The sequence below is a fragment of the Protopterus annectens genome, chromosome 1.part0 (genome assembly GCF_019279795.1).
Source record: "Protopterus annectens isolate FY-2018-M chromosome 1.part0, PAN1.0, whole genome shotgun sequence".
Classification (NCBI taxonomy): domain Eukaryota; kingdom Metazoa; phylum Chordata; order Ceratodontiformes; family Protopteridae; genus Protopterus; species Protopterus annectens.
In genome coordinates this window covers 366,278,539-366,350,627 of record NC_056725.1, presented here as the reverse complement: position 1 = coordinate 366,350,627, position 72,089 = coordinate 366,278,539, and positions in this window count along the sequence as shown.

Below are 72,089 nucleotides of genomic sequence, written 5' to 3'. Positions count from 1 at the left end.
TGAGAGTGAGAGATTTCCACTAGGCATTTTCTGGTGGTAACACATATTCCAGGGAAGTCCAACATCCTGGTGGACAGGCCGTGCCGGTCTCTTCTGATGTCTTACTAGTGGTCTTTGAATCCATCAATAGCGGACAAGATCTTTCTAAAGTGGAGTTGGCCTTGCTGCAATCTCTTCACTTCTCCTTCCAATGTGAAGTGTAGCAAGTATTTCGCTGTGATTCCCTCTCTGGGGGCATCCCCAGAGATGCTCCAGGCCATGCTTGGCCCTCCAGTCTACTGTATCTGTATGCTGCTCTTCCTCTTATTCCAAAGTTCATTCAGAAAGCTAGCCAGCTGGGGAACTCCGTTATCCTCATTGCCCCTTTCTGGCCTCGTCAAGTTTGGATCCCCACTCTGTGGTCTCATATAGTGTGTCCTCCCTGGACTCTGGATCTGGTCCTGGATCTGATTATGCACCCGTCAGGGGTTCTTCACCCAGATCTAGTCAGCCGAAAGCTCACGGTTTGGCTGCTCCAATTACCATGATAGCCAGGACTCCCAGACTTTTTTCTCCTTTTAAGAAGATCCTGATTGTGGCTCATAAAACTTCTACCAGGAAGATCTACTCTAGCAAATGGAAGCGTTTTTCAATTTGGGCTTCTATGCATGAACTGGATCCTTTTACAGTGCTAGTCTCTGCCATTTTGTATTTTTTGCAGATATTTTTAATCATGGAGCTAGTTTCTGTACTGTTAAGTTCCAATTGGCGGCGATTTCCAATTTCCATGTGGATGAAAATTTGGCCTCCTTAGCTTTGTCAAAATTTTGTAAGACCTTTCTGAAAGGTCCCCTTGTGACCTTACCTTAGTTCTGTAGGCTTTGGTTTCTTCCCCGTTCGAACCAGCTGCCTCCATCAATTTGCAGTTTTTGTAGTGAAAGACTGCCTTTTTGGTGGCGATTACCTCGGCCAAGAGGGTTTCTGAGCTTGAAGCATTATCTGTTAAGCCTCCTTACCTAGTTTTCCATAAAGACAGTGTCTCTGCAAACCAATCCATATTTCTTCCTGAAGGTGGCTTCAGAATCCAATATTAACCAGGTCATTAATTTGCCAGTCTTCATTCCAAATTTTCAAATTAAAGGGGAGTACAAACTGCACTTACTAGATGTGCACAGGCAGCTGTGTTTCTACCCACATAAAACCAAAAGCTTGTGTAAAACTGATCAGCTTTTGATCTCTTTTTCTAAACTCTGTTTGGAAAAGCCCGCTTCTATGGTTACCATTGCTCATTGGATTTCAGTGTGTATTTCTTTGGCCTATTGAGCCAAAGGTTTGTCTCCACCAGTACATGTCAGGGCACATTCAACCAGATCAGTCTCAGCCTTTTGGTCTAGGGTTTCTCTTGATATTTGTTCTGCTTTGACCTGGGGCTTGTCACATACTTTCATTTCTCATTATAAATTGGATCTTCTTTCCAGGAGCAGGGCATCTTTTGGCTCAGCCGTGCTGTGGAATATCCTTCCATGAGGACCTCCCAGGTTTTTGTTGGTAACTAGGGACTCTGTTCCTCAGGTTAAAGACCAAATGAAAACAACAACTTCAGATAAGTTATGCAACCATAACGTTCCATCTGAGTTATCGCTTTTCATTTGTCTTCAACCTTCCCTCCCTCAATTCCCCCTGCCTTGTTTTGGGCTGTGTATTGGACTGGACTGAAGAAACATAGACCTTCCTGTCCTGGCTAGCATTCAGCATATGGGCCTTTAGATGGTTGTTTTATAAGCATGTTGGCCATTTAGGTTGGTGCTGTTCTGCAACAACAAACTCGATCTGATAGGAGTAGGGAGAGAAGGGCATTATGTGTAGGGGAGGAGCTTGGACTTATGATCCAATGCTGGAGTATACAGCCGAGTTGGATCCATGCTGGATCCACGTCTCAGGTTGAAGACAAATGAAAACCAACAACTCAGATGGAACTTTATGGTAAGTACATAACTTATTTTTTTATTATATTTAAGTAGCCTTGAGACCAAGGGAAAGAATCTATCCTGGAGAAGAAGAGTTGTAGTAAAGGTGTTAGTGGTCTACCTTGTTAACAGAGAGTTAAGAATGGGAGTCAGTCATGTGAAGCTTGATGGGCTTCAAGGCTGATGATATTTTCTAAGGATTAGTTTAGGATGGGTAAGATAATTAGTTTAGAAGGGATTTTCATTTTACTTCTCCAAATCATTTGGGTTTCTAATACTATGACTGGAATGGACCCCATTCCTAAGTCAAAGTACAACTAAAGTTCATGAAATTAGTATTGTTTCAATCTTTGATGTCAGCCAAAAGTACGCTTCACAGCACCCGCAGTGAGCCCAGTAATAACTCCTTCTGCAATTCGTACGGGATTACATGGATTGGTAGCATACCTAAATAAAATTGTAGATTCTTTTTTGTAAGAACCATTGCTCCTACTACTGAGGGATTTTCAGAGTAATGTTTATATTAATGTTGAAGGAGATAGGTTCATAGGTGTGTACTAGGCTAATGGCCCTGGGGCCTTTATAAGCCTAGCCCATAGAAGTGCCCTGGTATTGTGCCACCTGACATTAGTACCCAGTGCTTCTATCAAGTAGAGCCACTATACATACACACACACACACACACACACACACACATATATATATATTTATACACATACACAGATATATACATAAACACACACACACACATATATATATATATATATATATATATATATATATATATATATACACATACGCAAACATAGACATACATATGTGTGTATGTATAGGTTCATAGATTAGTACTAAGCTAACTGCCCTTGCGAGCCATTTTAAGCCTAGCCAATTATCCCTTGTGAGATTCAAACCCTGCACCTTGTGTTTGTAAGGCAAACACCTTAACCATTAGGCCACCCTACCAACCCCAGTTCACTCACACACACACACACACACACACACACACACACACACACACACACACACACACACACACACACACACACACACACACACACACACACACACACACACACACACACACACACACACACATATCTATACACACACACACACACATATCTATACACACACACACACACATATCTATACACACACACACATATCTATACACACACACACATCTATACACACACACACACATATATATATATATATATATATATATATATATATATATACATATACATATGTACACACACACACACATATATATATATATATATATATATATATATATATATATATATATACACACACACACACACACACACACACACACATATATCTATGTACGTACACACACACACACAAATATATATAGATATATGCACATACATGCACACACACACATACACACACACACACACACACACACACACACACACACACACACACACACACACACACACACACACACACACACCATAACTTTGTTCACTAATAGAAGGTGGGTATTTGGAGGTGCATGAAACAGTGTTAATTATATTAGTGATTAACAGGTCAAGTAGTGTTTTTTTTACCTAATTTTAAATTTAGGTGTGTACATACATCTAAAAATTGAATGAGGCCAAGACCCAAAGTTGTTCTGAAATATTAGAGAGTGGTTCTAAGGAAGTTGAAGTTTCTTGCCCTAAGGGGCAGAAGTGATAGGTATTATTTTGGATAAGTATATTAAACTTGGAGAGTGAAGCTAGGAAGGGTGTTACTCTACAGCTGTATGTGTATGATCATTTTTTAGGTGAGGGGATTTGGATTAGTAGCCATTTGGGAGTACTGTAAAATGTACAGATAAGAGATTGTTATTGGATTAAAGTGGCATTTAAATAGAAGTAGGCTCCATCCCCACATCTGATTACCTGGTGTGGAGTCTAAAATGTATTTATAACCTGGGGAAAAAATGACTGAGATTTTAGTCATTCTTTTTCAGCCATGATATGTTTTTGGATTGAATGCAGCTAGTTTACTGTTTGGCCTTTTCACCTGTACAGTTCTGGGATTGATGCCATTTGTGGTTGTGTCTTTATTTACTTTCCACTCAGTTTGGGGATTTCTGCAAATGTTAACCTTGTGCTTATTTTTACTAATCTAATCCTTCTTGGATTTTTTTAATCCTAGTTTAGAGTTGAGTGGAACTTGTCTGTTTTGATTATTTTAACAGTCCTGTCTGGCTTTGGTGTCAAATGTGACCATTTGTTTGTTGGAATTGACTCAAGTTAAGGTTTCCCTTCTACTCTACATTGACTTCAGGACCAGGGTCAGAGGCAGCCATCTTCTTGGGCCATCCTATCCATATTACAACCAACACTGAGGTCCTTGGTGTTTATCCCCCCCATAGACTTTGTTCAATGTCTGCTTAACCAAGTATTTAGTGCCTAAACTGTCAATCCCTATAGTCTGTTCTGATTTGGCATCTAGTAGCTTCACATTGAGGACATCTTTCCATCTCAACCCTACTTTGAGTTGAGCTTGACATACCAGATGTACAGTGGTTGGTGACAAGGTGACCTTTTATAGTTCAGCCCTTTGGCATCAGCGGGGTTTTCAGTCAGACTTGACATTTCTTGACCCAATCTAAGGAAGTATCCTTTGTCGTATTAATAACTCTTTTGCTCCTTTCCTTGACCCTGGTAGTATGCTATAATACTGTAAACAAATCTCATTAGTCACTGAAGGGATAGTATTGCTGCTATCCTTTGAGGAGTCTGAGAACTTGTTTCTTATTCCAGTGGTCTCACAGGTACTATTGTAGGATGTGGATTTGGATTCTATTTTGTCCTGCCCTATTATTTTAGTGTAGCTTTCCACGGCCACCAACTGGACTTTCAGTCATTGCCTTTTAGGATAGTTAGTTTTGGACTTATTTATTTCTGTGCAACACTGCAGATTTTTTTTCATCTCTCATTTATCCTGACAGTTACTGTAAGTGACTGGTAGCTTTGTTATGTATTTGTTATGAGCCTTATACCAGCTATCGTTATATGAAGCACTCCATTTCTCGCCTTTATAGGGTGGGGTTTGCACTCTGGCTAAAAAAAAAAAAAAAAAAGACATGCCACTGCACTTATGTCTTACAGGGTGCTACTGTACATGGAATTTGTGGTCCCCCTTTCTATCTTGCAGTCCCTTCTTAGGTTTTGCTGTGGCCTATAGCCTGGCATACTCTAAAATCCAAAAATCTGCCATCCCCTCTTCCTCACCTGTACAGACGATGGATCTGTTCTCTAGGTAGGTGAATAAAGGTAATTTCCTTCTACCCATCTTCTACAGAAAGTACAGTTTTAGCTGCAACATGTCCCTCCCTTGCCAGGCTTTGCACAGAGCTACAGCCAGACATATTCTACAATCTTCAAAACCTTCATCCTCTATCTTTCTTATTCTGTAGGATGGATGAATCTGTTTTTTAGGTGGGTGAATCCTAGTTATATCCGTTATCTTATAACATGTTATTCAGTTTATCCAGGAACTGTTGCCCTTCTATGGAATGGGGCAGGACCCATATGTAGAGTTTTGCTCCGATTCTTATTTTTTTACAAGCATGTGGGTTGCATTGTATAGTCATATATCTGTATACATAAATTCCTTTATTTATGCATGCTGGTGTATACACTATACCTTGAATTTTTTCATATTCAAGGCATAGAAGTCATTTTTTGAGTTCAGCAAGAGACAGCTAACACCACTGTTAATTCCTGTCAGCAGTGATGAACCTTTCTGCTTTTAATTTATTTTACTGTTTATGCCTCATCGTTTTGAAACAAGACCTTTCTTCTGAAGTTACGTTGTTGGAGATCATGTCAGTTATTCTTCACTGCTGAACTAACACTATTTTACCCCAGTTAGATGGGAAAGTACTTAGTCATTTATTTCTCCTTTCATAGATATCTACAGATTCAATTGCCATAGTCCCTGCAGCAAGGTGATCTCAGATTACGTCCTAATCCTATTCCTACTTCAACTTGTCAGGCAGTTACAAATCAGTCTCCACAGGCTTGATGCTAAGGTGGTCTGTTCATGCAGTCCCATTCTTTTCAGTTTCCTGGAATGTGGTTCTGATCCTTACATGAGATATCCTCCAAGATCATTTTCCATCCTGTTGCAACAGGACCTCAGAGTTTGCCATTTATTCCTTTCTTAAGAGGTCTCAGCCAGCAGGCTCCTGACGTCTGATAGTACTCTTATAAAACACTCCTTCCTGTTCTTTTTCATGAATTCTAACGTCAGCTCCTCTGAAGTGTCACCTGTCAGATGCAAAGTTCTAGACAGGGGTCTCACACAGTACTTATGCTTATGATCTGAGATATACTTTTCTGTGTTCCAGCGTTCTGCCAAGGATGTAGATGGGAGGAACCTAACTTTCAGATTCTACTTCAGTCCATTTGTCTGCTTACCCAGTAGCTGGTCTCTTGCAGGACTGCTTACACTGCTTTCACCTTTTGCAGCGCAGTTGTTTTGTTGCTTATAGCATCGGGTGTATATCATAAGTCCGAACGCACAAATATCTGAACGCCGAAACTTTGAACTGGGACGTTCGAAGTCTGAAAATAATGAAGCCGCGGAACATCGAATTCTTTCCCAGGGAAAGAATTTGGTCTGCTGTCTCCGTGGCTTTGCTATTTCCTCCACTGTGGTGCGATCTCGGAGTTGTTATATTTAAGTAGGGGGGGGTGTGGGGGTGCACATTAGAAACAGTATGCAGTGTTCCTGTGTTTCTGCGTTTTGTACCGGAACAGCGATTTTTTTCCCTGGGGAAAATAATCGCTGTTCTGAATGTTCAGAGTTTTCAGTTTTTGAACTTTTGGGTTGGATATTTACATAGTTGAAGTTTTGACACTTCGACTATGTGATATAGATCCATAGCATCTGATTATCAGATACCATCCATAGTGTCTTGTTTTTTTTTAATCCGTGCTTGGCTGGTTCCATCCTTTCCCATCCAAGACTTCTTCCTTCTGCTTACTCAGAATGTATTATTGTGGTCCTTGTTTTTGAACAGTCTCCATAGCAGAATTTTTCTTTCATCTCAGTCATATTTTATTCTTGAGTTTCTGTGTCCTGGAGTCTTTCTTGTGTATTCAAGATTAATCATGTGCCTTTAACCATTTAATTTCCTTGGTTAGTAGGGTTTTGTTTGACTGATATTTGCCTTGCTGTCATGCTAGCCAGTCTGTGGCATAGTTCATTTGCTAATACTTTTTCTTTGAAGATTTAGTTTTTTTTTTTTTTTTTTTTTTTCCATTTGGGGAAGTGGCCGTGATCTACTGTATGGATTTCAGAAACTTCAGATTAAATCACTGTGTGCTGCCATCTGATCCTTTGTTGATCAAGTTCCTATTCTTGCATTTCTCTACTTCTCTGCCATTGTAGATAGCTCTGTTCATATTATTTCTTCCTTCTTTCAGGACAACGTAGTCATCTTACTTTGGAGTTTCTGCATTGCTTCATTTGAAAACGTTATACTTCATTCATTAGACAAGGAGTGTTATCCTACAGCAGTTGGAACTATGGATTTTTTGTGGTTATATCTCAAAGGGAAAGGCATCCTTTAGTTATTACGGAAAATGTTCTCAGCCCTTTCAGAAACTAAGGATACTTTTTCCATGGGTCCTGACAACATACCAGGTTACTTGATTATCACTGGCAAATATGACCTTTTGAACTCCTACTTAAACCTCTAAGCCTCTCTGTTGTTTACATTCCTGAAGCCTGGAAAACAGCTATTGTAATGCCATTATGCAAGGGTGGCCCAACCACAGACCCTGATAACTATAGACCCATTAGTCTCACTAGCCTCATGTAAACCTATGGAGCACATTGTCAGACTTCATGAATTTGGACATCGATGAGGGTCCAGGGTCGAGAGATTTTCAGTTTACTTTGTCAAACAAAGGTCCTGTCTCCTTAACTTCATTAATTTCTTGGCAAAAGTAGCTGAAATAGTGGATAGTGGTTATGCAGTGCACACAGCATATCTAGACCTGGCCATGGCCTTTGACTTCATTCTCCATGCAAGCATTATTGGTAGACTTGTAAATCTGAATATGTTGTTTGTCTTTTCGGCTTTTCCCAGTTAGGGGTCGCTACAGCGGAACTCCGGTCCGCTAATGATTGGCAGTCGATTTTTTATGGTGCCGAGTTGCCAGCCTGACGCCCAACCTTCAGCAAAGGCACGGCCATTCACGCATGTCTTTCAGAGGCCACTCGACTGCGGGGAGGACATGCAGATTCCACACAGAAGGTACTCCAGCCGTGAATGAAATGGGAGAACCTCTTGCTTTGAGGTAACAATGCTACCGCTGTACTACTGCGGACAGCTTCTGAATATAAATCCTTATGTTGTGGGATGGATAGATAACTGGTTGTCTGACAGAACTCATGTGGTTAGAGTAGCAGGTGACAATTTTGAAAGCAAAACAGTTACCAGTGGTGTACCACAGAACTCAGTTTTGGGCCGTCTCCTATTTGGCATATATTTCTCAGACCAGCACTTCTGGCCTATAGTTAACTAAGTTTGCAGATGACTGCAAATTGGGTATTATTTGATCTTCAGCTGACTCTCAATTGCTTCATCATGATTTAGACCATCTTAATAATTGATTCAAGGACAATGGTCTCAAATTAAATGTAAAAAAATGTACCATAGTTCATTTTGATAAACAAAACAGTTTTACTTACCATATAGGAGATGCACCCTCCAGTCAGGCACTGTTTTATGGATCTGGATACCTTTGTTGATAATTCCTTATAATTAGATTATTGTGTCTTCACAGTAGTTCAGAAAGCCTTTTATCTGGCCCATCTAATTTCCAAAGGCATCTCTACTAGATACAACAAAAAGTCTTCCCCTTTACTTGTATCTTATCAGGCCCATTGTTGAATACAATGCACCTTTTGGCATATATTTATCTAAACATATCGCACAACTTGAGAGACCTCAGAGGTTCATAACTAAAAGGATCAAGCCCTCAAAAATCTTAGTCATCAGGAGGGTTTTGCAGCCCTTTCTCTGTACTCTGTGAATATATATGTCTAGCCTTTCATGACATGAAAGATCCATCCCTATTTGATCTAGTCCTTGGCAGATCTAATGGTACATCAAATACTTGGTTAAAGGAACTAAACCTACATTGGTGTGATAGAGTCATATCAAGACGTATTCCTCACCTTTGGAACAACAGCTTCCACAACATAGCAAGTGAAGTAGCACCCTTGCTAACTTCAAGGTAAACCTAGATAATTGGATGAGCAACCTGAAATTCCCTCTTCCGGTTGATCTTGTCTTGCCCTCCTTGAGTGGGAAATTTTGAGTAGGGGTTTTTGGCTAGGCTTGAAGTGGTCTGCAGACTGATGGCCTAGTACTTAACCTTTGAACATGTCCTCTATATTCCTCTTCCTTCTTTTCATTCCAGCCCCACCCTTTTTTGTTTTTGTCTAGGATTAGGATTATTATCCCCAGAACGAGTCTGCTTCTTTTAGGCTATTCAGTCACATATTCCCCAATGCTCATTAATTAACTTAATGCTGACTTGTCTGATTCTTTATTACTATTTTTTTTCTGTCATTGGTTTTGCACCCTGTGTTGCTTTTGGGCCCAGACTGACTCTCTTGTTTCATTAAGGTAATGTCTTTAGTCTAATGTCTCTCTGTTATTCTTTGTTTAATTTTTGGAATCCAGGTGTAATAGTTGACTGTACTTTTGGCTCCAGGTTGTTTCTGTCCAGCTTTTGGAAGCTTTACTAACATTGCCTTTTGGTCATTTTTCTACATGCTTTCTGGATTCCTCTTCTTTATTGAGGACCTGTGTTACAAGCCTTGTACCTTACTGTCAGGCTTAATCTTGTTGGAGACTGCCAGCATATTGCCAGTAGCTATAAAATCTATTCTCAGGACACACGTTTTTGTCTTTAGTTCCCAGTGTTCATCCAATAATGTTACATATTCCCTTGATAACCACATTACTGTCCCTCTGGTTGTTGTATAATACAAACTGAATCTTGATCCTTGGATTCAGGGTCTACTAGTCCTTCCTGTCACATTTTTGAAAGAATGTTAGTCTAAGTCTCTGTTTTCCATGAGACATTTGGTAGTCATCCAGCTCTGGTTCATCTTATTCTGGAGGTGTTGTCTTTCAGGAAACCTTTTCAGTGATCCACCCAGCAAGTTATGCTCAGGGCTCTGTCATATATATGTGGAGGAAGGTAGACTGGCCCCATTTCATTTGAGTTATATATTTAACAGAATGATAGATGTGCAGGACTGGGTCCATCCTACTCTGTGACCCCACTCTCCATCTTCTGCCTTTTTGGTAGGGTTTGTAAATTGCACCAGCAAGCTTTTGTCTCCTTCCCTGGTTTGTTTTGTTCTTATGCTTCACCCTCCATTGGCTAATAGAGATCTGGAGAGGTATCCTGCACACACAACTGTGGGAAAAGGGGTGAACTAACTGTCCTGGATAAGTTTTAGGTGCTGCCCAAGTCCTTACTGGCCTCAAGCCCTAGATGTAAAGGAAGATGAACCAGTCCTATTATTTAAGAAAGTTATATAATTTTCATAACAAAATATGTCTAGGGCCACATGTAGCTTTGTCTATGACTTCCTGTGCAAGCAATCACAGAAGAGATTTCTGAGATGACAAGAAAAACAAAGTGGCTAGAAGCAAACTGAATACAAAAAGACTTCAATATGGAAAAAACTGGGACAATGTGGCTTTCAGTATTTTAAGTGACTACACAGTCCTGCATTTGTGGGTGAGTGGTAGGGTAAAGTAAAGGGCCTACTTTCAATTTGAGCTGTAGTAAAATAACCACAGTTAATAGTAATGTCTTTCGGCTTTTCCCGGTTAGGGGTCGCCACAGAGGAACTCCAGTCCGCTAATGATTGGCAGTGGATTTTTTACGGTGCCGAGTTGCCAGTCAGACACCCAACCTTCAAAGAAGGCACACCCATTCATGCATGTGTTTATACATCACTCGACCACAGGGAGTACATGCAGACTCCACACAGAAGGCGCTCCAGCCGAGAATCGAATGGGAGAACCTCTTGCTTTGAGGTGGCAATGCTAACCGCTGCACCACCGCGGCCTAACCACAGTTACTTTATAACAGAATTCTAAGTGTGGTTAGAAAATTAATATTTTTTTAAATATAATCCAGGTTTTCTTTTCAGTATTAATATCCTTGGAGTTCCTCAAGTTTTGCACTAACATAAGTAGGCCTGACATACTCACATGACTCCAAAAAGCTACATTTCTGAACATACCTCTTCAGGCTGTTCTGTGTAGTTACTCAGACTCAGTAGTACTCAGAATTACTGTTTAATTTCAGAACCTAGATGGAATGTCATTAAATCTTTCACAGTTATTTTGTCTGATCTGTGCTCTTAGATGTTTTTGAATACTCCCATAAGCCCTTTATTCTTCTTTGTTTAAATGATGTTTTTGTAAAGGCTAAGGATTAGCTTACATGGACTCCACCATTTGCAACAAGTGGTATCCGTTTTCTTGACTTTATAGCTTCATTTTTCTCTGTCATCTGTGACTGATACTACAGAAAAGTAGATCTGTAAACTACTTGAGACTCAACGTATTCATTCTTCCATTACAAGTGAAAAAGGCAAGGCTACAAATGCATTTTAGGGACTGTCCAGAACAAGGTTCTTAAATGTGATGCCAATATGATGTAAGAGCTATGAAGAAAAGTTCCTAAAGAAAGTATCACTTGAGTTCTTGCAAACCCAATGTGTGTGGTATGTCTGTGCTACTTCAATGTGGTTCAGCCTTTTTAGTGCATACTGACGAAGCTGAGTAGCATGGAAATACCTTCCACAGGGAGAAAAATATAAGTCATATTTTGTTTACATGTGATTCTTTGTAAGGATGAAAGTATACTCTGGTATGAGCAAGTGTTGTGTGTATGATACTTTTGACCTTTAACAATACCTTAATCCTGGTAGAAAGCTATAGCTTAGTTGTATGTACTAATGTGTAGTGTGAAATGGCAGGCAGTTTAGTTAGTAAATGTGAATATGTGTTAATCATCTACATCAGTGGAAGAGACTTTTACTTTTAGTGCTGCATCATGGTGAAGTCAAAAATGTGTTCATAAATATTTTTATGATTAAGTTATACACCTCTGTAAACTTGTCCAGAAGCAGTTCCTGAAATAGAAATGTGCCACCTTAGTAAATGTAATTCCATTCTCAGTACCATGTTGGAGTCTTCATGAAATAATCATCTAAGGAGAAGAAAATAGCTCTTAGTGGTGTCTGATTCAGAAAGCATATGAGATGCATGTAGGCTCATAGGTTCATAGGTAGGTACTAGGCTATCTGCCTGAAGGCATTTATAAGCCTAGCCTGAATGTGTTGGCTTTCACCACTCCCTTAGATTAGTTCCTTGTGCCTCTGTCCAGCAGAGGCATTGAAGTGATCCCTGGGGTAAACTTTCTGTTTCCCATGCACTCGTAAAGGTTTCTCTTGAAGAGGGTTAGCAAGGAGCTCTGCCTAATGTAGATTGGAATCTTGTTCCAGAGCATGGGAAGTCTCTGGGACAGGAATCTATCCCTCCAGCACATCCTATTTGTTGTTGTGGTGAGGTTTAGATCCCTGGAATGTGTGGCTCGAGGGGATATGGTTTTCATTAGGTGGAGCATGTCCATCAATTCTAGGTTGGACATGGCCTTGTATGTCAGGCAGAGATCACCTCTGAGTAGGCGGTATGCAACCGAATACAGCTGGAGTTTCTTCAGTCGAGCTGCATAGGGCATCTGCTTGAGGCCAGTGATCCTCTTGGTGAGGTACTTCTGTGGTCTTTCCAGTTGCTGCAGGTGTCTTGTAAGGTACATCCCAAATGGGGCATTGTACTCTATGATGGGTCTGATAAGTGATGCGTAGAGGGGCCAAATGACCTCTTTCGATCTGGATACAAATCCTTTTGTGATTAGGTAGACCACATAGAAGGATTTTCTAACCACTTTGGCAATGTGATTATCAAAGGAGAGGTTACTATCTACTTTGGTCCCCAGATCCCTTATTACGTCATCCGTATTTAGGGGGCTACCAACTATGTGGCAGTTTGTGGGTACTTTGTTTTTCCCAAAGGGGATGACTATGCACTTTTTGGCATTTAGCTTGAGGCCATGGTTTTGACACCAGGTATCTGTCTCAGTGAGACCCTTTTGGAGGATGTCTATGTCAGCCAGAGAGTCAATTATAGCCCCTAGTTTGCAGTCGTCTGCAAACTTGGTCAACCATAGTCCTCCTGTGCTTGCCTGTACCTCTGAGAAGTATATGCCAAACAGGAGAGGTCCTAGGACTGAGCCCTGGGGAATGCCACTTGTAACTGGTTTAGAGTCAGACCTAACTCTTACCATGTGGGTTCTGTCTGTGAACCAGTTGGCAACCCATCTCGTGACGTAGGGGTTTATACTCAGGCTGGTGAGCTTGTCTATAATACCTGAGTGAGGAATGGTGTCAAAGGCCTTTGCGAGGTCTAAATAGGTTGTGTGGACCACCTTTCCCTCATCTATAGCCTTGATAGCTGTCTCAAAGAAGTCCACCAGGTTTAGGAGGCATGATCTGCCCTTAACAAAGCCGAACTGGGTAAGGTCCAGTGTTTGAAGATTCCCAATGTCTCTCTTAATGAGATCCTTGATAAGCTCCATAGCTTTGCAGACCATGCTAGTCAGGTGATAGTTCCCAGGGTCAGTTGTGGCTCCACCTTTGTGGAGCAGAATAACCATTGCTGTTTGCCACTCCATGGGTAAGTAGCCTGTAGAGAGGCTGAGTTTAAACTTTAGGTGAGGGGTTAGTTCATCTTTGAGCTCATGTAGGACGCAGCCTGGGACACTGTCCGGTCCCATTGATGCTGTATTTTTGTCTTTGGAGAGGGCTGTTTTAACCTGGGTGTCTGTGATTTCAGGGGCACTACATTCTTCTGGTATGGTTATGGGCCCTTTTGGGGGTGAGAGGGGGGTGAAGTTTGCACTGAACCTGTCTGCCAGGATGTTGGCTACATCGGTCAGTTCAGTGTATTTTGTGCCATTTTGCACTAACTCCGAGCAGATCTGAGAATTGCCACTTCGGTTCTTGACATAGCTAAAAGAATGCTTTGTAGTTCATTCATAGATTAGTACTAGGCTAACTGCCCTCGGTGGCCATTTTAAGTCAGGCAATTTACCCCCCTGTGAGAATCAAACTCTGCACCTTGTATTTCTAAGGTAAGCACCTTAACCATTACGCCATCCTCCCACCCCTGGTGGTTATCTTTAGAGTCCATGTAAATTTTTCTTTCAAAGCTAGTCTTGGATGATTTTATGAGGGAATGTAGATTCTTGCGGATACTGATCAGGGATGTCTTCCCTTCTTGGGATTTTACTCTTTTCTGTACTACTTTCCTCCTATTGTATAGCTTGTTTATGGCAGGGGTCCACCAGACTGGTTTCCTTTTCTTGGAGGAGTGAGTCTTGGTTTTGTTTGGGATAGCAAGATCCATACATTCTTCTAGGTGCCCGTATAGTGCATTAGTAAAGGATTTTGCAACTTGGACAGCGTTATCCTTTAGCAATGGGAGCTTTGAAACTTCCCACCTCGGTCTTAAGTAACGTGAAGTTTGCTTTTGAAAAGTTTTTCACGGTGATTTCTTTGACCGGGGGTGGTGGCGGAATGTGGATATCCAGAGTGATTAGTTTATGGTCAGATCTAACCAGCGAGGGGTTCACCTCTGGAGTGGAACACCGGTCGCCCATGTTGGTGATGACCAAGTCCAATATGTTGTCACCTCTGGTGGGGGTGTTGACCAGTTGATCCAGGGCATATGAGTTTATAAATTCTAGGAAATGTTGGGCAACGGAGTTTGTACTTGAGGAGTTCTCCCAGTTAATGTTTGGGTAATTGAAATCACCCAATATCAGGGTGTTTGGTTGGACCTTTATGTTTCACAGTGTTTCCAAGAATGCGGAGTGGGGGTCCTGGGACATGGTGGGTGATCTGTAGCAAGCTGTAATTTGAATAGCAGTTTTGCCCGTTGTTATTTGCACGTGGATGATCTCTGAAGCATCGTGCTGTGCCACTAACCTGGAGATGTGGGTATCCTTGATGAATATGGATACTCCCCCGCCTTTTGTATTTCAGTCCGGGTTTTGTGGCCGAAATGTATGGTAGGAGTTGTAGCCTGGTAGTGCTTAAACCAGGTTTCTGTTACTGCACATATATCGATTTTCTCCATACTGAGGAGTGCCTCGAGTACGTGCATTTTGAGGTTTAGACTTCTGGCATTCAGTAGCATTACCCTCAGTTTTTTGTTACCTGTACTATTTATGGTGGTGGGTCTATCTTTTGAGCCTTGCCTAAAAAAGGCACTATGGGTGTGGCAAGAGCCTTGGCCAGTATTCGAAAGCCTAAGGGTGACAGGTGCAAGCCATCTCTAGTGAAGCAGCGTGGCTTGTCGAGCATGTCATCCCAGACTGACAGACACTGGACCCCCTTTGAATGACACCAGAAGCTTAGCCAGTTGTTGAAATTGATCATTTTTTTCTCTATACTGTGGTATCATTCCTGGTGAGGGCAGGATATCTTGATTGACTTGAAACCTTTGACATTTATCTGTAATACATTATGTTTGTATCACAAAACGTCTCCATGAGGTACTGCTGTAAAATGCATGCAAGTATCAGTGATTGTTTTGCTCACAATTTTATTGTTTACTTGTGCTTCTGTAAACACAGAACCCTACAGGGTCTTCTATAAACACAGAACACTACAGGGTTTAAAGCTTGGTAACACAACCATGTTATTTCTTTGACAGCCAGGAAGGTGTATCTCTGAAAACAAGCTTTGCTGGATCAATATTTTATGTATCTTAAAAAAAAAAAAAAACAGAACAGTAGTTGGTTGCAGCCCCAGGGTTCAGTCACAATATGTCAGAATGAGGATGTTTGTAAAATATAATAATCTACTTTGACTTTTGTGCTGGTAGTGTGATGTGGATTTTTTATCAGGTAGATGAAAAGAATACAAACTCCTACTCCTTACAGAGTTCAGGCCCTGCAGTGGGACATCCTGTAGTGTAATCAGATGCATGATGCATTTTACAAGCATCTGTCAGTAGTTTAAAATTACACTCTGTGATATATAACTGAACAGGATAGAAGCAGATGAAGAATGAAACATTAATAAATGACACTGGGTACATAATGTGAGTTTGAGGGGAGGTTGTTATTCTCGGAAACAGGAATCCTTCTAGTATTCTAATACACTGAGTACCCAGCTTGTCTTATTTAAATTTCATTTGTATTGTCTATATAATTGTAAAATACATAAACTCTTATCAGGTGGATTTTTATTTTGTCAATTTTAATTGTACCCATGAGCCATAACATAAGTAAAATGCAACATAATTTGAGGGTGTTTTTCAATATAATTCTTGTACATTTTTGAGAGGTGTATATAGACTTCTGGAAATAATTAGCAAGAATTTTGGCAATTTACTAAATGTAATTGTTTTGTTACAATTTTAAACATATTTTGGCCAAAATATGTACACCTTTTCAATTAGCAGTATTTGAGTGGCAGCAATTTTAACTTATGAGCGAGTGTCGTGAAAACCAGTAACTCCACTTGCCCAAGGTGTAATATAATTTTTAAAAGAAATTCTATAGAAATAATAACATGTCATTATTTAGCTACTTTGACCATTAGAGGTAGTAAAAATGTTTGTGTTGTATAATGGCTTGCATAACAGGATAGCTTTTGCAAGAACAATTTGTACTCAGATATGAAAAATATCTTGACCCATTCTGATGTAATAATTTTAAACTTGCTAATATTGGACTACTCTGGTTAACACATAAGTAATTTATTTTGATAAGTTAATCCAGTTGACTTAAAATTGCTTGTTAAGAATTGAAAGAAATTAATTTATCTTTTAATAACCTGGTACTGTACTGGACAAATGTCACATATCACTTTCTCCTTTATGTGCCAAAATCTTGTACCTTTCAGAATAAAAGTTTGTACACACTGTAGATCTGATAAAGCTGGTTTATTATGTAGTAGCAGCATACAGTGGAGGTAGGTGTAGTAATTTAACAAGATCCAGACAAGTCTTATACTGATGAACGAAACCAGATGGAATTATACTGTCCATTTTATTTAACATTTGTTTACTGGGAAAGTCTGACTGGGACAGAGCCCACTTTCAGCGGAGGCCTGGGGAAAAATGCTTCAGGAAACTGGAACTCCCAGAGGAAATGCAGAGAGGACATGCAGACTCCACAAAGAAGGCACTCCAGCCAAGAATCGTTCCGGAAAACCTCTTGCCATGAGGCGACAACTCTGACGTCAGAATTCTTCCTTTCTTCTGTAATGGCAGGATAAAGACACATGCTGCACTGTTTTCTGTAGTTTCTGGGTTTTTACTGACTTGTTAATATCTGTACTTAATCTTCTTAGTATTTAAACTGACTTAAGAATATTTAAACTTCAGGACATTTGAACTGACTTCTGCATTCAATCAACTGAACACCTAAATTAAGCTTGTGTTCTAAACCTTCAGAGTATCTCAACTGAACTGATTTTAGTCTAAAACGTGTCTCATAATAAAAAAAAAAACAGTAAATTACCTACAAGTTCTACACACCTCTTTAACCTTAGTTTCCAAGCCTTTTACCATCTAAAAAAGATATGTTTTCGTACCAAATGTTCTGCACACACTGTTAAATCTAATCCTAAGCACTGAAGGTTATTTTACTGGTTTCCTTTGTATCATTCACTGAAACATTCCTTTCTGTTAAAATTGCACATACTAAAACTGCATGTAAAATCTGATATATAAAATGAAGATGTAGGTCTACTTTAATATGGCTGCATTTCTAGGCCTATGCAAAGAGAATATGTATTTATATGGGATTTATTCTATGCAAAGCCCTAATTCTACTCTCTGTGTAAAAGATGAAACAAATAGGTCTAAATAATACTGTGTTTCATTATTCAGCTTTTATTTCACTTAATTTAGGATAACACTTTACCCTCTCACTCCAAATCATCCCTTGAAATGGTGTTCTGCTATATGGAAGGTACAATCAAACAGCAAAGGCATTCAGGAGGAAACTGTGCATGCTACAAATTATACTTTGGCACCTAAAAATGGGTGCCTTGGACTGGACATAAATCTCATGAAAAAACATAAATGCAGATATTTTCATTTCTGATTTTCTTCAATGATTTTTTTCAACAAATTAATTGTTCCTCTATTACGACAAACTTTATATATGCCACATGTCCAATCTCATGTCTAAAAAGGGACATTTAAGTAGCATATCTATGCAGTTAAATAAAAAAACTGCTCCAGTGTCTTGTTAATCTAGTTGTGATTTGGCATGATCATGCCGAGTGATCATTATGGAGTGAACAGTACAAAAATCTATATCATACATTTTGACAATGGCTCCTAAGGTGAATACTATAAAAGCCTAGCCTCAAATCACACACTATTGAAATTGTGATTCAGCCGTAAATTTAAACAGTTCCATGTAATATTACATTTTTCCAGAGTGTGGCCATGATTTTTGACACACCTATGTAACTATCTCAAAAAATACCACACTGGCTTTTAACAGCTCTATGTTATAAGGCGTGCAACAACATGGTAACAATGACCTATCTAATTCAATGTTTCCAAAGGATTAAAAATATTCATTACTTTTGTAAAAAAAGAAAAAAAAAAAAAGATAACCAACTCCCACCACAAACATAAATGCTGCTAGACTCAAGAAAAATACCTACCACACCAAAAACATCATCTTACAATATGGAAAAACTATGTAAAAATTATATTTCTCTTGCAGGCTAAAATGATAAAATGTTATTCCCTTTCAAGTCATCTTGAAAGTTATGATGAAGATGTTGCTGTCTTACAACTGAAATGTAATAACTTGTTTAGTGAACACGTCAGTGTAATGTGACTGTAGAGGTGTATTATGCTGCTAGTAGTCTACTAAAAGCTACTTCCTTAGCTGCTATAATATATCTGGAATCAAAACCAAACATTAACTCCATTTCCCCAGCATTATGCCATCATACTAGCTCATATCTTTTGATGAGGACAAGCACAGCTGTCTAGAGAACTGAAAAACCCTCTACCAAAACAAATCTTAGAAAAAACTTCAACTTAGAAATGCATCCAGTAGTGCTGCATATTAGCACGTGTTGCCCAACCATTCACTGCTGTCCTAAAGTTAAGTCACCATGACTGTTTTACATACTCCATTATAAACATCAAGATAGCAAAGAACTCACTCACTGTATAAAATAATGGTTGGTATTCTTCAAGTGGCATGCTACAAAATGTCTCCTAAAATGCAGTGGTCCCTTTCTGTAGGACTCTGGTTATCATTCCACAGAAAGTCACCATGTCTTTGGCCTCACTACTATAGCAGCCAAGTGCCAGATTCACATTAGTCATATTGAAACAATCAATTCAGAGTTATGGTAAGGATGACCAGTATCCGTGGTGACTTATCCAGTATATGCGCACAGTCCTGCCCCTATTCTACTACCAGCCCAACTCTTAAAATTACCTTGAAACCAAATACAGACCATTAACAACTTTCAGAATAATAGTAAACACAATCCTAAAAAATTCTAGACAGCCTTTAAAGAAATCTTGCATCCTGCCCAAAAATTCAACCTTAACCCCTCTCCCAATAACTCAACACTTGAAAACACAATACAGTTCAACTCTTATTTCATAGAAAGAATAACATCTGCAACCAAGGATTTCCCAACATCTAATCCTAACCCTGCTCAGCAACCATGTATCATTTCATCCACTTCCACCTTCAAACCTGTACCCATATCCTATATAAAACTACTCTTAAACCCAAACCATGCTCTACTTCAGCTGATGGCCTTCCTAGTGAATACCTTCAAGTAGCAGCCAATAGCATTGCCTACCCTGTCTTAATACTTAATACTTATAAACAGATTGATCCAGGAATTCCACATTTCCTCTTTCTGGAAAAAAATCACACATTATCCCACTGTACAAAAGAAGAAATTCAACAGACATTGCTAACTTTAGACCTATAGCAAACGTATCCCCCTCTCCAAAATACTTGAAAAATGTATTCAAAAACAATTGCTAAACTATCTCCTACAGGAAGAAATCCTGTCTCCTAAAAACACGTCCTTCATCCTTTCCATAAGACTAACACTGTACTCCTAACATATATAGACACTGTTAATAGTTAGAGATAATAGCAAATTAATCTCCTCATTTCTAGACTTGACTAAAACCTTTGACACAGTTTGTCACAGCAAACTTCTACTTTAAATGTCATCATTAGGTCTGTCTCTCTCAGTTCTCCTTTCTGTGGTTCAAAAGCTACCTATCTAATAGGTATCAGTCAGTGAAATGGCAGTCCACCCTCACACTGTATCTCCTTGTCACCACAAGTGTACCACAAGGTTCTATCCTTGATCCTCTTCTTTAATATTCTCACCAGCACCATCCACACAACAGGCTTTCCTAATACAGTACACAGATGACTCTGCACTCATTTAGACATCTAACAATGTGGCACACCTCCAAAAAATTGCTGAGGAAGCATTAACAGCAACTGAAACATGGCTTTGTAAACCACAACTCATGCTCAACCCTGAAAGAAAAAATGAACTACTAATTTTTCCCCAAATTCCACTCCCATGAAAAAAACAAAATTTAAAGCCTTCTTTCTTGATAATACAACCACTGAAGTCACTTCTCATGGTAAATTATTAGGGATGATAGTGGATGATAATCTTACATTCAACCTAGAAAATTGCATAAGAAAAACTCATCAAAAACTATGGATGCTTTATAGAGTGAAAAACTTTCTCAGTGATGCAACTTCTGTTACACTTGCCACTAGTTATCTCCTCCCCATTCTTCTATATGATACTCTCATCCTTACTAACCTTCATGCATCATAAAAATTAAAACTTGAGAAATGCTAGAACAAAGTTAATTTTGCAGAAAATACCCCTTTCAGAACCTACCACTATATAGCACTAAAAAGCTTAAATTGGTTAGAACTACCCCATTAACTAAAATATACACAGCTTCTTACCACATATAAAATTATGAAGAATCCATTGGCTTGTCCGGCACTAAATTCTGCACAACTACGTTCCTAGTTAGTCATTATGATCCAGTGACCAAAAACTCCTTTCTGTCCACAAACCTATCACATCTACTGGGCATTGCCTGTACTCGTACCATGTTGCTAAGGCCTAGAACACCTTATCTCTATCCATCAGGTCAATACCTTCCCTTCCATCCTTCAAAACCATTCTAAAAGGCTTCCTAGCCAAAAGCTGACTCAGTTCTTGCTCAACACCAGGGTAAACTATATCCCTGAATTGTGAGTAATACTGATTTATACCTTACATCTCCTTATTGTGCCTTCTTCACTCACTCACTTGCTACTACTATCAGTTCCTCTTCCCTGGCTTTCTGTCTAAATATGGCATGAATCTGCTTTTCACACTTCACATGGCAATTCCTGTTTGTATTGTACTAATTTACCTTTAAATTCTCCATAAACAGGCTAAACTTTCTCTAACTGTTAAATCATTGTTATATACCTTGTATCTACTCTTAACCAATGTTTTCATATTATGTCTAATTTGGAATAATTATTTAAACTGTATTTGTTTTTTGTATTTTTAATGACTGTCTAGTTATTATTCTTAAAAGTATTTGTGAATTTTAAGCATTTGTAACTGAGGAAGCATTATGGAGACAACGGAAAAGCACTCATACTAATAAAAATCCTTTCTATAACTTCTGGCGTGTAAACTGACTCTTGGAATTTTATATGTATTATTCTTAAAATGTTTTGTAATACTTTGGAGCTTTTCTGCCCAGGTCTCCTCTGAAAATGGGTTCCTACCCAGTCAGACTTTCCTGCTGAACAAATGTCAGTAAATAGATGTGTATTTTGTGTAGTGTTTAAAAGCATGTGTAGTTTGAGTATGCCATCTCCCCTACTTCCAAGTTTATGAAAGCCAAACATTATGGGCCATATTCCAAAAAACTTGCTGTCAGTGTAAGTGTTTTATTCTGGTGTACACTGGAGTAAGTCACTTACACTGAAAGAAAATCTTTTGGAATCAGGGTTGGCTTACACCAGAGTAAGTCTGTTACACTGAGACCACGTCTTTTTCAGTCGGGCCATGTCATAATAAATATGATGCTACTACAGAGTAATGGTAAAGATGTCTGACTGACATCCTTCACATAGTCTAAGTTACTCATGCTAAAATAATCTGGCAACATGATAGTCAAGCCACAAATATCCACAGGTCTTGACCAACCACAGTGCTCTGCAAACATCGCTAATTAAGTCCAAGTGCTACACAGAAAAGTTTAGTTATATACACTAGTCGCATGTGTAAAGCAAATACCCAACACCGAATGCTCAGACTTAGAGGTGACAAGGATAGTATCTGAACATCTCCTGGGAAACCGACAAAAAACAGTTAATCTTTTGTATAGTGCCATCCTGTAAGTAAAAAAGTACAATAACGTGATATTAAAGCACGAATAGTAATGACCTACAAGACAGATTAGGAGAATATCCAAGCAATGTGCTGCAACTTCATCTCAAGCTGCTGGTGTTCTTACCCTGCTGAAAAGGGATGCCCTTCATAAGATAGTGAAGTCTCTTGCATCTACTTTAGCATGAGTGCAGAATTCCAAATCAACATCCTAAGTACTGTGAATAAAACCGATATAATGAAACACACCCTGTGATTCATTAACACACTAAGTGTACACACCTCTGAGTGAACAGACAACACAAGCATAACTCACACCTTCTTCCTCCTAATTCTAATTTTCTTACTGATTTTCATGTAGCTTTAAATACTGAGGGGGATTCATAAATGTTACCACTCTTAGTGTAGTCTTTCTGAGCGACTAGAAAGCACAAAAAATGTGATAGGGATGTTCTTGAATACAGATCGTGTACACTTAGTGTAGGTATTAAAGAATCTAGCTAACAGTCTTTTTTTACTTAATGTTGTTAACTGTGTTATCCACTTAAACTGCTTTCTGGGTCAGCCTGGACATACATCAAGCAAACTGAAACATGGGCTAATTCCAGACAGTTGAGTATATATTTCAGGTTATACTGAGATATTGTTGATGAATGAATAGTGTTAGACACATGATAAAATTTTGTACATGAAAATTTGAATAAGGTACAAAGAATATGAGGAACAATTCCTTAAACTGAATATGGGTTACCCTTACTATGTCTGCATTCTTCCTACAATACATAAAGGATTCAAAATTCAAAAAATGAAATGTTCAGATTTGCTTTATTAGTGGGTACCCACAAACACCACTGCATTCTCATCAAATAACAGTTGGCTATCAGTCACTGTTTCTTTTCTTTTTAGCTGCCTACAATTCAAAATCCTAAAACTAAAATACTGCTTACCCTTAAAATCTTAACTCCCTTTCAAGGAAGAAACCTACTTTCTCAGAAATCATAAGGAAGATGATATCACACTAAGCAGGTCTCCCTTCAAAACTAAAATGAAGAAAAAAAACGTTTTCACAAATAGTACCTATTACCAGGAATTATCTACCCTAAAAGACTCAAGGTTTTACTAAAACAAATCTTAAGAAATGAAGTCACGTGCAAGTGCTTCAGGAATAATGGCTAAACTGCTACCACTAAACTGTGGCAATAATCCTTGTACATCACTTATATATGTTTTCTTCTGATTATACACAGTTGATTGTTGAATGATGTATGCATTTAATCACTTTAATGTTATATGCCATTATTTATGTATCTGTTCAGTTTGCAGTGTATGTCACTGTCTAATTTCTGGTTCTGTTCATTGAGCCTGAGCCATGCCTTAAAAGGTTCATTTAACATGCCCATCTCTAGATTAACAACGAGTAAATAAATAAATAAAGTATAGAGAAATAAAAATGGATGAATATATTTACAATATTCACAATCAACTGATTAAGAGGGAAGAAAAAGCAACAACCTGGACATGAAGAGGGATGGGGACATGCATCAGAGCATTTGAATGATGATGAACTAACATTAACAGGTATTCTAGCTTTAGACTAAACAGTATGTACTTCTGAACATCACAAAAGGCTTAGAGGGTATGTATATGTTAGTTGACACCTATCTGGTTAAAATTCTTACAGGTTGCTTCTGTGAGTAAGTACTTCTCAGGTGAGATTTGAACTTACAAAAGGGAATATTTGTTTTAGATCAGTCAGAAGGGACTGATTCACTTGTACTACTGAAACTGAACGTGAGTGGTCCTGGGAGTATGAAGGGCAGAGTAGATCAGGGAGGGTAAGAACCATAAGTTGCAGATCTGTTTGCTGAGGCAACTACTAACGGATGGGAGAGCTTCAGGGCTAAGCAGCTTAAAGGTCAGAGTGTTTAGGAGAAGTCTGGTTCTATCTGAAAACAACAGCATTTTTTCTGGAGCACTCAGCATGATTCTGTCTTTTTTGTTTGTTTTTGGTAAAATATAATAATTTTATGTTTTTTTTTCATAGTTTAGGTTGTGCTCATGGTCAAGTAATCGTGGGTGTAAGTGTTGAAGCTGTTCTAACTGTTTTTTGATTGAGTTATGTGAAGGACTAGAGCTGTTGATAGCCATGTTGTCAGAGTATTGGATTATAGGAACGTGAAGTAAGACAGCAGGGAAATTGTTGATAAAGAGAAAGTTGATGAGAAGACTGATAATTGAAGTAATCCTTTAAAGAGGGGGCAAAATGAGATTTTGAATTACATATTCGAACTGTAATGTAGCTGCCAAGAAGTTTTACTGCCAATCCCAGCTTGATTAAGGGAATTAAGGCGTAATGGATGATCTACCATGTGAAAGGGCATGGTCAGATCAATGAAGATTGTGTCAGTGAGGAAGCATTTGTCTGTGTTATGCACAATGTCATCAGTTAGTGTGTAAGGCAGTCATAGTGCTTTTATCTCACTAGAAACCATGTTGGGAGGGGTATAGCATTGTATGATGATGAAATGTTTGTAGAGTTAAAAGCAGATTAATTTCTCCTAGGTTTCGCTACAGGTAGGAAGGACGGAACTCTGCCATAATGGCTAGTTTTGGAACTTTAGGGATTGATTTAACAGTGGTTTGCTTCCAGAGATTTGGTATGATTGTTTTTGGTTTGAGTGAGATGTAAACAGATGTATCTGATCCTTGCTGCTACATCTGAGAGAATTTGGTTGGTAAACTTTTAATACTATTTCTTTTGATAGCTTTGAAGTAAAATGGTGTAAATAAAAGGGATTCTGGTGGTTTGGGTTGCAGTGACGTGCGATGTAGAAGGTGTATAAATTCAACAAGGAGGTATTTAGTGGAAAGAATACGAGAAGAGAAGGAAATGAAGTTGTGAAGAAATAGGCTGTTGTGAGGAGTGTGGCCTGTTATTTGATCAATTTCTTTTGAATGTTATTTATGTAAATACATGTTTAAGGGGAACATTTTTGTTGATTGAAGATGCATAGTATTGTTTCTTCTTTCTGACAATATTTCATAAGAGTATGAAACTGTGTTTTTTTTCTGGAGAGGTGGATGTTTTCCATTTTTTCCTGTGCATTATCTCTGAGTTTGTATACTGCTATAAGTTCTTTTGTTACCCAGAGGTTCTGATGAATTTTCATACAAGTAATTTTTTTGAAAATGTTTTCTTTTTTAGGTGAAGTAGTACATTGGTAAAGATGTAGGTACATGGCACTGGGATCTGTTATATTGGAAATGAGATTATTGTGTAGGGCCATGATGTCCTTGTGATCAGATTTAATTACACTTGCGTGTGCCTTTTTAGCCGTAGCATGGAAGTAGAAAGAGATGGTACAGTGAAGACAAAGACAAGGTTGGTGGATGGTAAGAGCAGAGAAGTTATTAACGTTATTAGTGGTTATGAGGTCAAGTAGAGAGTGATTGGCTGTTTTGAAATTGAGGTTAGTGAGTATGTGTACTATCTGAATATGCCATTGGTTGGTTATGTATCATTGTTTGTTTTCAGAGGGCTAAGATGGTTTATGTTAAAGTCACTGCCGATGATATTATTAGATGTGCTGTAGAATTTGCTTAAGTAGATGTTTGAACTTATAATTGCTGAGGGAGGGGGGTAATCTAGGATGAGACCTACAATAAAGGATATTTTAAGCTGGATCTTGATTGGCAGATTGTTGGGATCTGCATCATTGGGGATGTGCTTTGCCCTGTTAAGAATGCCTTTAGTTTTTGTTTTCATTAGAATGGTCATGCTTCATCCCTTTTTTCCTGTGCAAGCATTGAAGATATGAGGAAGGATTGTATTTGTTCCAGTATATTTTTTAAGCCTCCTTCTCTAGCTCTTTTTTATGCATCCTGCATTAAGAAGAGAAACTTAGGGTGCTTGTGTAGCTTGGAGGTTTTGAATGTCTGAGGGTGTTTGATAAAGGTAGTGGGCCTGAGATTGTTTCTAGGTAAGTGCAGATTAAGACTGTATTAACAAGAGCTGTGGGATGTAGAGGAAATCACAGACATTTGGTCTTCAGAGGGCTGTGGTTCTCCTGGTAGTGCTTAAGGTGTGGGGGGGGGTGGGGGTTATTGCCTGACTGAGGTATTTGAGAAAAAAGATTAATTCTGTAGTAGGAGAGAATCATGGTATTTCGTTAAGAGTACTGAAGGCACATGTGATGGATGTTGAGTTTGGTTTGATGAGGATCAGAAGATCAGACTTTGTTATGATTTGGTTTTATGTGCAGAGTGGGTCTTTGTACAAAGGATATGCTATGGTTTCATTTTATTTGCAGAAGGAGGTTATGGTGGTATAGGGGTATGTGAGAGAGTTTGAATATGCAGAGGTCAGAGTCTGCTGAGTCTGCTAGTGGGTGTGATGATGTTGAGGTTATATTTTGTGGAGCCAGGGAGGGAAATCTGACTAAAGAGGTCAAAGTTACAATCAAAGGTGCTGCAACCAACTGGCACAGAGTGTCAGGGGGAATGTGAGAATGCCACAGAAGCTGAAAATTAAAGTAGACAAGTAAGGTGTAAAAAGTAATAGTCTGACTGCATGGTACAGAACCAAGGCAGTGAAGGCAGAGAGGTGATGGAGATGAAGTGCCTGAGATGGGTGGTAGAATGCACACTGTGAGTCAGATGAAGAAATGAAAGATTAGAGCAGATGACAAAGGAGCTTGAATTGCAGAGATGGTCAAAGTGAATAGATTACAGTGGTTCAGGCAGGAAAGCTTTGATTACAGCAAGCTCTGATACTTCCACGCCTATCTACTTATTATATGGCAGTAACTTCTTATTGTAACAATTGTTAATATCTGCTATGACTTCATGAATAGAACAGATGCTAGTTATCTACTGAATGTACAATGTTCTTCATCTGTAACTATGTTTGTAATATTTTAATTTGTAGAGCTTTTCTCCCCGGGCCTCCGCTGAAAATGGACCTGCATCCAGTCGGACATTCCCGGTCAACAAATGTAAATAAATAAATAAATGATTTAATGAAGAAGATTTGGGAGAAGCAGGAAGACAGGAAGAGGAAATAAGGATGCCCAGCTAAGTGATGGATGGATTGTGTGACAGATGGCAGTCAGGCAAGACTGTTAAAGATGGTAGTAGAGCTGCACTACATCGAGAGAGGTAGTGACAGTGGCTGCAACACCCTGATTAAATGTAAAAAAATGCGCTAAAGTGGGTTGATGATTATGATGGTCACTAAGGTCTTTGGGTAGTACTGACATTTTTGACATTGGTGAGAAACACTTGTGATAACTGGATTAATTAATGATGTTTTGCCAGAGGATGGGTTTGGTCTTGTAGTCCATTTTACTTTTTATTCAATATTCATTTGGGAGTTGAGTTAATGGTTAAGGTGTTTACCTCTTAGATACAAGGTAGAAGGTTTGATTCTCTCCTTGGGAAATATGGCTAGGCTTAAAAAGGCCTCTTGGCATTGTTAGCCTTGTAATCATCTATGAACCTATAAGATTAAGGTATCAACTACACTGTTTAGTGTAGGGGTTTGGAAGTATAAGTAAGTACCTGCTACTGCCAGCTGCCCAGAAGGTGGAATGATATTAGATGTAAGCACCTGCTGCAAACGAGTGCTCAGTCGCACTGAAGGGTAGTCCAGGTAAATAACAAGTAGACTTGCATAGCAGCACTTACTACCACCAAGTGCCTCTAGAGCTGGAGGACAGGAGTAGTAACCAGTACAGCACAGGGTAGAAGGCAGCAGAAGTGAACTTGTTGCTATTAAATGCCCACTAGGGTTTAAGAGTAGTAGAGATAATCATAAAAGCAAAGAGTAGAAAGATGGAGAAGATTCTTATCTACCAGCAGTTGACCATTAGCATTAATGTAAAGTAAAGTTATGGTAGCTGAAGATCAGTTGGTGTGCTTAAAATAGTAGTCAAACATCTTTTAAGCTTATGTATTTAACTAGGAGGAGGAAGAATTAGTTGATAGGAAAGGGTAGTGAAGTTGAGGAATAAAGAGTTAAAATTTCATACCGCATCCCTTCTAGAACATTTAACCAAGTCAAAAGTAGTGGCAGTATTTGTTTCTTAAAATATTTTAATACAATCTTGTCCAGTAAACAAAACTGGAAACTCAGACATCCTAACTTATGTAATAATAAATACAGAGACATCTTTTGGTGTTAAAGTTACTTCAACATAAATGCTTAAAAAATAGATAGATAGATAGATAGATAGATAGATAGATAGATAGATAGATAGATAGATAGATAGATAGATAGATAGATAGGTGTCCTTGTGCCTTGGCAGAAAATAATCCAAAACATAAGGTTGACAATACAATGCACATGCTCCAGGACATAACCTTCCTGTATGCAACTTTAAAACAATGTTTTTTTTTCCCTCCCACAATCCCCCTTATATTTATATATTCTAATTCCAGGGTCATACCTATTGGAGAAAGAGGATATTCCCCAATCCCAGTAACGTGGAGATCGTGCACAACTTTCAGCCATCTGTTTCATTGACTAGCTGCGTAGGATGAACAGTAGTTTTGTCGACAAAACAGATGTTGACCTTAAAGACACTTCACTAAAATAATGTTGTACTTCACAGTTTAACATTTACAATAGCTTGTCATAATCACATCACTCAATCAATACCTCTTCTGTCCCTATTCCATAGCTCTGAAAAGGAGTTACAGTTTTGTTTGGATAGTTCAGACTCAGTTTTCCATCCAGAAAATATTGAAGTTGACCAAACCATTTTTTTTCTGCTTGCATAAACTCACTATACATTAAATTTTGATAACCACAGCAGCTGTCTCTTAGATTGTTCAAAACATTGCAAGCTTTTAGTAAATCAGTTTCAGATTCAAGTTTCATTCATTCAAGTTTCAAAATGCAGTTATGCAATTGTAGTTTAGTAGACAGTAATATTGCTAAGCCGTAATCATAGCACTGTATAGGAGGTTTCTATGTTTTTAGGTCTCTAAAACTCAGGGCAAACCTTTCGGCAGCCATCTCTACTTCTGCTGCTTCCATCTGACAGTGTTGTCAGCTCCCTTAGGCTCCACGTGTGAAGTTGCATGTGATGATTTAGTATATCCAGATTCTACCGCTTGCTCTTACACTCTGTACCTGCTTTGCTCTACCTGCATAGGCGGAACAATAGTATGTAGATCCCCATGAGAGATATACACTCTGAGTGAAGAGGAATCGTTTTCATTATTTATGACCTCGCTTCCTCTGTTGCTGCTATTTGTTTATCTGAAACTGGCATGAGTTGTTGCAAAGTTAGTGCAGATCTCCCATAATTTGCCATAAAGTTTATGTAGGTAAGGCATCAATATACAAATCTGTGAGAATATCGTTTGTACTCTCCCATCAAAGACAATATCCCATGTACTCTTCGGCTTCTCCATGTTCACATCCTCCTCTTCCTCCACCCCCTCTAAGATACTTCTCTATCAGAAAGGTTCAGCTCTCTGGCACCCCCCTCACAGTGAAAGATTAAGAACATTTTATTAGTTTCCCAACCAAATTACCACTAACCAGTACAAATACTGCATTTAGTCTCTCCTGAAAATAGGCACTACCTTGTGAGACGAACTCAGTCAGCAAAACAAATAAATAAATAAATAAGAATAGCAGAAAAGGGTGAGAAAAACTAAATCTACCCTCATTACATACATTTGCTGGAAAACATAGGTTACCTTCTCCACTAATTTTGAAAAGCAGTCATTCCATTTGTTCAGTTTTCTTTCTCATAACAATACAACAGATGTAAGACAGACGGCAATCCAAGACTGTTTTCATTATAGCAAAAACTCATTTTATCATTTGAGCCAGAAATTTCCTCGTTTCATATTAGCACTTTACAAAAATCAGGACAGATGCCTTTTGCCACAGATGCTAGTTTTTTCATATATAAATACTAGGCAATCAGCCTGCAGACTTCTACATATCTACCAATATCCATGCTTCAGAGGTATCAAGAGAGAGACTGGAAGCTTCTTCCGTTTATTCAGCATCTTATATGCTTATGGGGAGGGCAGCTGTGGTGGTGCAGTGGTTAGCGTTGTTGCCTCACAGCAAGAGGTTCTCCAGTTCAATCCTCAGCTGGGGTACCTTCTGTGCAGAGTCTGCATGTCCTCCCTCTGGTCGTGTGGGTTTCCTCCAGGTGCTCCAGTTTCCTCCCACATCCCAAAGACATGCTGTAGGTAGATTGGAGACTCTAAATTGGCCCTAGGCATGAGTGCGTGCATGTGTGTGCCTTCTGTGGAAGGTTGGGCACCAGGCTGGCAACTCGACACCATAAAACTCCACTGCCAATTATGAGCTGACAGGTGATCCACTGTGGTGACCCCTCACAGGGAAAAGCCAAAAGAAGAAGAAGATACGCTTATGAGGGGAGATATTTGTTTTGTTTACAGTGGTAATAGACAACTGGTTATCCTGGATATCTGCAAGTCCAGTGGTTCCACATATACCAGCACCTGGGTCATAATTTAAAAAAAAAAACGTAAATGAAACACTGCAGAGGGACAGGTTTATAACTCAGCACCTTCCTAACCTCTGGAATAAATTTCCCCTGTATGTTAAGCAGTGCAACTCACTATCTTCCTTTAAGCGTAGACTATATGGCAGGATGGGTAATCACAAATTTAGTCTGGAATCGACTGATATGTCCCTCATAAAGAAAAGGGGTACAGCTTATCAGAGTATGTACTGGCAAGGCATAAATTGTCATAAGACTCAATAGCTTTGTAATATCTATGAATTCTGTGAAACGTTGCAGCTCCCTGTTTATATCTACTCTGTGTACCAGCATTCCTTTCTGATTCGCACTCACAGAGTGCCTCTCAGCTATTACCTTGTAGCTCCCCAAATTTCTGCTCAGACCTCGATGAAACAAGCCGAACATTTCTGAGCTATCCAGAATGGCAAGAAACTGCTAGCAGCTTGCCTTATCCCTTTATGAATAAGCAACACCTCTTACTTAACTGTCCTTTTGAATGAAGCAAGTAATGATTAGTAATGTAGAACTAAGACATTCCAAGAGTCAAATTACATAATTACTTCATTTGTTATAACTATCTGTTTCAGCATTTACTTTTCTGCTTGTATGTATCTAATGAGAATATATGTATCTCACAGAACAGGCTATGATTCCAGCAGTGCATGTAATAGAAAAGAAGCAGAAATACTAGTTACAGAATTAAGTGTTTGATTAAAATCTGAAAATATTGCACTTTACATATAAACTCGGATACAATGGTAATGTTTTTAAAGGAAACCAGACAGAAGCATTTGTAAGAAATGGGATGGATACATGGCAGAAAGGACGGTGCAAATCTCTTCTGATAACTCATCTCCTGCATCTTGCACTGACGACATTAAATAAAAAGTTCCCATTTCCTTTGTCTGGACTCTGGACACTAATTTACTACAAAATGACAAAAGAACACAATTTACTAGAAAACATTATTGCTTTCCTTCTCTCGAGCTGTATGCCACATTTCCGGTACAGGAGCAGAATGATCTGAGAAATACAATGTGTTTGGGGATGCCATTTCTGTATTGTTTTGTTTCCTTGCTTCTGACATTTGACTTGTGACTGGCACTTTCACATGGTGAGAAAAATGTATTGCATTTATTACAAGAAAGAAAGAAAGAAAGAAAGAAAGAAAGAAATATGTTTCTATCTTAAAATATGATTCCAACTTTGACTTGCACCATAGCATGGTTAGTGAGCACTGGTTAGTCTGAGGTGATTCTTTTTAATTTAGAAACAACTATAAACTGTGTATTTTTAAGCCACCAATTATAGGGATTGAAGTGATTCTTAACAAATATGACATCTAGATTGATTAACTTTACCAGATGTTATGAAATTGAATATACTGATATTCTTTGGGAGTGTAATCTATCAATGACAGTAAAACATTCAGCTGTCTTTGTAGCACTGCCAGATACCCACTGTCTTTGTTCCCATGGTGAAGGCGCTTGAAGACGCTTGACAATTATATGTATTTACATGTAACAACCTATTTTACACAGATTATATTGTTTTCCCTTGAAGTTATTATAAATAAAATTGTGCCACTCATAATTCTGGCAAAAATCTAAAAATATTTCTAATGTTAATTTCTAAATGCTGTGTGAGTGTGTATGTGTGGGTGTATATACAAAACAAGCAGCCCAACACAAAAGTCAGTGAGGGGATGGGGGATGGGATGTACTGAACCTCTTTGAAGAGACTTCACCACATCTTCCATTCTAACTTTACTATTTCTGAGGTCTCTGTCTCAGAGGAGGAGGAGAAAAGCTACAGAAAATCAAATAATTTGCAAAGTGCATAATTCACTATTAACACTTCACAGTTCCAGGCTTTGCAAGTATAAATTATGAAAATATGACAGACACACCTCTTGGAGAAATTTATGATTAGTATTTGCAACAGTAAAGGTATAGATTAGTATTTGCAAGAATAAAGGTATAGTGCGTGTATAATACTGCTGCAAAACTACTGGCAAATAAGTTATACTGTAAATGTATACCTGACATCCCAGCTATCGTGGTGGGCAAGCCGACTGCAACTGTTTAAAAGGAGAAGTTGAGTTTCTTTACACAAACCTTCTGTCCAAATAACAAATACAAGAAGGTAGTATTATCTGATTTTTATTGAACATCCTTAAAAAAAGAGTGAAACTAAAGATCTGTTCGGCGGTAATTATAATGAGTCCAATAAAGATACAACTTAAAGTTTTTATGAGGCTGAGCAAAATGCTAAGAAATTTCCATCTGAGAAACAAAATGTCCTGCATGCAGCAAACTGTTCTATGCATGGAGCTGTATAAACTGTAGCAGAAAGGAAGAAATAGATAAAGAACGTAAAGGTTTGTAAGATGCGACCTAGAAGGATTAGTGCTTTCAATCAGACTTATTTTGTGATCTCTCTGGTGACCTAACTTATGCTGCCATAAAGTTAGAAGCCTAAGAAATAAAATTGTTGACCTACAATCTGGATTACCCAGCATAAACCTGATATTCTCACTGTAACAAACTTTGCTTAAACCCAGCATAAACAACTCTGAAATTACACATCCTGGTAATAATAGCATCCATAATGACTGTATAAAGAGAAAAGGTGGTGGTATTGCTTTAATATTTCTCAACAACTGCCACATTTCCCCTTGCAACAAACCAATACCAAAATTCAATTCAGCAGAGATTCTTATAATTTTCCTGAAATTAAACAATTATAGCTCCTTATAACTTTATTGAAATTAAACAAATATGTATTACTGTTCTTTATATCCCTCCTGGTGACAATACAGCTATACTGTAAGATATGTTATATTGGATATCCATAACATTTCTACATGAAGTAATATTACTTCTTTGTCTTTCGGCTTTTCCTGGTTAGGGGTCACCACAGTGGAACTCCAGTCCACTAATGACTGGCAGTGGATTTTTATGTTGCCGCGTTGCCAGCCCGATGCCCAACCTTCAAAGAAGGCACACCCATTCACGCACGCACCTACCTGCATGTCTTTAACATCACTCGACCACGGGGAGGACATGTAGACTCCACACAGAAGGTGCTCCAGCCAAGAATCGAATGGTAAAACCTCTTGCTGTGAGGCGACAATGCTAACCACTGCACCACCATGGCCCACATGAAGTAATATTACTAGGTGGTGTGAATGTTAATTGGTTTGACATAAACTCTAACTCCCTGCATCTAGTGTGAACTTATATGATTTCACATACCTAATTGATAGCCCCACACATTATAGCAAGACAACAAATTCCCTATTAGACTGGATCCTAGTATTGGACCCTAGCAAATACACCATTTCAGGTACAATGTCTGACTGTCTCAGTGATCATCTCCCAATTTATACAACCAGACATCTCACATGTCCACTTAAATAGCATGTTTATAAAACAGCACATAACCTTTCCAAATTTAGCGCAGAAATGTTCAATACTAATCTTTCATCTATTAACTGCAACTTCCTGAAAATCCTCCACTTAAATGATGCTGTAAATGAATTCCGTACAACTTTCCTGAAAAACCTTGCACCTTCTAGAAGGTAGAGACTAAAAACAAAGAATGCAATTTGGCTATCCAAAAAGAGTAGAATGGTAATTCAGGACAGAAAAACGCATGGAAAGAATGGCAAAAATATAAAACATCACAATATATTGAAAACTTCTGAATGCTTTGCAATCATACTAAAAAGCAAATTAATGAAGACAGAAAATATACTATAATAACTTTCAGAATGATAATAAACACAACCTTAAAAAATGCTTGACAGCAATTAAAGAAATCTTGCATCTTGACCATAAATTCAACCCTAACCTCTCTGCCAACAACTCAATCACTCGAAACAGCAGTACAATTCAGTTCTTATTTTATAGATAGTATAGCATATCTAACCAAGATTTCCACAATATCTAATCCTAACCCTATCCAGCAGCCACATATCACCACATCCATTTTCACTTTCAAACTTGTGCCAACATCCTGTATAAAACTACTCTTAAACAAACTCAAACCATGCTCTACTTCAGCTGATGACCTTCCAAGTGAATACCTTGAAACAGCAGTCAATAGAATTGCTTACCCTATCTCAGTCCTTATAAGTAGATCAATCCAGGAATCTCAAATTCCCTCTTTCTGGAAAAAGTCACACATTATCCCTCTGCGCAAAGGAGGAAATTCAGCAGGCATTACTAACATTAGACCTATGCCAATCTTATCCCCCCTCTCTGAAATACTTGAAGAAAGTATTCAAAAGCAATCGCTAAACTATCTCCAACAGGAAGAACTCCTATCCTCCACACAACATGGCTTCCATCCTTCCCACAATACTAAGACTGCACTTCTAACTTGTATAGATACTGTCAATAAAGCTAAAGATGACAGCAAGCTAGTCTCCTTATTTCTAGACTTGTCTAAACTTTTGGCACAGTTTGTCACAGCAAACTTCTACTTCGAATGTCCTCATTAGGTCTCTCTCAACCCACATTTCTATGTTTCAAAAGCTACCTATTCAACTGATATCAGTCAGTAAAATGGCACTCCACCCTCTCTCCAAACCTCCCAGTCACCCCCAGTGTACCATAAGGCTCTATCCTTGGTCCCCTTCTGCTTAACATTCTCACCAACACCCTCCACACATCCACAAAACAGGCCTCTCTAATAAAGTATACAGATGACTCCACACTCATTTGCACATCTGACAACATGGTACACCTCCAAAATAATTACTCAGGAAGCTTTAACATTAACTATAACATGGCTTTGTAACTCACAACTCATGCTCAACCCCCCCAAAAAAAAACAAGCTATTACTTTTTTCCCAAATCCCTCTCCCATGAAAAAAGCAAAATTTAAAGTCCACTCTCTTGATAATAGAACCACTGAAGTCACTTCTCATTGCAAATTATTATGGATTATAGTGGATGATAATATTACCTTCGACCTGTATATACAAAATTGCATAAGAAAAACTCATCAAAAACTAGGGATGTTTTATAGGGTCAAAAACATTGTCATTGACACAACTAAAACTACACTTGCCACTACTTATCTCCTCTTCTCACTTCTTTATGGCACTCCCATCCAAACTAACCTCCAGGCATCACAAAAATCAAAACTTGAGCAATGTTATAACAAATTTGCTAAATTTGCAGCAAATATCCCTTTCAGAATCCACTACTGTATAGCACTAAAAAGCCTAAACTGGTTAGAAGAACCCCCATAAACTAAAATAGACACAGCTCTTACCACCTATAAAATTATCCAGAATGCATCTGTTTGTCCAGCACTAAATAACATTTTACACAGCTATGTTCTTGGTCAAAATGATACAAAGACCAACAACCCCTGTCTATCCAGACACCTGTCAGATCTGCTGGGTATTGTCTGTACTCATGCCATGTTGCTAAGGCCTAGAACACCTTATATCTATCCAGCAGATCAATATCTTCCCTCCCATCCTTCAAAACCATTCTGAAAGACATCCTAGCCAAACGCTGGCTCTGTTCTCGCTCAACACTGGGATAAACTATATCCCTAAATGTGGACAAATACCTATTCATATCTTACATTTCCTTATTCTGTCTTCTTCACTCACTTCTTTACTTCTGTCAGTTTCTCAACTCTGGCTTTCTCTCTTAAATAAGCCTGCTTTTCATTCACTTTGTTTTACATTTCCTGTTTGTATCATACTAACTACCTTTAATTTATCCATAAACAGGCTCAATTTTTTCTAACTATTAAATCATTGTCATGTAACTTGTACCTTAATCACTGTTTTCATATTATGTGCAATTTGGTATAGTTATTTAAACTGTATTTGTTTTTTTTTAATTATTTTTAAAGACTGTAAAATTAATATTCTTAAAATGTTTTGTAATACTTTGGAGCTTTTATCCCCGGGCCACTGCTGAAAATGGGCTCCTTCCCAGTTGGACTTTCCTGGTAATCAAATGTTAGTAAATAAATAAATAAAGTGAGATCTGCTTCTACGTAGCAGTGCTCTCTGGTGACCTTAAAATGAAATCTGCTTCTATGTAGCAGTTAGCGGCATTCAGTGAGAGGACTGAGCTCATGCAGTGGTGCAAATTTTACAGGCTGACTTTAAAAATCTGGAGATGGTGTTTGGTGCCTCGCAACCCATCTCCACTGCTTGCATATTCATTATACAACACGTTTTCCTACTCTTCTTCCTGATTTTAATTTAATCTTCATTTGTATTTTACAAATAAATATTTTCTTCATAGCTGGGAAAAGTAATACACTTTCATAAAAAATGCAGATAAATTGTATTTGTTTACATTATTTAAGCAATCAATAATCCCCAACAGGGTGTGCATTACAGGGACATAATGGACAGCCTAGGGGTGTGCAGAGTCGAGCATCCCTAGCCCTGGAAGATCAATTATTATCCTATAATGTCTATCCTGGAGAAATGTATTATGGTTAGAAAAAGTTGCTTTGTATTTCTTCTAAGTATAGTTTTGTTATATTTTTGATGCAACATACCTCTTCTGCCTAATGTTTCAAAGTTCATGTAAGATATGTTGTTGGATAGGGTATTTTACATTCAAAATGTAAGTTATGTAAGTAATTAGTAATGTCTATCCACAAACACACACACACACATACGCATAATTAGGAGGAAATGTTTTACATTCAAAATGTAAGTTATGTAAGCAGTTACTAATGTCTCTGTACACACACATACAACGATGCACATGCACAAGCACAGTCTCTCACGTACATACAGAAACTCAGATACACACATACTCATATAGACACAAATGCAGGCAAACTCATACTGATCCATGCACATACCCATATATATTTACATAGACACAGACACACACACACACACACACACACACACACACACACACACACACACACACACACACACACACACACACACACACACACACACACACACACACACAGATGTATAGAATTGCGTACTCACACACACGCACACACACACACACACACACACACACACACACACACACACACACACACACACACACACACACACACACACACACACACACTCACACACGCACACACATACGCACGCACACAGAAACATATAGAGGAACATGCACTCACAGGCACTCAGACACACAGACACAAACGTATAGAAGCACGTACTCATAGGCGTGTGTGCACACACACACACACACACACACACACACACACACACACTAGTCACTTTATTAACTCTGTACAGTCTAGATGTATTATTATGATTGGATGAATGAATGAATGAATGAATGAATGAATGAATGAATGAATGAATGAATGAATACATAAATAATAGCCTCAGTAATGTAGTTCAGCTCACCTCTTTAGGCACTTGCACAGGGTCGGACTTTCTTAGATGCAGACAGACACACGTGCATCTTTTTGTAACTGCAGTTGAGCTACTTGTGCTCTGTCTTTTTGTTTGCTAACTAAGGAAAACCACAATAGAAAGTGTGAGCAGAATACGTTAACTTATTTGGCTGTACTTTTTTGTGAAGATCTGCAGTTCATGGAAAGAAAATAGAAGCTAAAAATAAAAGGTTTTAGTCATGACACTGATTTTGTGCTGTGATTGGTACATTAATTCACCACTTTGGAATGTTGACTATCTGTGGGGTTTGTTTATTTTCTAAGTCCATTTTCTAATGGTTCTTATCAAAACATTTTACAGCTAAAAGAACATAAAATATCATGTCAAAAGAGAATAAATATTGAAGGGAAAGAAAACTGAAGCTAAGTTAAAAGGTTTTAGTCACGACATACTGATTTCATGCTGTGAAAAGATACACCATTTCGGGTTTGTAAAATACAGATCAGGTCTCCTAAACCTGATAAGACTTCTTTGAAGCGGTCACCAAAGCCGTAGATGAGGGGAAGGTGGTTCACATAGCCTATCTAGATCTCGCCAAAGCTTTCAACACCATCCCCCACTCTGGAATTATAGACAAACTCACTAAACTAGGTATAAATCCCTATATCACAAGATGGGTTGCCAACTGGCTCACTGAACCCACACTGTGAAAGTAGCAGACTCTAAATCCAACTTCAGACCAGTGACAAGTGGAGTACCACAGGGTTCAGTCCTAGGTCCTCTCCTGTTTGGTTTCTACGTCTCTGAAGTACAGGCTAACACAGAAGGTCTTTGGCTAACAAAGTTTGCAGATGATTGCAAACTAGGAGCCATAATCAAAACCCCTAACGATGTGGACATCCTACAAAAGGGCCTCACTGAGACAGATCCCTGGTGTCAAAGCCATGGCCTCAAGCTCAATGCCAAAAAGTGTATTGTCATCCCTTTTGGTAAAAACTCTGTACCCATAAACTACCACATAGGCGGCAGTTTACTTAACACCAAATGTGTGATAAGAGACCTTGGGACACAGGTGGACAGTAGTCTCTCCTTTGATAATCACATCGCCACAGTAGTCAGGAAATCCTTCTACGTGGCACACATCATCACAAAAGGTTTCTCATCCAGGAAAAAAGAGGTCATTGTTCCCCTCTACTCATCACTCATTAGACCCATTATAGAGTACAACACCCCTTTTGGTATGTACCTCACAAGACATCTACAACAACTGGAAAGGCCACAGAAATAACTCACAAAGAGGATTACTGGCCTCAAACAGATGCCCTACGCAGACCGTCTCAAAAAACTCCAGCTTTACTCTATCGCATTTCGCCTACTCAGAGGCGATCTTTGCCTAACATACAAAGCTATGTCAAACCCAGAGCTGTTGGACATGTGCCACATAAAGAAATCCCAATCCCTCTGAGCTACACGCTCTAGTGACCTAAACCTTGTCACCACAATAAACAGAACATGCTGGAGGGATAGATTCCTGTCCCAGAGACTTCCCATACTCTGGAACAAACTACCTATCTATATCAAGCAAAGCTCCTCATTAGCAAGAAAAATCTTGATGATTGGATGGGAGATAGGAAATTCACCCCAGGGATCACTTCTGTGGCTCTGCTTGACAGGGGCACAGGAAAATAATTTTCTTGGGTGGCAAAAGCCAGGGTACCGTTTGGCTAGGCTTATATAGGCCCTAGGGCCAATAGCCTAGTACCTACCTATGAACCTATGAACCTATGAACACACGTTCTTAGATTAATTTACTTTTTTGGAATATTCAGTATCTAGTGGGGTTTGCTGATTCTCTAAGTCCATTTTCGAATGCTTACTATATAAGCATGAATAAAAACCACTTGGCACAACAGGACCCGGAAGCACGTAAACAAAGGCTTTCAAAATAAGCAGATGAAGAAATCAAACAGCTGCTAGGTCTCCAAAAAGATCCTTTAATATAACAAGGCAAAGTAAAAATCCACAATATCTTCCAAGCGCTTTCACTCGACCACTTGCGAGCTTTTTCAAGGCAAAAAACATTGCTGGAAGTTCATTCACATTAAATACTTCCAGAATCATCACATGACTTCCTGTGAACCTTTCCCAACAGGAAAATCACCATATAAGGAAATTCTAAAATGCATTCTTATTATCATTAAAAATAATTCATTTTCTAAAAATCTTGGTAACTAGATACCATATTAAACATAAAATCAAATCAAACTGTTAAAATGTGGCAAAAAACAATTCTGCAAAATATTTTTATAATCACAAATAAATGCAGTAACCCTTTTACCCTCCGGGGTAAAATCAAAACTCCAAATTGAAACCTGGAGTTACTGAATAGCATTGTAAAACATTTCTATCCTAAGTTTCAAATATATGCCATGACATTCCATATATCTTATTATAAGATTTTGTAAATTCAAAAATGAGTAAAACAATAAATGTCATGTTGTACCAAACTGTGTTATAAACGGGCTTGCCTCAATTTCAGAACACTACTAATGTTGAGGGTGTCATTCAGACCTGGGTATCTAGTAGCGTCTAAACGGAGCTGCCAAAATAGCTCACGGTATTCTAATTTTGACTCCCAACTGCCCCCTCTTGATGTACAACTGGGATTATGAGGCTGCCTTGCACACAGTGTTACAGGATACCGATCAATATGAACTTGTCTCAAAAAATGAGATTAATATAGCTCAAGCTAAAATAAATTATTCATTATATGACTATTTAATGCAGAATGCTGTTAATGAGAAGTTATATAACTACTTATTAGTAAAAAAACCCAAGGTTGCCCAGATTTTTGGAATTCCAAAGACACATAAGAATTTGAACCCCCTTAAATTTAGACCTATAGTTTCAGGAGGTGGAAGTGTGACAGAACCTTTAGCTAAATTTATCGACTTCTCCTTAAAACAACATGTAGAGAAAATTAAACACATATGTAAGGATTCATGGGACTACCTAAAGGGAGTGGATCAGAGTTTATTTTTACCTGAGATGTTTATGGTCACTGTTGATGTAGTCGATTTATTCCCTAGTATTCCACACAATACGGGCCTGGAGTGGTTAGGTACTTACTTATCTAATGAAGTCCAACTGGGGGCCAAGTTCATTAACTTTATTTTGGAATTTATGGATTTAGTTTTAGAAAATAACTTCATTCATTTCAAGGGGGAATTTTATCGTCAGAAAAAAGGTGTAGCAATGGGTGCCTCTTGTGCTTCCATGTACGCAAATCTGGTATTATACCAATGGGAAAAGAAATACATTTTCACTAGTACATGGTATCAGGACATCTTGTACTATAGGAGATTTCTGGACGACATCTCCTTTATGTGGATTGGAGACGAAGGAAGTTTAATGGAATTTATGGATTACATCAACATGACCACCACATTTTTTAGGTTCACCTATAAGATCAGTAAACATCAACTTGATTATTTAGACATTTCATTGGTTAAGGACTATTCAGATATGTGTTTCCAGTCTAAGATTTACAGGAAAAGCACTTTTTCAAATGCATTCCTAAATTATCACCGTGGACATCCCTTCTATCAAAAGAAGGTGATAGTGAAGGGTCAACTAATTAGGGCTTCACGAATGTCCAGCACGGACAAACTCTTCAATGAGGAAGTTTCCATTTTAAAGAGATTCTTTAATGAAAAACAATATCCGGAAGCCCTGGTAGAAGCACTAGTTACAGAAATTTCCGAGAAGAGGGCTAATAAATATCCGCCTTTATTGGGGGTGGGTGTTAATGAGAGGTTACCAAACCCTTCAAAAGACATTTCACAGTCAAAAAATAGTTTTATACATACTTTCTCTAACAACTCATATCAGATCGAGAAGATTATTAAAAAATATTGGCCCATTCTCAGACTTCAGGAAGATCTTAAGGATTCTATGCCCAGTTTCCCCTCTTTTGTTAGGAAAAGGGCAAGAATTTGAAAGAACTTTTAGAAATTAGGTTAGAGGATCCACAGAATCAGAATAGAAAGAAATTAGGCACTTATCCATGTGGGATGTGCAAGCAATGCCACGCTATGCTGAATTCGGGGTCCTTCTACCTTCCCTCTAGAAGATTCAAGTTCCACGCTAACAAACATTTTAATTGTGGATCTAAGGGGTAGTCTATCTTGGATGCTGTGGCACGTGCCATGGTTTTTACATTGGGAAAACTGAAAGGGTGTTTAGGAGAAGGGTTTATGAACACTTCAATGACATCAATGTAAGGAAGGAAAGTAATGCCTTTTATAAACACTCTTTGACATGTAAGGACATGAACATAAAGTTTATGGTTTTGGAACAGGTACAACCGGATATAAGAGGGGGCAGTTGGGAGTCAAAATTAGAATACCGTGAGCTATTTTGGCAGCTCCGTTTAGACGCTACTAGATACCCAGGTCTGAATGACACCCTCAACATTAGTAGTGTTCTGAAATTGAGGCAAGCCCGTTTATAACACAGTTTGGTACAACATGACATTTATTGTTTTACTCATTTTTGAATTTACAAAATCTTATAATAAGATATATGGAATGTCATGGCATATATTTGAAACTTAGGATAGAAATGTTTTACAATGCTATTCAGTAACTCCAGGTTTCAATTTGGAGTTTTGATTTTACCCCGGAGGGTAAAAGGGTTACTGCATTTATTTGTGATTATAAAAATATTTTGCAGAATTGTTTTTTGCCACATTTTAACAGTTTGATTTGATTTTATGTTTAATATGGTATCTAGGTACCAAGAATTTTAGAAAATGAATTATTTTTAATGATAATAAGAATGCATTTTAGAATTTCCTTATATGGTGATTTTCCTGTTGGGAAAGGTTCACAGGAAGTCATGTGATGATTCTGGAAGTATTTAATGTGAATGAACTTCCAGCAATGTTTTTTGCCTTGAAAAAGCTCGCAAGTGGTTGAGTGAAAGCGCTTGGAAGATATTGTGGATTTTTACTTTGCCTTGTTATATTAAAGGATCTTTTTGGAGACCTAGCAGCTGTTTGATTTCTTCATCTGCTTATTTTGAAAGCCTTTGTTTACGTGCTTCCGGGTCCTGTTGTGCCAAGTGGTTTTTATTCTTGGTTGGATTTTGCTCTTAGTTCTGGTGTTTTTTACTATATAAGCATTTTACTGCTAAAAGAACATAAAAGATTAACGTGTCAAAGGAAAATACATATTGGGATGGGAACACAAAATGCAAAGGATTCATGGCAATCCACTTTAGGAAATTTCAGTTAGTGGCAATACCACAGAATGAAATCTCTTCCAGTTAACTTGAAAGTATAATTTTTGCAAGGAGGCTTGTTTGTCTGCCTTCCTACACACGCATATGGATTTATATATACTACCTTCATTGTACAGCAATGGGAAAATATGCAAAACTCCATTATTGCTGAAAGTGCCTTTCAGTGAATTCACATTGAAGTATTGGCAGCGATCTGGTTTCTAATGCAAAACCTGAGAGAAATAAAAAGTTAATATTAAAGCAACCTGTTTTAATTCAAAATGGCAAATCTGTTGAGATTTACCAAAGCACTTCTAAAAAAATTATACTTGAGGGATCTTCTGAAGGAGGCTTCTGAGTCTCAGGTTCTTATCAGAGGTTCCAAGGAACCAGTGCCAAGTATGTGGTATCAGTGACAGAGGTGACTAGTTTACCACAGTTTGGCTTGGGAGTTATGAGTCTGGAACACTGGTTACTCCACAGTTCACTAGAAAGGCTTTATCCTGATTATGGTGTTCTGAGATGCCATAAACCTCAGCAAGGACATAAGTGCTTGTCTATTTTAGTCATCTTACATATTTCTGAAAAAGGTCTAGAAGAGGACTATGTAGACTGAAGTATACCAGCACTCTAGGGCATTCCAGAAAAAAAATGAAAGTACAAACTGTACTTTTAAGAACATGAGGATGAAGGGAAAGAACATGAGGATGAAGGGAATTATGACAACGATGCAGTATGACAAGCATATATACATTGTTTGATAGCTCTGTGACAAACATACTTCAAAAGGACAGAGCCTTACTTGCAGTTTGAGAAAAAAAATGTAGATATCTCTTTTTTTTTTTTTCCAAAGATAACATCAGATAGTAGGAATGGGGTTATTAGAATCAGCACTCCTGTAGAAATTGGTTATAGCATGTAAGTACAAAGCTTCAGGTAGGGCAACATAACAGATAAGAGAACTAGAGAATGTTGCATCATTAGTAGTTGACAGACTGTAGAACAAGCAATCTAGTCACATCAGTTAAATGTTTTGTCAGTATTTTTGTGTTTTAGGATCACAGGATGATAGGAGGTTACTAGGCTATTGGCCCTGAGGCCCTTATAAGCCTAGCCAAGAGTTTAGCCCATGTTTAGACAAGTCAGCACCCAAAGCCCCTGTCCAGCAGGGACATGGGTGGAATCCTAGGGGTGTATTTTTTATTTCCCATCCAGCTATTTAGGTTGCGCTTAAAAAGGGGGTAAAGAGGTACTCTGCTTGATGTGGAGAGGGAGTCTATTCCACAGATGGGAGAGCCTCTGGGACACAAATCTGTTCTGCAAACAAGTCCTATCGATGTTTTCACATACAAATACTCAAAAGATATGTTTCAATTTTTTTTTATGCTTCGGATAGTACTAAATTTGCAATTATCCTCAAATTGTCAAACTCATAAAAACACAACCATCAATTATTTTTTTTATTCCAAACAACACCAAAAGGCTTAGGAGTACATTTTTAAGCAAAACAATACCAACAATTTGGAGTAAAATGTCTTGAGATATACAGCTGTTGGTGAATATAGCTTCATTTGAGGAAAACATTGATAACTGGATAGGACAGGATCTTTTCAGCACAACCTTTAAGGAATCAGTGTTCCTTGATGACCTTCAGATCAGAACACTGCATCTAAAGCTTATGAAATGTATGAACATCACCATCAACCATCCCCTGCAACCTTGAAGACCCCTGAATAACTTGCCCCTCCCTCACCACTGTTGATTGCCTAGTCTGTGCAAGGGTGTACAAGGAATCCTCCATAAATCCAGACAGCTGGGTATTTATGTTAACCCTTACCCCACCCACGGCTGGCTTACATAAACATCCATATCATTGTGGAATCATACATCTTCCTCATGTATGTGTGTGTTGTCTCACTATTGCTAATGGAGATTGCCATCACAGGTTAGGTAGCATCAAGTCCTTGTGCTGCATACATCTCTGAACCTGGCTATTTCTATGACTTGCAAGCCTCTGCTTTTATAGTGGTGATTAGCAAGCTCTGAGCCATGTCTCCCTTCCCCTATGATGGGCAAGCCAATGTTAGCAGCTCACTGTGACCCCCCCCCCCCTTCTCTGTCTCTATAGGATCCAAATCTCTGTTCATACTTGGATTGTCTGGGTTATAGCCCAGACTTTATCTTTGTATGCCACAGAGTCAAAGTTTTATATTAATTGTTATAACATAAGGGATAAGGAATAGTTTCAAGGGGATTAACTGTGTAACCAACTCAATCAGATGTTTCCAGATAACTTTAAATGAAACTGGGAATAAAGCTTTTGAGGTTTTCTAAGTTCACTAGCTACTATTAATATTGCTTCAGATGGTTGACCCTTAGAAGTTTTATTATTCCCAGTGGATGGTACTACTATATACTATAAATGTTCAAAATGCACTAGGAAAAAAATCAGAGCTGCATACTTTTAAAAATAGGTCAACTTATATTTTGAATTTCTTCTTATTGAGGACCCAGGCACAGTGGCATTTGACCTGTGCGTTACATTTTGTTATAATGATCTCCCTGTACTGGCAAGGTAATATAAAAAGCCATGATGTGTGAAGGACAGTTTAAAATACAGAATAATGGCTATATAACTTTTGATAATGCTAACATTCTCAGGATGATAATTGTTAAACTTGTGATCACTTCTGAAGTGTAACTTAAGGGGCCATTATTTATTACTGTACCATGGACTGTGATAATCATCCAGTGATTAAGTTTCATAATGCATTTCTTTTAATCCTTGTGGAATGAGACCCAGACACAGAAACAAATGCCACGAGATAATCATACAACATATCTAAAAAGCATATAAACAGAAGATATCAGTAGATACCTAAAACAATGGAAATAAAAACTAATTAATGAACAAATACACCCCAGAAATAAAAGTTAGCAAAAAAAACAAAACAAAAGTAATATGTTACAGCTTGGATTTGATACACTACAGTTATCTGTAACAATCTGGTTGATAAAACTCTGTTAGACAAGCATTTTATTCATTTATTTATTTTGATTTAAATTTATGAACCAGGTGTAGAGCACTGATCACAAATGACCAATTTCAGTCACAGCCTAGGAAAGCATTAACGTTTGACAATTACAGAAATATATAGCAAGAGAAAAAGTATGTATAATTATACAATTGTTGGGAATATACAGGAATTAGGTATAGTAATAGATATAAGCATACATATATTTAATTTTTGAATTTTCACGCAGGTGAGCATGTTTATAAAACATATTTTGCATTGTTGCATACAGCTGTATGCAAATTAATATATCCTTTAACATAGGGTTACATAGATGGCTGAGACTGCTTGCAATACAATTCTAGAGTTTGAATTACTTCAGCAGTACATTAATATGACCAGGGGCGGCCCGTGCTATTGGACTGCCGGACTGCAGCCCCCTCAACTGTAAAATAAAGAAATAAAAATAAAAAAAAAATTTAAAAAATCGAGGACTTTCGCACATGCGCACTAGTCCGGACTGCTGCTGAGACAGTCTGGAGCATGCACAGATTGTCTCAGCAGCAGTCTTGACTGGGAAACATGAAGAACAGAGCTCCCAGAAGTCTATGCAGTTTTAAACTGCATAGACTGTCCTGGAACTCGCTGGGAAAACGCATCGGGGTCGGACTGCAACATCAGCAGTCTGGAATTTGCTGCAGTCTCATCGGGGGAAGATCTCGCGACAGGCAGGGTCTGGTGTGGATTTGCATGGGTTTTTGTAGCGATTTGGATTTATGGTGGTTTGCTACAGGGAAAGATCTACTACAGGTAAGTGTGTGGACAGGGATTTGGATGTATGGTGGTTTGCTACAAGTGTGTGTGTGTGTGTGTAAATGCCCCAGGTGCAATATACTGGTGGTTAAACTCATGGTGGTGTGGTAGGGAATACCTCAGGCTTGAACCCTGTACCTTGTATGCAGGTGTTAAAGACCTGAATTCCCTACCCACCACCATTTGTAAAAAAATTGCAGATTTTTGCCTCATATTTGATCTGATCTGTTCCACATAATATCTGTGGTTTGTAAATGTTGCAATGCTTGATATTTGATGGTGCAGTGGTAGCATTGTTGCCTCACAGCTGCAGGTTCTCAGGTTTGATTCTTGGCTGGGGTGCCGTCTTTGTGGGGTCTGTATCTTCTCCCTGTGTTTGTGTGGGTTTGCTTTTGTATCCTCCCATGTTACAAAGACATGTCTGCATTATTTCTTCCTGGGCCTCTGCTGAAAATAGTTTTTTTGTTCCAAGTCAGACTGTCCTGATTAACAAATGTTAAATAAAATTGACAGGCATTTGAATTTCAGACTTCAGGTTTCTGAATGTTTAATTCCTTATATATTTGATGGTGCAGTGGCAGTATTGTTGCCTCACAGCTATAGGTTTTCTGGTTTGATTCTTGGCTGGGGTGCCTTCTGTGTGGAGTCGGCATCTTATCCTTGTGTTTGTGTGGATTTGCTCTGGTGTCCTGCCATTTTACAAAGACATGTGTCTACAGTATTTCTCCCTGGGCCTCTGCTGAAAATTGTTTTGTTCCACAGAAGTAAAATTGACAGGCATTTGAATTTCAGACTTCATATTCTTCAGAAAATACATAGTAAAACAACTTTTTATTCTAGCAATAAATATATAGTAACACAACCTTTTATTATAGCAAATTTCTAAGTTTATAAGATGACTATTTGAAATTTGTCTTTATTTTTGGGACTGTATTACCCTGTTATTGGCTTTGTCCAGGTTTTTTGTGCTAAGGTTGACAGCTATGTCAAGAACTGAATTCACTGAATATGTTTGAGGGCTGTATTCCCTCATTACTGGGTTTGTCCAGGTGTTTTGTGCTAAGAGGTTGACAGCTATGGTGAGAACTGAATTCATTAAATGATAGCCATTTAAGTTTCAGTCTTCCTCTCTTTCACAAAGCAGCTGATTTGGCGTAGTGGTATGTTGCTCTGACTGTTTTGCACAAGGACCTTGGCAGTAAAATGTATGGTGGTAACACAGCATTTTTCTTTCACAAAGCAGGTGATTTGGCATAGTGGTATGTTGTTCTGACTCTTTTGCACAGGGACCTTGGCAGTAAAATGTATGGTGGTAACACAGCATTTTATTCTAGCAACTTTCCAAGATTATACAAGCAATGTTTAATGTGTCCCTGGTTTTTGCCCTTTTGACCCACCCCAATAAATTTGGCTTTTTCCAGATTTCTTGTGCTGCGAAGTTGAGATGCAGTTGAGTATTGAGTAGATTTTACAAGGAGCTGAGAGCTGCAGGGGAAGAGAAGTTTAGTGCTGATTATGCTAAGTCAGCTCGCATTGCTAATAGCACAACAGGTTGTGTATTTGCTTTTGATGCAGGAGGTTGTTGGTTCTACTCCCATAAGGGGTGAATGCTGCCGTACTGAAAGTTAAGATACTAACTATGAGCCTGTTATCAGTTTGCCATCCATTTCCTATTGCAATATTACTAGCTTATTTTTAATGTAATTTAGGCAATTTATTCTTCAGGGGCATCAGACACTTTATTTTTTCGATGAAACCATGAAATATAAAGGTGATTGCTAGCAGCAACCTCTTCATTACAGATTTATTTAACGTGGAATTATTTAGATGACTTTTTTACTACTTCACAGATTGTGCATATTTACTGATAATGGTGGACTGTAGAATTGTGCATATTTACTGATAATAGTGGACTGTAGAAGTTTGAGTAGACTTTTATGATGGAAATGTTCTGAATTGGGCAGTTTTGTCATTGGTGCATACGTTTTGTTTCATTGTTTACTGGAAAAATGTTCAAAGCAATAAGAAGGTGTATCAAAGAACACATGTATGTTTCATATGCAAGGGGCCTATGATTTGAAAACAGCCCAGAATTAATCTTTATCTGCCACGGGTAAAATGTATTTTCTTTGAATGTGGGTTTCAATGTTGTTTCAATGAATGTGAGTTTCAATGGCAGAGAAGTTTTAATGCCAAGTTTGTTTAGCAGATGTCTTAGTGTTTGTGCTGTAAAATGCAAAATAAAACCTTCAAATGAAGTTCAAATCATCATAGAAGTAAATCAGTATGCACATTAGTGTTTATGGTAAATGGAGTGAAATAGCCAAGTAATGGATCATTGGAATGGCTGCAGGGGGAGGCTTCATTCGACCATGGTTTTGTGAGGGGGAAGGACGGCAAACTTTGGCAGCTCCAGCTGAACCATATCTCCCAACTGTCCAGATTTTCAAAGAATGAATAGATTTTTGCTTCTTATTTTTGGTTTGTTCCTCATAAAATGTGTGGTTTTCTGGCAAATCATTTAGGAATTAAGTCACTAAATAATGACACACTGAGTTTCAGACTTCATAACCTTCAGAAAAATGCATGCTAAAGTAAGACCTGTTCTAGCAACTGTCTCAGTTTATACAAGAGCAATTTTTAGTACTGTTTATATGTCCCCCCAATATATTTGGCCTTGTCCAGATTTATTGCATTAACAGGTTGAGAGGTACATGCAAATAAATTGCTTTATAGAATTAGGCATAGCCAAACCTCTCAACTGTCCCTGATTTTGGCTCAAAATGTTGCTCTTCCCCTAATGATCCCGCCGCAAAATAGCAATTTTGGAAGAAAGCATGGAGGGTTTATAATTAAGAAATAACTGTAATAATCAGTTAGATTACTTTTATTTCAGAAATGCATGTAGATTCTTTTATTCTGTTAGCTGCGCAAGTTAGCAGTACTAATATTAAAGTATCCCTTCTTTGACAGGTTCCCAGCTGTATTGTGTTGCTATTTTATATTTTTACATCACATTTTTGGTCCATTTTTCATAAAATTGTGTTTTTTTGGCAAATTAGTGACAAATCATTAAAGACTGAAGTTAGAAAATAATGACAGACATTTGAGTTTCAGATTTCATACCATTCAGAAAATTCATACTAATGCAAGACCTCTATTATCTTTCTAAGTTTATAAGAGCAATATTTTTAAAATTGTCCTTATTTTTGGGCCTTTGTCCCATTTCTTTGTATGGCTTTGTCCAGATTTCTTGCTCTGAGGTTGAGAGGTATGACAAATGTGTCAGGGCCATCACAAGTCAGCCAGAGACATTTCAAACTGTGACATACTTGTTGCACCCCACTCCCCCATGTAGTGACTCTGGATGTGTCGAAGCAAGGCAAGGAGTAGTTATGCAGTGTAAATGTGCAGAGTATTTCCCCCATCCAAGGTAGACACAAGTACTAGAGTGGCTTTTCATCTATCCTTGATTTTTACAGAATGGTCTGGTTTCTGTCATATTTTTTGTGCTGTTGATTTATGCTTATTACTCAAAGTGCCTGTTGCTCTGTGTTTAAGTAGCAATACTTTAATGACCATTAGGTAAGCTTGGCTGAGATTGCAAGATGCAAGTAAGCTTTAATAAGAATACTGTTAAAGAATTGTCAGCATTGAAAGCCTTTCTGTTGCCATGTAGAGAATACTTAACTAGATAATGTATAAGCCTTGGGTATTGAAATGCATATGCCAGTATTTGTAATAAAGGACAGGATTACATTATTTTAAGAGGCTCATTACACTTGGAGACTTCCAGTCATCTCTGCAGGCTTTACCCGTAAACAGAATGCCAATCGTGTGGTCCATAACCTGTACAGTAATCCTTTTAGTGTGGTCCATAACCTGTACAGTAATCCTTTTAAGCAATGTATCTTGAGCTTATTTCTTTTTGCTTTTCATTTTTTACTTTGATCATGTTTTCCCCATGAAACAAGTAGATGATGTCAGGCAGCAGGTCTTTTTTTGGATAAGGAACATTTTTACAAGTGGGGGCATCAGAGATTTCTACTTTCAGCATGTTACTTGGTACTTTAATAAAGCTGAATATAAATTATAATTAGAACTGCAGTGCAAGAAGTGGTTTGAGTTGAGTGCTGCTTGTTTTACTTATACTTTATTTTGATTGGCATTCCATTAATGTATTTAAAAAGTAATTTATTTTTTCATGCCTCACAACCTTTTTTGTTTCCATCTAGATATTAAGCTGTCATGCAGCCAATGCATTGAAATATGTTTATTCTTCTACACTTCATTTTGTCTTGATTGGACTCTCATAATGACAGTTTGGCACCCAGGGCAGCGTATTTAGTTTTTGTGGTTTTTGAGCATAGCTCCTCCCCTTTCTAGTTGGCTGCACCCCTTCCCATTGACCCCACCCATTCAGCTGTCTCCTGCAGCCCCCCTTTGATTTGAAGTCACCAGCCACCACTGAATATGACAAGAGTTTTGAGTATGCAGGGGTTAAAGCTGAGGGAATAGGGAAAATATAATAAGTGGGGGGGGTTAAGGCTCGATTAGGTTATATGGCCTTTTACATTTTCAGGGCATTCACTTTTAGCTGAGAATGGAATTTTGGGGAAGAGGATATGTATTTAAGTGAGTTTGGTATGAAAAGCAGTGATTTGTGCATTGGAATCTCATGGGGGCCTGTAATAAGGGAGCAGAATAGTCAAGTTTTCTAAGGTTGTTGGTTGGGGAGTCTCTCAGTGGCTGGAAACTTGTGGAAAGTCTGCTGTTTAGTAGTTCAAATAGTTGTGATCCAAGAAGGAGGTTTGCCCTGTGTTTGACAGGAAGCCATTTTGCTTTTTGTAATGGTTTGCAATGCTGTTCTTATTTTGGTGAGTGTGTGACAAATCTAATTATTCTATTAGTGTGTGTCTGAACAAATATGTGGTTTTCCCTACATCTCATCTCAGCAAGAAAATCCATTGAAACAAATGTCTTGAGTTCTACCATGTAGTACCTATCCCCATTTTTTCTTCCTTCCTTAAACTTTCTACTTTCCCCTGTCTCTCACACTAAATTTCTCCAGAGAGCACCCCAGCGTAATTAGGCTACAATTCTTACCACACCTTTCGACCACCTAACCTGGTCCGAAACACTAAAGGAGGAGGCGTGTCCATATTCATAAAGGATATTCACACCTCCAGGCTAGTTGCTCAACATAATGCATCTGAAATTATCCAAGTAAAACTAACACTGGGCAAGACTGCAATTCAGGTTGTAGCTTGTTACAGATCCCCCGCCATGCCCCACGATGCCCACTCCATGTTTCTCGATATACTGGATAATATTAAGATACAGCCCGATACCCTAATATTGGGAGATTTCAACTACCCCACTATCAGCTGGGAAAACTACTCATGTACTAACTCATTTGCTCAATGGTTTCTGGAAGTCATCAATTCCAATGCCCTGGATCAGCTTGTCCATACCCCCACCAGGGGCAACAACATTCTGGACCTGTTTATTACCAGTATGGGTAACAGATGCTTCACACCAGAGGTCAACTCCTTGTTGGTCAGATCTGACCACAAGCTAATCACCCTAGACGTCCATATCCCGCCCCCACCCCCCATTAAGGAAACCACCATAAAACACTTCTCCAAAGCCAACTTCATGCTTCTTAAGACAGAAGTGGCTAACATCACGGCACCCATAAAGACGGAAAATAGAGGCACAACTGCTGAATCACATACAAATGCACTGTATAAGCACATACACGAGTGCATGGACTGTGCCATCTCCAACAGGACCAAGACACTATCCTCCAAAAAAAGGAAGCCAATCTGGTGGTCCCCTGCCATAAACAAACTCTACAACAGAAGGAAGAAACTGTTGCAAAAAAGAGTAAAGTCCCATGGTTTCAGGAACTCCCTGGTCAGCCTCAGTAAGAAGCTGAGATTCCTCATAAAATCCTTCAAAGCCATTTATGAAAATAAAATCGCCATGGATTGTAAAGACAACCACAAAGCATTCTACAGCTATGTCAAGAATCTCAATGGAAAGGGCAGAGCCTAAATGGCCAACTGTTAGCAGCATTATTTTGAGCTTCTTAAAATACCCCAAATTACAGGAGATTAAACTATCTAATTTCTTTGAAAACAAGACAAAACTATTACTAAACTACTAATCTAAGGATATAGCAACTTTGAGGATTTTATCTAAAAATTTTCCTGTCAAAATATTTTGGAGAAAAAACAACATTGTGGAAATGAGTAACATAAAGAATTCTGACTCACTACTGCAGAAAGATATACAACAGATGTCTTCTACTCTTCAGGATCTCTCTTTAAAGATGGACAAATTTACAGATAAACCTGAAAGCCTTAGGGAGAACTATCAAAATCAAACTGACATCTTAAAAGAGATTATTCAACAGCAACAATCCAAATTAATAGACATTGAAACATCACTTACTGATATTGATGGAAGGCTCAAGGTAGAAGAGAACCAGGTTGAAATTCTCACCAACAAAATGATTGGTTAACCAACAAATTACATGACCTTGAAAACAAAGAAAGAAGAACTAATATTAGGATTTTTGGTCTTCCTGAAAAAGCTGAGGGTGAGAACATCATTTTATTCTTAAATACTTTGCTCCCAGAATTACTTGAGTTAAAGGAAGGCTTATCTAATGGTACTGAAAGAGCCCACAGAGCAATAGGGAAACCATTGACATCATCAGCTTCTGCTTCTCTCAGGTCCATAATTGTTAAATTCTTATCATATCTGGACAAAGATCTTATTCTCAAGTCAGCTTGGAGGAAGAGCCCACTAACCTATAAGAGGCACCAGATAAGATTTGACAATGACTATTCATCAAGAGTCCAAGAGCAAAGGAAGAAAGCCTGACCATTAGTAAGGTTTTTAAAACAAAATAAAATAAAAACCCATCTCATACATCCAGTAAAAATTAGATTTTTTTTCTCAAATGACTTAAAAACGTTCAACACTATAGACAAAACCATTTCCTTTATCAAGAACAACAATGTAATCAACATTCCTGAAGATATGGACTGGTCAAGTTCTTCCACATTAAAAAGAACTTAAAAGCTATGCTATTTCCAAATCTCTCAAAGTATCAACTAAATCTTGAGTTTTAATCATCTGAACAAAGTGAAAAAAGTATGTATCCTTATATGTCTTTTTACCTTTTAATTCACTACACAATTTTACTGACAACTTGCTTTATATGTATAGTATTTCATAATGTCTAGGTATCTGATTTTCTAAACATACATAAATGAGGGGCTAGTTCTGTTATGGTTGAGCTTTTAATCCATATTCAGATGTTTATTTTATTTCACTAATCATTAGCTTTTTAAGCTAATGTCTTTGGTTTGGCACTGTTGTGGTGATTTATCTCACTATTTACATGACTTAGAAATTACATTTTTTTCTTTTTCTTTTTCCATAGTAATGCTTTAAAGTAATTAGATATTTTTACTGGTTGTTTGTATTTTCTGGGTTAATTGGGTTTCTTACCATCATTGATGTGGGACCCAGATTCTTCAAGATCAAAGTGGATTGGCCAATCGGATTATTAGTCGGGTGAACATCGAAGGTGTCCCATACATGAAGTAAGGTTAGTATAGGCCTTTTAGGAGTCACATTCAGCCACAGACCCTTTTCCCTCACGACCTTCAAAAAATCATTAACAGTCATTGTTTCTGTCAGCAATTATTTCTGTCATCATCACTGGCTCTGTAACATAGTGGCAATGCTTTGAGGTCAGTGTCCGCATGTCTTTAACGGAGGGGCGTGTATATATTTAGAATGGAAAAAGTGAAAGATATATTCAACAACAAGGAAAAATAGAGTACAGAAATAAAATCTTTTATTGTAGAAACTTTAGCATCCTGAGCTCGGCTTTTCAACGCAGTATCTGTGGATTTTCCCATCTAAGTATTAACACTGAATTTGATGTTTTAATCACCACTTGTAGCTTTTATTTTTAGTTGTGGAGACTTCATGAAATGATAAGAATCTGTCCCACAGATACATAGCTATGCACATACACAATCTATTAGAAGGTCTTCTTAAAGGGGAAATACAATTTTAACATATTACTTATAAGGGCTAGTTTTGAACTGCGGTGGTGGTGCTGCGGTAGTGTTGTCGCCTCACAGTACGACATCCTGTTTGATTCTCAGCTAGATCGTCTTCTGTGTGGAGACATGCGTGAATGGGCGTACCTTCATTGAAGGTTGTGCATCAGGGCTGGCAACTCGGCACGTAAAAATCTACTGCCAATCATTAGCAGACAGGAGTTCCGCTGTGGCGACCCCTAACTGGGAAAAGCCGAAAGACACAACAACAACTTATAAGGGCTAGTTTTAATATTAACATGGGTTTCCGTAGGATCGTCCTGCTTTATATACGTGTTTTGATTAGTTAAAATACTTAATTTGTATATTTTTAGTTTGCTAACATGCCTATTCTCTAAATTAAACAGAGGTTCACTAGAATACACTTCTAATACATGTTTAAGTGTGGTAGCAGTTCTCAAGTTTCAGATACAACTTCAATGCTATCCACTTCAGTGCTTCAGTGCACTTAGTATACTTCCTGCTTTGTGTTTTGGCTTATGTACATAGACTGTTTTAGCAGGGATCATAACACTTTGCTATTTTTAATAACCTGATGTAGCTAAGCATAATCCCAATGTTTCTCAATAGATATCAAATTGCCTAGAAGACAGAACCAATATAATCAGGGTTGGTGGCACACATTCCTTAAAAAGATTCATAGAGCTGCTTCAAGAGCTTTATTTTGGAACCACTATTATTTGATATATACTTCATTAAAATTAAAGTTGGCATCAAAGGTTTCTGGCTAACTAAATTTGTTTATGACTGTTGCTGTTTTAAACACCCCATACATCAGTCAACCCATCTTAGAGCTCCAGCACAGAACTTCTTATTATTAAGACTATGGAATAAAGATTACCATTAAAACATAAAAAAATGCACTTTTTGGTAAAAAAAAAAAAAAGAAAACACCAATGTATTTTCTACATAAATGACACCCACCTCCAAGTTAATAGTGTCATTGACACCTAGACATGTTCTTGAACTTTAAGCTCTCTTTCCACTATCATAAGTCATCTGTCATTATGAACTTTCTGTGTATAGCTTATTCAGAGACCCTGAGCATATTCTCCAGGTTGAAGGAAGTTGTAGTCTCACTCTACTCCTTCTCTACCAGGCCTATATTCAAATGTAATGCTTCTTATGGCATACGTCTATCAAAATGTGACTCAACTTCCATAATGATCTCAAACCAGGGGAAAAAAATTAAGACATCAGGTTCCTAAACTATGTATTGTCATAAAATTAAAAAAAGATTGCAATTACCTGCTCTAAGTATTTAAACCTACATAGCTATAATAAAACATTTGTTGGTAGGAGAATTAATTCTCCCAAAAGGCTATCCTGTCTTGTCAATGTATGTATGATTCTTTTTAATATATTGTTGTTCCCTTACTATGTACACATGATTAACTTTAATGTGCAGTTGCATAAGTACAGCTATAAGATTCGATGCAGAAGGACATTATCTGTATGGGAATGCCACGAAAGTCTAGACTTTATTGTATATGTCCATATATCTAAAGACAAACACAAATATATTTCCTAATGGAAAAGAAGCACTCATGCAGGTAAACATGACACTGCAAACATCGCCTATCCTACTCACTGATATTGAATTATTACTAGTGTCATTCATGGCACTAGTCAGATCACACCTATTGGTGAGAAGCGAGGCTAATAAGCTGTTTAGTAATACAGCTGATACTTGTTGCTATAATGGTCATATGTATATGGTGATTTATGATAGTACTAAATCTTACAATCATTTTGGTGTACATTTCAATTACTTGACTTTTGAGTTCAAATTCAGTGGTCATTTAAATGTTAAATAGTACTTTTGTACTATTGTCATTTCACAAATGGTAAATATTTGGAAATTTTGTGAAAATATTGTCAGAGTATTTTATGCAGGTCATGACATTTTGCTTTCAAGTAACTGTGTAAATATGTTGTGTGTCAAGAAATAAGCAGTTATTATCTACTCTAGTTAAAATGAAATGTCTAATCTGATCTCATTCTTTTGAAATAACTTTTACCTTTAAATAGTGCACCTATAAGACTTGTCTCTTTAACATATTGTAATTGTCTAATTAATGTATTTGAACTGCTTTTGTGCATATACTAAAATGGCACTAAGAGCAATTTAAATATGTTAAAATATTACTAATACTGTCTTATTTTTGATATTATTACATTAATTCTCTACTCAGTCAAACAGTATAAAATCTTGCCCATATCATAGATATGTTATTTTATTTCATCATTTGTCAAACTAAGAATAGATAACTGAATATTATATGTTGATAGAAACTTCTATATGATTCTGATTCTTACATATGTCTCTTCACTGTCTATATGTAAATGTCTTAAATTAAAAATAAGCTGATAGATTGACACACTCTGATATAAAGGAATTATCCATTATGAATTCTGTAGTGCATCTTAGTTATTAATAGTTGTTCAAGCTGTTATCAAAACTGATTGGACTAGTGAAAAAAGGTAAGCTAGTAGTAGGTCTTTAATGATTATTATATACTTCCGTGTTCTCAAGGAAGTATCTTAAAATGAAATGGGCCTTTTTGCAAAGTTTTCCTGAAATGTGACCTGTTATTTTAGAAGTGAACAAGAAACATGTCAAAATATAATTTATAACATCCTGAAATTAATATTTATAAAACTGATTCAACAAAGGTTTATTTGTTTTATTAGTTCATATCAAATTTTATACTGCCATTTAGTTAGTAATCTTTAATTTTTAAGTAGCTCTATAAGTATTTACCTGTCTCGATTTAATGTTATTATTGCTTAGGGTTAGACATAGTTATTTTATTATTGTAAAAAGATTTATTCACACAAACTCTTTTTCACATTTTTACATAAGAAGAATGGGATAAAAAATACTTTCTTCTATTATTAACTTTAATTCAGTTAATTAATTTATTTTTTTCTCCTGTTTTCATATTGGAACTCAAGCCCACTCTGTTTGATTCATCTTTTGGTTTGATGGATAATCTGATAGAGCTAATCATATCTATCAGATTAGGGATGACTTTCACTCCATGTTTGAAATTGAATTTTATGATTAATTCATTTCTTATGAAATATGTATTTAAATATAATTTTTTTTGTATGGCTTAAAATAAGCTTTCACCACCACACTAACATAGGAAGAATATGCATATTGCCAAAATCATTATTTATAATAATTATCAATAATATTATACATATTTCAGTCTTGGTTAATTTCACTATTAGGCCTCATTCAAATGCAGCATACTAAATGGAATTAACATTACTATCTCTAAATGTTAATGGATTAAATAATCCAAGGAAAAGAGACAATCTTTTAAAATACTTAAAAATCAACAAGATACAAGTAATATTTTGCAAGAATCTCATTTTAAGGCTAATGATAAATTTGTGTGGAATCCCAAGGAATATACAATATTATCTCACTCATCCTACAAGAAAGAAATAAGAGATACCATTACATTATGGAAAAAAAAGTATCACTATGCCTCACATTATATTTAAATATGAAGATAAGGAAGGATTACTAACAATAGTAATAATAAAATATAATAATAGAATTTGGACCCTAGCTTATATTTACTGGTTTCCAGGTATAGGAATGGCAACAGTGAGGAAACATATAAATCTAATCAATACAGTTCAAAATGGGATATTTATTCTGGGTGGAGATTTTAATTGCATTATAGATAATTCTGAGACCACAAACAGTAGACCTATTAATTTATCATCATTAGGAAAAGCGCTTAAAACTGGACGAGTAATTTAAATCTGATTGACACCTTTACTTATAAAGAAATTATCTCTTTAACATATTCACATAGAGATTATAGATTCAATACTCAAACTAGAATTGACAAACTTTACATATCCCAAGATCTAAACTCAAAAGTAATTAATTTTACAACTTTACCATGTTCTTTTTTTGGATCAAAATTCCCTTATTCTTAAAATGGAATCTGACTTTAAAAAACTTAACCCAACAACTAGAATTCCTGCCTATATTATTAATTTAAAGCAATTCAAACCATGGCTACAATCAGAAATAAATTATTTTCTAGAAACTAATCTCTTAGAAGATACAAATATAGTAATTTTATGGGATACATTAAAGGCTTTTTTATTTGGCAAAATTCTTATATGGTGCAAAAATAAAACCAAAGAATGGGAATCAGAAATGCAAAAATATACAAAAACAGTTAATTGATATAAACATAAAAGATTCCATTGATGCGTCCACAAAGAAAAAAGAAATAGATCAACTAAATAAAAAATATAATGAAATATTAACACATAAGACCAATTTAGCCTTAGAAAGATTGAAAATTAACTCATCCTAGATGTCTCCTAAACACTTACATAGTTTATCAATGAAAAAAAAAAAATCCACTGAAGACAGCATCACAAAAATTATACATGAGGGTAAAAGTAACAGAGTAGTTTCAGATATTAGTAATATTCTTGATGCTTTTAAGCATCATTATTCGGATCTTCAAACAAATATTCCTCTTAACTCAAATTCTATAGATATTGATATAAACTTATCTAATACAAATAAATTACCAGAGGAAATAAAATTAGACTTACAACAGTTTTCATTAAAAGAGATAGTTGATAAAATTAAACAAAGCAAAAATAATAAAGCTCCTAGAATAGATGGAATCATAAATGAAATATATAAATATTACCAACTCCTGCCTTACCTTTATTTCACAATGCTCTAAATATAATTCATTCTCAACATTTGGTTCCTTCCTCTTGAAGATATTCTCTAATTACTCCTATTTTAAAGGAAAGTAAAAACTCTTCTCTGTGTAGTTCATATAGACCTATTTCACTTCTTAACAACAATTATAAAATCTTTACATCCATTTTTGTAAATAGGATCAAGAAATCCTTAATAAATATTATACATGAACATCAAACAGGCTTCATTTACAACTAACACATGACAACATTCAAAGGATTCTCACTCTTATAGATGTTATTAATAGAGATAATCAAGAAGCTCTTTTAATTGCCCTTGATATCGAAAAAGCGTTTGACACTTTACAGTGGAATTTTCTTTTTAAATCAGTAGAAATTTTTGATTTTTCCCTCACAATTTATACATTTGATAAAATGTCTATATAGTAACAATCTTGCTTATATAAAGCTTGGTCCATTTACTTTGGAAGCCATTAAAATTACCAAAGGAACTAAACAGGGATGTCCTTTGTCTCCTATTCTATTTGCCTTAGCCATTGAAATATTTGATATTACTATTTGTCAATCCCCCATAATAACTGGTATTAAAATACAAGGACAATTCAACTCTAAAATCATGCTTTTTGCAGATGACATTCTTCTTACTCTGGGAGTTTCAGATGAATCTCTCAAAGAATTAGATTTACTAACTGCCAAATTTTATCTTAATTTAGGTTTAAGAATAAGTAATAAAAATCTACACATATGATATTAAATAGAAAACATAATACACATTTTAACTCAAATCATATAATTGGCACATTAGTATCATCCATAAACTACTTAGGAATAACCTTATGTGAGACCATAAATACAACTGTAACCACAAATTATTCAAATACTTTATCTACTATAAAATCACTAATAGAAAAATGGAACAAATTGTTTTTAAATTTTGAAGATAGACTACAATTAATAAAGATGACTCTACTCCCAAAGATAAATTATATTGTCCAAGCCATTCTTATGTCTCCAAGTAAGATTATATTAAATGACTTTAACAAAATTGTATTACATTTCTTATGGTATCCAAAAAGAAAGGGAATTGCACTTTACCATCACATTAGGCCCTGGGAACAAGGGAGAATAAACTTTCCAGATCTTGATTCTTATATTAACGCTTCCATTCTCAAAGTAGCCATTAATTGGTTAGATCCTAATTTCTCATCTGCATGGAAATCTCTTCATACAATATTTTTTTAAATGAAAGCAAATTAGCTAGAAATCTCAGTAGATAATCAAAATGTTAATCTATGGTACATAATTGGCATTAATTTACAATATAATATTGCAAAACCCACCAAATTAAACATAATAAATCATATTTATAGCAATATTAGAACAGTTACAAACTCAAACCTAGATGTAAAACTCTGGTGGGATCTATTAATTCCCTTCAGGATTTCTAAAAATTTTACCTATAGAATTCACAAAAGTGTTTTTCAAGACTGGGATTCAAAACATTTCATTTGTTGGCAACACTGCATAAAAGATCTAACAGTATTACAGTCTCATGAAATAAAAAATATTTATAATATCTTAGGCTCTGATTGGATTATTTTATATAGTTTTCTTTCTCACGCTCAAGATGTTTGTAGAATAATAAATAACTCTTCATTTAAAACTAAACCTAAGTTGATTCTTCATATTCAAAATCTGATATACAACAATCAGAATTGGCCAAACTTAATATCTAATCTTTACAAAATCCTAATAAACTACAAAACTATACCCAAACAAAAATTTGGAAATTTATTGATAAAGGTCAAATTTTAAATTTGTCTCCAGAAGTCAAATCCAATCTACTATTCTCTGTGAAATTAACTTCCAGTCTCCAAATGTGGAAAATCTTTATGTGGAAATTCTTATACAGAGCTTTTTATACTCCCAATAAAGTTGCTAAAATACAGTCATCTGCCACTGTTGTTTGTTGGGGATGTTCTATGGAATGTTCAGCTGATTGGAAACACATTATTTATGGTTGTAATAAGATTAATAAGTATTGTGTTGACATAGGTAAATTTTGCCAAGCTTTATTTTCAGATATATTTACTTTATCTAAACCCCTATTTCTATTGAATGTAAATGTCATGAATACTATGACGAGAAACAATTTTTATCTCCTCTTGACTATTTTAGCAGTGGCAAGAAAATGTTTAACTAGAAAATGGAAGTCATCTGCACCACCCACCTTTGAAGAGTTTCTTTTATTATTGGAAGAATCATCTTTCATAGAAACAAAAGTCAAGGAAACAAGAATTCACCCCAGGAAATGAACTGATAATCCTTGGATCAAAGTTCTTGGTTTAATAAAAACTCTTAAAACAACTCATTCTCTATAATTTTGACTGAATGTTATTTATATATTTTGAATGTATATTGGTAAATGAACAGTTTTATTATTTATTTCTTGTGAAATATTTCTCATATTAGGCCAAATGTAAATATTGTATATAGTTATCTACTCAAAATGTACATTAGAATGTTTGTAATATTCCCATGTGATAAAATTTAATAAAACATTTTGAACAAAAAAAAAAAAGAATCTCAATGGCAACACTCAGATCTGCTCTGAGCTACAGCACAATGGCACTAGATTTACTGTAAAAGGTAGATCATGCCTCCTAAACATAATTGACTTCTTTGAAGCAGTCACCAGAGCTGTAGATGAGGGTAAGGTGGTGCACACAGCCTATCTTGACCTTGCCAAGGCTTTTGACACCACCCCCACTCTGGTATTATAGATAAACTCACTGGATTGGGCATAAATCCCTATGTCACAAGATAGGTGGCCAACTGGCTCACTGACAGAACCCACACAGTGAAAGTAGCTGACTCCAAATCTGACTTCAGACCAGTGACAAGCAGAATACCACAGGGTTTGGTCCTGGGTCCACTCCTGTTCGGTATCTACTTCTCAGAAATCCAGGATAATACAGCTGGTCTCTGGCTAATGAAGTTTGCAGATGACTGCAAACAAGGAGCCATAATAGATTCGACTAAGGATGTGGACATTCTACAAAGAGGCCTCACTGAGACTGATGCTTGGTGTCAAAGTCATGGCCTAAAGCTCAATGCCAAGAAGTGCATTGTCATCCCTTTTGGGAAAAAAAACGTACCCATGAACTACCACATAGACAGTAGCCTACTAAACACTGAAAGTGTGATAAGAGACCTTGGGACACAGGTGGACAGTAGTCTCTCCTTGGATAATCACATCGCCACAGTAGTCAGGAAATCCTTCTATGTGGCACACCTCATCACAAAGGGGGTTCTCCTTCAGAAAAAGAGAGGTATTTGTTCCTCTCTACTCATCCCTCATCAGACCCATTATAGAGTACAATGCCCTGTTTGGCATGTACCTTGCAAGACATCTACAACAACTAGAAAGGCCACAGTAATATCTCACTAAGAGGATTACCAGCCTCAAAGAGATGCCATATGCAGACTGTCTCAAAAAACTCCAGCTCTACTCTGTCGCATATCACCTACTCAGAGGTGACCTCTGCCTAACATGCAAAACCATGTCTAACCCAGATCTGATGGACATGCTACATTTAAAGAAATCCCAATCTCTCCGGGCCACACACTTCAGGGATCTAAACCTTGTCACCACAATAAACAAAACATGCTGGAGGGATAGATTCCTGTTCCATAGATTTCCCATGCTCTGGAACAGACTAACCATTCATGTCAAGCAAAGCTCCTCATTAGCCCTCTTTAAGAGAAATCTTGACACTTGGATGGGAAACAGGAAATTCATCCCCAGGATCACTTCTGTGGATCTGCTCAACAGGGGCACAGGAAAATAATTTTCTTGGGTGGCGAAAGCCAGGGAACCTCTTTAGGCTAGGCTTATATAGTCCCTTGGGCTGATAGCGTAGTACTTACCTATGAACCTATGAAATAAATCTGCTTTTAATTTCCATTCTATAAAGTTCACTGCATATTAAATCCCAAATGCATGCACCCCAGCAAATATACCAATGTGTTATTATAAGTAGTGAAGCTGAAAGTGCAAGGGCTTAAGCAGCAATGATCATGGTCACCTTGCTGATATTAGTACATTTGTAAATACAATGTCATGTCTATCTAAGAAAGCAGTGAGATAGTCATTTAAGATTTTCTTTCAAGGAATGCTCACAATTAGTTTTGGTTTCTTCATGTAAAATTTCTTAACAGCTTCATAGGTTCATAAGTGCTTACTAGACTATTGATGTGTAAGGATCTTAAGAAACCTAATGTATTTCCATGGTACTTTTTAGCCCTTATATTTTGTGTACAGATAATTCAGAGATAGGCAGAAGAAGAATATGTTGGGACATTTGCATGTTGCCCTGTCTATGATGGCAAGGATGCTAAATCGAGGGTGAATTTGTGGTTTCCTATCCATTCATCCAAGTTATGTTTCAATAGAGTAAGAGAAGTACTTTGCTTTATGTGGAGTGGAAGACAGTTCCACAAAAGTGAAAATCTCTGCGATGCATACCTATTCCTCCAACATGTTCTGTTTATGTTGGATAAGAGATTGAGATCCTTTGCACAGGTGTTTATGCCACCATTGGACTTGTAAATGTGTAAATAGGTGCAACAGGTGAGGGTCTGCTGAGGTCCTATACACAAAGCAGAGGTCACCTCTCAGTAGCCTGTATGATACCAAGAAGAGGGACAAAGCTTTGAGATAGTTTCCATAGTTTTTAGGATTTACATCCTTCATTTTCTTAGTGAGGAGGCATTGTGGTCATTCCAGTTGTAACAAGTGTTTGAAGAAGTACATATTGACTGGGACATTATGTTCAATGACTGGCCTAATGAGTGCAGAGTACAGTGGAATGGTTACATCTCTAGACCTGGATGCCATGTCATTAGATATAAGTTATGTAATGAAAAATAACTTCCTTATAATAGTGAATGCATAATTATCAAAGGATAGTTCATTGTCAACATAGGTTCCTAGATCCCTGACTATGAGATCAATTTTCAGGGGTGTGTTGTGAATGTGATACAATTATACATTTCTGGGCATTTAGTTTTAGTCTATTGTTTTGACACCAACTATATATTTGCGACAGGTTCACTTGGGGGATCATGGTATCCTCTGCAGAGTTTAGTCATGTACAAACTTAGTTAGCCACAAACCCTTAATATTAGCGTTGACCTCTGAGAAGTAAATGCCAAAGAGGAGTGGCCATGGACAAGTGACAGGTCTTTTGGAGGCAGAGCTGCCCACCTTTATTTCCTAGGTTCTATTTGTAAGGCAATTTACTATCCAGTGAGTTACTTAGGGATTAACGTTTAGCTTGGTGAGCTTATCTATGATACCTGAGTGCGGGATAGTGTTAAATGCATTTGCAAGGTCTAGATATGTGGTGTGTACTTATTTGCCATCAACCATTGCTAAAACTACTTTTTTGAAGAAGTCATCTAGGTTAGGTAGGCAGCATCTGCCTTGACAAATTCAAACTGCTTGGATCAAGAGTTTGTATATTACCCTGAGTCAACTTCTCCAAAACAAAATTAAGATCCCAGGGAGGAGAAATAGGCTACCTGGGAGGTCTAATATTTAGGATGCCTTTAAGAAACTGTTTAACCTCAAATCTAGAAGGTAAAGGAGGAGAAAAATGCAGACAATTAGAGATAGCTGATAAGTGGGCCTTAATAGAAGAATAGGTCAAACCAGCATTGAGCAACTCACACAAATAAGAGAGAACCAAAGGAGCATCCACAGTAAGTGGGTCCAGGTTATAAGAGAGACACCAACTAGAAAACCTCTTCCATTTAGATAAGTAGGATTTCCTAGTAGTAAGTTTCCTGGCCTCTGCAGGACTTGCAGCATATCCTCAGAAAAAAAGGTGTCTGTGAGGAATCAAAATCCTATCATCCACAGTGTCACTTGAAGTGTGGACAGGTGGGGATGGATGACAGATCCCTTGTCTTGTGTGATTAGATCCACCTTGTGAGGTAACTTGTGATGATTGCCCCTGGCTAGATGCAGAAGTACAGGGAACCTGTGCTGTCGTGGCCAAAAGGGAGTCACCAACAAGATTTTGGGACCATCCTGTTGAATCTTGAACAGGACTTTTGGAATGAGAGGAAGGGGAGGGAATGCATAAGAAACATCCCCTTCCAAGAAAATGAGAGGGCATCCACCTTCCACACCAGAAGACCTGGCACAAAACAGAGGAAGTTGTCTGTTCAGAGGGGAGGCAAAAAGATCCACTTGAGGAGTACCCCACTGGTGGATAATGTCCAGAAACACATCCCTATAAAGCATCCATTTGTGGGACTGAGTTAAGGACCTGCTCAGAGTGTCTGCCACAATGTTCTGACATGATCCTGAGAAGGAGTTAGAGAAAACTATTGGAAATTTATAGTGAACCCCGGGCTCTGAAGAAGGGAAACGACAACATGAAGATTTTAAAAAAGGGTCCCTGGAGAGGATGCCTGAATCAACAGGTTGTCCAAGTAAGGAAGAATTTGAATCCCTCAAAGCCTGCAAAAAGCAATCACAGGAGCAAGGCATTTGGTGAACACATGTGGGGCAATAGAAAGGCCAAAGGGCAAAGCAGAGAACTGAAAATGCCAGGAAGCAACAGAGAAATGGAAAAACTCCTTTAAAAGAGGATGGAGTGGAATGTGGAGATAAGCATCCTTGAGATCCAGAGACACCATATAGGCTGGAGGGAGCAAGAGAGGAAACAGAATCTGAAGGGACAACATTTGAAAGGAAGGCACTTTTGGAAAAGTGTTTAGATGACACAGGTCTAGAATAGGTCTCCAAGTGCCCTCTATTCTGAGCACTAGAAGCAGTCTGGAGTAGAACCCTTTCCCCCTTTGAGACACAGGCACCTCTTGAATAGTACCCTGAGTCAAAAGATTTTGAAGAACCTCTGGGAAAAAGGGAAGTTGTTCCTGAGGAAGGCCCATAAAAGGAGGACAGGCTTTCCACACCATGTGGTACCACCAAAGAATAATTGACAAAACCCAAGAATCCTGAGCGGTCTGAAGCTAAACCAGAAGAGAAAGAGATACGTGAAGAGAAAGAGGAATGCATCTGGGAAGAGAGGGTGAGTCATACAGCACCTGGTTTGTCTGGAAAGGAAAGCTTCGGAGTCCCTATAACCTGAAAAGCCCTAGTAGGAGGAGCCAGTTTGCCACTCTTGCTACCTTTAGTAAAAGGGCAGGATTATCTATGAACAAAGGCAGGCTTAGCAGGGTAGTTTCTCTGAAATTTAGGCACAGGAGAAACAAACACGTTTAAGCTCCTGTAAGGCCTTACCCTTATCCTGATGGGACTTGCAGCTTCCCCAAACAAAAGTTTAGAATCTAGAGGAGCATCCATCAACTTAGCTTTAATATCATCAGGTACAGGTTGAAGCCTAAGCCAAGAATACCTCCTCATCACTGAACCAGAAACAGCAGCCCTAGAAGAGGCATCATAACTACATTTAATAGAATGACAAATTACTTGAAAGGAAGTCCCTAGCAAGGAAAGAACAGACATTTTACCATTAGAGTCTGGAAAATCAGAAATAAGTTGACAGGCCTGAGAAAGAAGAGCCAACATATACCTAAACATATAGTTTTGATAATTAATAGTCCTAAAAGCTAGGATAGCAGAAGTGTAAACCTTCATATCCAATCTTTCCATAGTTCTGCTGTTGTCAGAACACAATAACTTGGGCAAAGGAAGCAAGTGAGATGGCTTATCAGAGGCTACAGACACTACAGAGGGGTCAGCAACAGGCCATTTATTTAGGAAAGAACAATCCTCAGGCACCGTATAAAACCTGTCAGGCTTCTTGGGAGCAGGGGCAGAGAATCAGGCGCTTGAGAGGTATTAGAAAAAGCATCCAGCAAAACAGCCAAAACAGGAGGAATAGCAGCAGGTTTAGGGGAATCCAACTGCAGCAACTCATAGTACCAGACACTCACTGACCTCTGACATGGTTGCGGCAGAGAAATCTGACAACACAGCCAGCTGAGCCTCCAGGTTTGTTAACGACCTTGGGAGAAACAGCTGGCAGTGGCTGGACAGCAGGAGATTTTGTTTGTACCTTTTTCACCTTTTCTTCATTAATGGTTGACCCTCAGGGCAGGAGATTCCTTCCATTGTATCTATAACGAGAAGCTTAAGATGCTGATTCTCAAGATACAAGAAAGGAAAGAAAGTCTACTGTGAAAGGTCATGAGAAGCTCCTAGACAAAAAAAGACACTTATGGTTGCAGTTTATATGGGCAATCTGTCTCCCACACTGGCATTTACCCTTCCTGTATGACATTAACCCCAAGGAGCACAAAAAAAGTAAGAAAAAACAAAATCCCCACCATGGCGCTTATCTGCAACTGCAAAAGAAATCAGGAAACAGGCACCTGTAGTCACTGTGGAATGAAAATGCATTCAAGTGGCAGAAAATAGACACAGGTAAACAGACCAATGATAAAAAGGTATGTTCAGACTGGCGGCAAAGAAGTTCTGTTTATGGCAGACCTGAATGTCACCTTTATGCCCTACGCTATGCAAGGAGCATTTTGGTGACATTCTGTGTACCTTTTAAAAGCAACAAGTAGTTTTTTGGTAGACTGGCCAGATGTTCAGGCTTCCACAGCAGGGAATCCCATGTGTTAAGAAAACTGCAGCTGTGTAGGCAAGGACATCTACTGTTACAGTAAGATTTTAAACAACTGTACTTTCTTGGCTTCTGCTAGTACCTTCAGATCTTGTACTTGGGAGAGTTGGTGGGGGAAGTATAGATGAGGGTATATGATATGAGGATATTGGAGGTGGGGGGATAAAGTTTGAGCTATTTGTCTGTTAGCAGATTGTCAATGTCCTTTGGTCTGAGTAGATGATATATTCTACTATTAGCTCTGCTTCCTACTGCCATAGTTTCTGAGGTTTGTAAAATAGTTAAAGAAGGCTTTGTGGTTATCCTTTACATTATTGGCTATTTCAACTCATATATGGCTTTGGTTGCTTAGTTTATTCAGTATAGCATGCTTGCAGCCCTGGCTTCTTGTTCAGTTTAGCAAAAGTGTTTCTGACATCATGACAGTTAAATTTATTTTTGCAAACAAGTTGTTTTCTTCTATTATAAAGCCTGTTTATATTAGGGTTCCACCACTAGGGTTTAGTTTTGAATGTGGCACTGCATTTATTTCTGAGGGGACTAGATGCATCTGTGCAGCTATTTACATGTGCATAAAAGTAAAAGTAAAGGATTCTGCATAAGCAGTGTGGGGCCATTAAGATGAAAGGGCATTGATTTTAGCCAGGTCCTCAGTTGTAGTAAATTAGCCTTGGCATAATCTCTGAATACTCAGGTAATGGAGGATACTTCCAGCTTCAGGCTTAAGGCGAATGTAACTGATTTGTGCCCTGATTTGACCAGAGAAGAAGTTACAATTGGTGCAGAGCAAAGCTGCTCTACATTGGTAAGAAACAAATACAGGATATTGTCACCCCATGGTTGGGGTATTGACTAACTGGTTTAGAGAGTTTGTTTTGATGAAGTCCAGAAATTTCTAGGAATACATTTTTGAGCATGTATAAATTTCCCAGCTTAACTACAGATAGTTGAAGTCTCCCAGGTAAATGTTTTTTTTTTATTTAATACACAGGAACTCCATACTAGTTAGTTCGGAGATGTGGGTTGTGGGGAATGTGGAGGGGGTCCTATAGTTAGATATTATATGATAAGAGGTTTTGTTAACAGTAAGTTGGACTTGGAGGAGTTCTAAGTCATTATCCTATCTAATGAGCTGGGAGGTAAAATGTTTCTTTAAGAATATGGAGACACCACCATTTTTACTGCCTTTGCCTTGACTGATAATGTGATAATCATTGAAATCTTGCACTGATGGAGTGCCTTCTTTGGTCTTGAACAAGGTCTCTGTGATGATACATATATTGATGTTTTCAAAGCTAAGAAGTACTTTTCTTAAAGATCCTAGCATTAAGCAACAATATCTTAATGCTGTCTGGATTCTATTTTGTTATGTTGGAAGCTTTACAACACTGACATTTCCTAAAAAGGCACTGTAGTGGTGGTGGATAAGGATTTAGCCAATATATGAAAACAATGGGGGTAGAGGTGCATACCACTTCTAGCAAAGCAATTACAATTGTCTATCATCTCCTTACGGGCTAATATGTTTTTTACCACATTTGAATGACACTGGAAACTAAGCCAGCTGTTGAAAAGAATCTTTTGCTCTTATCATGGCATCATTCTTGGTGATGGTAGAATGCTGCTCAAGGCTAGGTTCATACCAGCCTCAGACAAACATTCAGAGAGCTCTGTCATGTCTGTCTGCATATAGTGCATGAAGGTATGTCTCAAGTCGTTTGCACCCACTTGTACTAGAACTGTGTCATGTCTGAACTTGTGGTACAACACCTTGAGTGCTTGTGTAATGTAGTGAATCCTGGTGTCTGATAGGCAACTGACCATGATCCTCTGATTACATGACCTGGTGAGTGCATTTGTGCTTCACTATGGAGTCACCCATGACTAATATATTGGATTGTGCATAGGCTGACTTTGTGGACTTTTGAACGGAGTAAGTGTGAATCTTAGATGTGTGTTATGGTAGGTGCTGCCTGTGTTGTGTGTTTGAAAGGTTGCTGGAGGTACTTTTTTCTCAGGTTACATTTTGGAGGCCTTTGTGGTTTAGCTGGTTCATCTTTGAGAGCCTTAGCATGTGAATGTTTGTGTTTGGTCTAAGCTGTGTGTTCTTTGTTTAGTGTTGTGTTGTGTGGTATTGAGATCCTGCTTGTTATTTGTTGTAGCTTTGTGTGACAGCTTTGCCTTCAGTAACATTGTATAAGTGCATCTCACACACTATGTCCACTGGTTTAAGTATTAGGCATTAATCAGTAAATATGAGACAATTGCTTCATTGTCTCTGGATACCTATTTTAACTAGGCTGGCTATAAAGATGGTTGGAAAGTTCAAATTAAATGGTTCTAGGTGTTTACCAGTGTGGGCTGTGGGGGTTGCTGTGCATCTGAAGTTTGGAGTTGATTCACTGGAAGAGCTTTATGTCTAAAACAATCTAAGTCTACACATGAAGAGCAGCATGCCACTTACTGCAAACCAGAGACTCATTACGCAACTACTGACTATTTAAAGTACAAAAGGAATCGAGGAAGTAGGCTGTATAGAGAAACAACTGTGTCTATCCAGTGCAGTGTGCCGTGCTGCTGCAGAATGGGCAGCAACAAGCTAAATCACCTTATTTATAACACAAAAAATAAGCAAGAAAAGCTCAGTAAAGTACATCAACCAATAGCAAGACACTTGAAGTTAGCCTCAGTAGCAATTAGTGCCCACAACTAGCCTGGGAATCTTCTAACACCAGAAGGAACCAGTAAACTAATTTTAGCAAAAACTCACTATTTCAGCCACTCACTAAGTTACCCAGGAAGGATAAATAGCTGTGATTTGCCTATTGGCTACTAACTGGCTGCTGGTCTCACAGCAGATACGCCCAGCTAGGAGTCAATGTCCTTTTGCTTTCTTTCTCACTAGAAGCAAAACAGTAACACTAATCCCAAGATGGCTTGTAATAAGCAATTGACAGGCTCTTTGGCGATCAGCAGTCTTATCCCAAATGTCCTAAGGGTCTACAAACT